Raw genomic sequence first — 72,089 nt, 5'->3', positions numbered from 1 at the left:
CCAATGTTCATGGACAGGCTACCAAAGGCGACGTTATATTCCCCTTGGTCTTCAATAAAGTGCATCCGGTCTTACCATAAGCGGCTCCCAGCCAACGAAAGTGATCGCTTCGCGAAACCAAGCACCATAAGTAGTGCTTTGGAACAAATCTTCGAAAGACTGTTCCGGTATTAATGTTGGAGATGTCATCTCAAAATTACGCTTTGGAATAGCTGCGAATGATCCGGATACTACGCGCAAAAAACAGGAAATTTTCTGGTCCACGGAAGTCGTATGCTGAAAGTGCGCTCGATAGTGGCACGAAGCGCTCGAAGAAATTGAAATTTCCAGTGTTTGAGCGCTGGTCGCCAGATTAGCACGAAAGGCCTCGACAAAAACTCAGAAAAAATATCTGAGCTGAAAGGCGCTCTTGTAGAAGCTGAAAAGCGCTTCGGAGTTGCGTAAAACTTCTCGAAAATGAGCGAAACGAGGGAATCGCGGGAGTGAAAGGTGAGTGATGGAGTTTAGGTGTAGTGTGAGTTGTGAGGATAGATTGTATCAAGTTTATATAGGTTTAAAGTTGCTAAAATGGATCGAAGTTGCCAAAACTAATTACGGCAGGTTTTGAAATCCTAAAATTTCCAAACCCAAAACGGAAACAACTCATATCCTTGATTCTAATTCAAACCCAAGATCTTTTAGGTTGATTTTATGATAGAATGTACCTATTTAATCTAGATTTGATCCTACAATGATACTTTCAATCATAGATATGCCTAAACGGCCAAATTTTCACCTTGACTCAAAGAATAAATTCTAACACGAGGGTTATAAAAATAATGCTTGAATTGATAAAACCACCCCCAAACAAGTTGGGAAGGTGGGGTCAATATTAAACAACCACGATCTTGAAAATAACCCCTTATATTAAAAATTTCATTCAAGTACATTACACTACAAAATTCAAATTCTTGAAATAAACTTGCATTAAAATAAATAACAATAATGAAATTACAAATAAAACATAAAACATCAAACTATACTATCCCTAGCTACTCCGAATCGGTGGCGGAGGGAACATGCTCGAGATTGCTCCCGAAGCTCTGAAGAAGAGCTGAGCACCATTCGTCCTTCGGCGGCTTTCGATGCCGGATGGTGTGTCCTCGGAAGAGAGAGTCCCCGCGGAGGTGGGAATCGAGTCAAGAACTTCGTCCCGGAACTAGAAGCTCGGGCCATCATCGTTCCCACCTCTCGCCCTCTCTCGGGTAATGGAGCTCGTAGTTGTGATGCATCGCTGCCTCGCCGAGTCCGTGAGGTCTTCACAGAGATAGTGTTAAGCGAACGCGATGCCTCGATGGATCACAGCCCGTGCGCTCGTGATCCGCCCACCTCTCCAAGGCATCCGCGTCAAAACAGGTCAAGTCCTCCTCATCCCGGAGGCATCCCCGATGTCCCCGGCCTCCTCGGCATTCTCAGCTCCTCCATCCTCTTCTTCTTCTTCTCTATCCTCAACCGATCTCCAAACCCGTTGGACACACTCCTTATAGATGCGATGGTTACGGTGGAGAGTGATGTATGTCCGATCGATCGCGAGCCGCTCAACTCAACTTGAGCATGATCTTTGTTATCAACACGGGGGAGAGGGCAACAGACCTCCCTACTCCCCTAATCATGCTCGGTAAAAACTCTAAGATGCGAAGTCATACTTCCGCTCCCGAGTATCCATAAGATATGGAGGCGATTCGAGGCCGATATCGCCGACCTTCCCCTTCCCTCGGGCGTTCCGACCAATCCACCGGGTCAGAGCCACCGTGGTTGGTCCTAAGGGAAGCATGTCGAACACAATGCGATCTTGCATTATAGTCCCCTCCAATAACTGTCTCGTGCATCAATGGTTCTACCCCATTATGCTGGGACTCCTGCGATTCTAGGCGGAATGCCTAGAATCTCAGCCAACAACCCAGTCGTCACTTCCTTCCGCCTCTTCGCCACAACAACAAAAATCCTCGTCCCTTCCAACTCCCTCGTATCGTAGAACCGTCGGACTAAGTCCTCGTGGTAATAGGCTTCAGTCGAGTACCACAAGCTACTCTAGTCTCGACTGATCATCTCGTCACCGTAAAACGGCGCGAAGTGGTCGGCGGTAAAAGCTTGCTCCGGCAAAATTCGGCGTTGTTAAGCCATTGGAAGTTTGGAATGTAGTGGGGGTTTAAATGTGATGTAGTGGTGGGATTTTAATCGACCGGTTGAAGCAACAGTGGTGGTGGTGGAGTGGTGGCGCGGCAGCACCAAAATTTTGAATTTTCGGTGGTTTTTAGTGATGTAAATCGGTAGTGGTGGTGGTCGGTGGTGTTTGGAATCGATTTGGGTTGGGATTTGATTTGGGGCGTGGGTTAATTTTAGTTTTCTTTTTATTTTGATTTTGATTTTTTAGGTTTTTGGAGCTTGGCGTTAATGGCGGATAGAGAAGAAGATCGCGAAAAGTGCTGCTTGAAGGTAAAGGCGGGGGTCGCTTGTCGCGGTGCGCTGGTTAGCTGGTTGGCTGGTTGGTCCCAAGCCCAAAATCGAAATTTGTGATTTTTTTTCGATTTTTCGCGAAACTTCAAATTAAAATTGCCGCTTCGTTACCGGCCCGATTTTTGCGAATGAGATATGGAAATGATCAGGAGAGAATTTCCAATCCAATGATCCATAAAACACTCCATTCCGACCGTGGATGACATATAAGATAGTGGAAAATGCCTCGGCGCGTGCATGACGACGTTATGCACGAACAATTGAACTCTAAATTCATGGATTATGTCAACCCGAATCGTAATACAATAAAACGGCCTAAGCAACTCTAATGGGACATAAATATTTAGTACAGAAACACGAACACCCCACCCCCAAACAAATTTTTACAACGAAGCTTAGAAAATTTGTTTTTAGCAGTAGGTCTTTTAAAGTCAGATTCCCTAGACTTCCTAGGTTACTATGCTTATTCTTTAATATATATATATATATTTATTTATTTTTAATTTTAAAAAGAAAACAACAAACAAGAAAGTCATAATTCACCCCATAGAGAAACATGACTCAAAAATCCGAGAAAACATGCAAGAGTGGAAAACGTGAATTATGTTTAAACGTGGACTTAGGTTCCGGTACTTACAGCCACACACTCCATAGAGAGGGCCCGGTTACCTTAATGGTGCACTCACCAATATATGGAAATGAAAGGAAATGCACCAAACACAAAAGTTGAGTCATTTATAGTCAGATACTCGAGACTTGTCTAAACATATGTACGAACATGCAGTTTATCATATATCAACAACCGAAATAATTGTGGATCATTCCATAAATAAATATCACAGAAAACATATCCAAACACAATCAAGCACCAAGATTTCCTATGACTCAACCTAGTGAAATAAAAGCGAAGTCGGATAACCCTATTATGTAACCTATCATGCACCTTATTTTTCATTTTTGAATGAGCGGGTGTTCTAGTAAATAAGTGTGGAAAAGTGAATGGTTGTGGAGAATATGGTGGATATGGATAAGTTGTAGAAAGACAGCCTTTAAACAATGAAGATGTGGTTTTAGCACAAAACTCATTCATTGTGTGTGTAGGGACTGTCTCAATTCTGAACATAAAGGTGTCAAATGGTTTGTCCTTCAGAAGTAGTTGTTTACTAGGTGGATTTAAAAAATTATGGAGCACGGGAGAAACAAAAGGGTCGAGTGCAAACTCGGGATTCCTTTGAAACGGTGGAAGGAGGGGAATCGAGGTGGATGTTGTGCAAAGTAGTTCTTGATAGGGTGATTCATCACCTTCTCGAAGAAACTCATCGAATTGCTCATCTAGATTGGTCATATCCTCGTTACTATGATAGTCCTCTACATTTTTGAGAAAGTCATCTATCTCATCCTCATCCGTAATATGTGTATCGACTAGTGTAGGGATGGAAATGTTGGAGTCTGAACTTCCAAAGGAAAGAAATTTGGGCATATGATTATCGAGGGAACGTGTTGTTGAAATAATCTCGAAAGCAACGCCTCGATCATGCTAACCTCTCAATCCATAGGCGAATCGGGTAATCGTGTGTCTTTGTTTTAAAACATTGACTTCAACAGCAAGATGGCCAAAAGACATGGACATTGAACCATCGCTGCAATTAATGAGCGCATTGGCGGTTGCGAAAAAGAAAAGGTCCCTAAAATGATTGGGACAGAGTCGTAATCGACTTACGCGGTCGAGGATGACAAAATCAATGGGATAGTAAAAATCCTGAATTTTTACGGAACATTTTCGGCGACACCCTTAGGATACTTAATAGATCGATCAGCTAATTGTAACGTCATTCTAGTGGGTTGCATCTCGCCTAGACCTATTTGTCTATACAAATAAAATGGGAGTAAGTTTACACTAGCCCCCAAGTCTAATAACGATCGTCGTATAGGAATCTCCTAAGGTGCATTATGCGATGGGGCGACCGAGGGTCCTTGTACTTAACAATTCCATTATGTTCAGGATAGAGTTGGGAATTGTTCGTTAAAAGCGTCTTTTGGTATATTGGTCTTACGCCTAGTAGTACACAATTCCTTAAGAAACTTAGCATGGTGTGGTAGCTTTTTATAGCTTCGAGGAAGGGAAGGTTTATAGTTAGGTTCTTAAAAACATCCCTAATCTCCTCGTAATTTGTATCCCTAGTTAACATGGCTAATTTTTGTGGAAGCGGTGGTTTTGTCTCTATATTTAGCAATGGTATTACCGGGTGTTTAACCATGGCTTCTGTTTCTTAGGTTTTGTTGAATCGGTACCTCTACGGTGGTAGGCTCTTCAGTTTCTATTTAGGTTTCTAGTAATATAGCGGGTGTAGGGGACTCTATGGGGTGTGGTAACTATAGGCATAGTTACTTTGTTACCAACCCACTCAGAAGCGGAGAGTGGTGATGGCCTTTAGCTCACCTACATTTTCATATTCACTACTAGTATTATCGGTTACCTCAAAGGCTGTATTTGTTGTTTTAGGATTAGGTATTTCATTACTTGGAAACACACCTTTGGGTTGGGCTTTATCTTGAGCCAACTATTTGGTTAAATTATTAACGGATTGTAGAAGCTGTTGGTTAGATTGAGCCATGGTTTGGAAAAGTTTTTGGCTCACTTGTATGAAGGTGTCAAGACGATCCGGTTGTGTGGGTGTAGTAGTCACGGGTGGTGTGACTGGAACTATTTCAAGTGAATTATTTATGGGTGGATTTGGGTAGTTATTATTTACCGGAATGATACCTCTACTAGCATTATAATTATTATAACTACTTTGACCTTGTGCTTGACCTTGTCGAGGTTGCACTTGGTTGTTATAATTATTAAAATTCCCCGACCTCGCCCTTGTCGTAGTAGTGGGGCTTGCTTAAAGGCGTGTCGTAGGCCTAACATATTGGTTATTGTACCCTTGAGGTGTGACGTTTTGGTTATTTCTCCAACCGAAGTTGGGATTTTTTGTCTCAAAGGGCGTTAGGTTCACTATTAATGGAACAAGCCTGTTCATAGGCTATAGGACAGTGGGAGTCGGGATGCTCAGGGCTCCAACAGAAACTACATGGATTTGAATTTACATTCATGACGAGGATTGGCTTTTATTGTACAGAAATGGCCTCTACCTTTTTTGTGAGAGATTCAATTAGAGTTTTAAGATTAGGATCTGATTTAACCTCAAATATACTGGTAGCCTTAACTGTTGAAGAAGAACTAGCGGAGCGGGAGTAATCGTCACTACCCCCCCCCCCCCAGTTGTTATTTCGCTTAGTTTGGTCCTCTAAAAATTTATAAGCCTCCGAAGCTCCTTTGCTTAAGAAACTACCCCCATTCATTATGTCAAGGACTTTTTTATGGTGGTGTAGAAGTCCTTTCAAAAAGGCACGAACTAACGTGTCTTTCGCTAAGTTATGATGTAGACACTCTATAAGGAGATCGGTGAAACGATTCCAAGCCTCTGAAAATGTTTCATGAGGGTTTTGTCGAAAGAAATGAATCTTGGAAAGCATCTCATCCGTCTTTAGGGGTGGGTAAAATGTTCCATAAACAAATTTGAACAAGTTTAGCCCACGAGTCCACGAATTAAGGCGTTTGGGCAGTTAACCAAGGCGCTTTATCGGGCTAAGTTGAAAGGGAATACCCTTAATTTAATTTGTTCCGTACCAACCGTAGGATGGTGGAATGTTGTTAGGACTTGTTCAATCCCTACGCGATGTTACGATAAGGTTTTTCATGGTCTAATCCATGAAAACGGGTAACAAATTAAAATATTTGGGGGATTCGAAAATCCCGGTGGTCTGCTAGAACGATGCACGATTTGGGGCTATCGCTCAAGGCTTTGTAAAAAAGTCGAGAGGCCTCTCTTCTTCGTCGGGCATTGTCTCGGTGATGTGTGTGAAATAGTAGTTAGTTAGAGGTGTAGTGGGTGGTATACTAGATAGACTTGTTTGTTGGCGTTGTTGTGTAATGGACGTTCGGTGTTTTTGTTCGCCGGACCTTAATCTCATACAAGGCTAAAACCAAACTTAGCTAAACACATCAACACTCCAAACAATTCGATATACTAGTATAAACCTCTAACAGAGAGAGCGAGGTGTGGAAGAAAGGAATACGATTGCGTCCTTGCTTCGCTTTATGAATAGCGTCTTGTTTCTGGCGTGTTAGGTGTATATAACAGGTTAGAACACTGAAAAATATGAAAAATCAAAGTTGAATCAAACCGCCGAAATCGGAAAAATTAACAAAGGGCGTGGGGCGCTTTCGAATAGAGGGCGTGATCGTCGCTCTGGGTAATTTTCAAATTACATGTTTTTTTAGGGTGGGTCGCTCCCACATGGGGGGGGGTGGCGCTCTTGCTCCGGCTATGGGGGTAAGAATAGGAAGTTTAGTGATCAAGCATGGAAGAACCAAACACCCTCACCCCCAAACAAAATTTTGAAAACGGGTTTGTAAAAATTTGTTTAAAAAACGGGTCTTTTAAATTGATTCGAGACTTGCTAGATTACTATTTTTATAGCTTTGAACTTTTTTTTTTTTACTTTTTATGAATTAGGTTTAATATAAAGGAAAACAATAAGCAGTAAAGACATAATTCACACCATAGAGAAACATGACTCAAAAACCAAGAAAACATGCAAGAGTGGAAAACGTGAATTATGTGAACCATGGACTTAGGATCCGGTACTTACAGCCACACACTCCATAGGGAGGGCCCAGTTACCTGAATGGTGTATTCACCAATATATGGAAATGAAAGGAATTGCACCAAACACAAAAATTGAGTCGTTTATAGTCAGATACCCGAGACTTATCTAAACATATGTATGAATATGCAGTTTATCATATATCAACAACCGAAATAGTTGTAGATCGTTTCATAAATAAATATCACAGAAAACATATCCAAACACAATCAAGCACCAAGATTTCCTACGACGCAGCCTAGTGGAATGAAAGCGAAGTCGGATAGACCTATAACATAACCGAGCATGCACCTTATGTTTCATCTTTGAACGAGAGGGTGTCCTAGTGAATAAGTGTGGAAAAGTGAATGGTTGTGGAAGATATGGTGGATTGGGATAAGTTTTAGAGGGAAAGCATGGAAAAAATTAGCATGTGGGTTTAGCACAAAACTCATTCGTGGTGTAGTTAGGGACTGTCTCAAGTCTGAAAATGAAGGTGTCAAGTGGTTTATCCTTGGGAAGTATTTGTTTACTAGGTGGATTTAAAAAATCATGAAGCATAGGAGAAACTAAAGGATCGAGTGCAAACTCGAGGTTCCTTTGAAAAGGTAGATAGTTAGACCTAGATTAGATTTAGATTAGTTAGCCTCCATTAATGAATTCTAGATCTAGTTTTTCATATAGATTAATTAAGTTTAGTTCCATTTCAATTATTGTATTAGATTAAACCTTTGAATCTTGTTCTTCATTTGATTAGATCAATAAAGTAGTATTTTTATCAATTTCGATTTTTGTCATTTCCATTTCTAGATCTAATTTCAATTCTTGTTCTTATTTCATTTTAGTCATTAAATTAGATGTCATTATTGTTTGATTAAGTAAATTTCAATTCTTTACATTATGTTTAGTTTAGATTCAATGGGAAATGTTAGTTTGATGAATCAAGGCTAAAACCTCCATTAGAGGGGTTGATGAAGCCTTGATGAAAACTTAGTTGTTAGTGTAGAATTGTTTGTAGATTCTATTCCACTCTAGAAGGATTAGGTGTTTAAGCCATGAGAATGGGTGGGCGACCTCACATGCTAGTTAGTATTTGGTAGAAATGCCACGAACACTAGGGATTAGAACTCGAAATTCTTGCCGTAAGAACGTAAGAATCGAGATACAACAATCTATGCTAGGTTATTAAGTTGGATTCGAGGTGGATTCAATTCCCCTCTAATCCTTTATCTAGATTCAAAAACAATCATATTTCCATAGCATTCGTAGTTTAAATTAAAATAATCAATTTCATATTGCATCGTAGTATAATCCCCCCTCGTAAAACTCTTATTGACTTAAGACTGATTAATTAGATTAGAAAACAATTCCATGCTAGAGCACTAGGAGTGGAACGAATTTGTTACTCCACTCTATTTCGATAGACTTGAGAGTAGAAACTTTGATAAAAATAGACCCATAAGATAGGTTAGTTTTACTTGCGTTTTTAGTTCATCGTTCATTTCGTAGGTAGACTATTCAATTTTACTTTTATCAAATGGCGCCGCTGCCATCTTAGTTGCACTTTAGCATTGTTTTCATAGTAGAATTAGTCATTTTTAAGTCCCATTAAACCCACCCACCCTTGTTTGATTCATACTGTGGTTGTCCATTTCAGCGTTGAAAAAGTTCCGCAAAAATATACACGGAGCGCGACCGCGCCTATAAGGAGCGCGCCTGCGCCCTATAGCCTGGAACACGAGCGCGCCCGCGCCTTCCTTGAGCGCGACCCGCCCTATAGTTACTGGACCACGAGCGCGACCCGCCCTCATACCAAGCGCGACCCGCGCTCACTTATTGGACACGGAGCGCGACCGCGCCCTTTGTTAAAATTTCCGGATTTCTACAGGTTTGTTTCGAACTTTGATTTTTCAAATTTTTCAGTGTTCTAACTTGTTATTTACACTGAACACGCGTAAACAAGACGCTATTCATAAGCGAAGCAAGGACGCAATCAGGTATTCCTTTCTTCCACACCTCGCATCTCCAGTTAGAGGTTTCTACTAGTATATCAGAATTGTTTGGAGTGTTGCATGTTTAGTTAAGTTCGACTTAGTCTTGCATGAGATTAAGGTCCGGTCGAACAAAAACACCAAACGTAATCACACAACAACGTCAACAAACAATTCTATCTAGTATACCACCCACTACACCTCTAGCTACTATTTCACACACACCACCTGATATTATGGCTGAAGAAAGAGAGACTCCTCTCTCTGACTTTTATAAAGCCTTGAGCGATAGCCCTAAATCTTGCATCGTTCTAGCAGACCCAGTGGGGGATTTTCGAATTCCCCCAAACATATTTAATCTGTTACCCGTTTTCCATGGTTTAGACCATGAAAAACCTTATCAGCACATGCGTAGGATTGAACAAGTCCTTACAACATTCCACCATCCTACGGTTGGTGCGGAACAAATTAAATTGAGGGTATTCCCTTTCACCTTAGCTGATAAGGCGGCGTCTTGGTTAACTGCCCAAGCGCCTAACTCTGTGGACTCGTGGGCTAAACTTGTTCAGCTGTTTATGGAACATTTTTACCCACCCCTAAAGACGGATGAGATACTTTCCAAGATTCATTTTTTCCAACAAAATCCTCATGAATCATTTTATGAGGCTTGGAATCGTTTCACCGATCTGCTTATTGAGTGTCCACACCATAACCTAGCAAAAGACACGTTAGTTCGTGCCTTTTTCAAAAGACTTCAACATCATCATAAAGAAGTCCTTGACATAATGAATGGGGGTAGTTTCCTAAGTAAAGGAGCCTCGAAGGCTTACAAATTTTTAGAAGATCAAACTAAACGTAATAATAATTGGGGGGGTAGTGACGATTACTCCCGCTCCGCTAGTTCTTCTTCAACAGTTAAGGCTACCGGTATGTTCGAGATGAAACCTGATCCAGAACTTAAAAATTTAATCGAATCTCTAACTAAAAAGGTAGAGGCTATTTCTATTCAACAAAAGCCTATCCCCGTCTTGAATGTAAATTCAAATCCATGTAGTTTTTGTTGGAGTCCTGAGCATCCCGACTCCCACTGTCCTATAGACTCTGAACATTCTTGTTCCATTAATAGTGAACCTAAAGCCCCTTGGAGACAAAATCCCAACTTCGGTTGGAGAAATAACCAACAAGTCACACCTTCAGGGTACAATAATCAATATTTTAGGCCAACACACAGTTATAACCAAGCTCCACCACAACAAGGGCGAGGGGTCGGGGTAATTATAATAATTATAACAACCAAAGCTTAACCTCGACAAGGTCTAGCACAAGGTCAATGTAGTTATAATAATTATAATGCTAATAGAGGTATCGTTCGGTAAATAATAACTATCACAATCCGCCCATAAATAATCAACGCGAGATAGTTCGGTCCACACCACCCGTGACTACTACACCCACACAACCGGATCGTCTTGACACCTTCATACAAGTGAGCCAACAACTTTTCCAAACCATGGCTCAATCTAACCAACACATTCTACAATCCGTTAATAATTTAAACCAACAGTTAGCCCAAGAGAAAGCCCCCAACCAAAAGCGTGTTTCGAGGGCCAAGCGATACCCAACCCTAGAGCGGCAAAACGACCTTTGGGGTAAGCGGTAATACTAGTGCGGAAACTACAACCGTAGGTGAGCTAAATGCCATCACCACTCTCCGTTCGGAAAAGTGGTTGATAACAAAGTAACTATGCCTATAGTTACCCCATCGATACTCCTACACGGATATCGAACTAGATGCGAAATAGAAGCGAAGAACCTACCCTTTGTAGAGGTACCAGTTAAACCACAACCTAAGAAACAGAAAGCCAAGGTTACACATCAAGTCGAGCCATACGCTAAATATAGAGCGAAACCACCGTTCCCTCAGAAATTAGCCATGCTAACCAGGGATACTAACTTTGAGGAGATTAGGAACGTTTTCAAAAATCTAACGATAAACCTTCCTTTTCTCGAAGCTATAAAAAAGCTACCTAACCACGCTAAGTTTCTTAAGGAGTTGTGCACTACTAGGCGTAAGACAAACATACCTAAAGACGCCTTCCTAACTGAACAGTTCCCAACTATATCCGAAAATAATGGAATTGTTAAGTACAAGGACCCTGGTCGTCCTACTGTACAATGCACCATAGGAGATTCTCACACGACGACCGCGCTACTAGACCTGGGGGCTAGTGTTAACTTAATCCCGTTTTATTTGTATAAACAAATAGGTCTAGAGGATATGCAACCTACTAAAATGACATTGCAATTAGTTGATCGGTCTATTAAGTATCCTAAGGGTGTGGTTGAAAACGTGCTGGTTAAAGTCCAAAATTTTTACTACCGGCCGACCGTTATCCTCGATACGAAGTCACTAACGACTCTGTACCTATCATTTTAGGGCGTCCCTTCTTGGCTACTGCCAATGCGCTCATAAACTGCCACGATGGTTCGATGTCCTTGTCCTTTGGCCATCTTTCTGTTGAGGTAAATGTTTTCAAAACGAGGACACGGTATCCCGATTCATCTACAAATGGCGAGGTTAGCATGATCGAGAGCTTAGCTCAAGATTACTTCAAAACATGTTTCGGAGAAACAGATTAACAAATTCCTTTCGCCGGAAATTCCGACTTTAACAATGACTCCACGGTAGTAGGCGAAATCGAAGAAGAATTCACCGCAACTCTTTTGCAGCTTCTTTACCACTTCGCGAGTCCCCCCTTGCCAACAACCATTCATCCCTTGATGCTATGACGGAAGATGAATTTTTCAATCTCCATCCCAGTGATCCTTTTGACCCACCTATTGAGGAATGTCTTGCATATATCAAGATTTCTGATGATATGGACTTGAGAGCTCTAGCTGAGAATCATTCACTTTCCATCACCAATATTCCCCACCCTCCACCTTTTCAAAGGAACCTCGAGTTTGCACTCGATCCTTTAGTTTCTCCTGTGCTTCATGATTTTTTAAATCCACCTAGTAAACAAATACTTCCCAAGGATAAACCACTTGACACCTTCATTTTCAGACTTGAGATAGTCCCTAACTACACCATGAATGAGTTTTGTGCTAAACCCACATCCTCATTTGTTCCATGCTTTCCCTCTAAAACTTATCCCAATCCACCATATTTTCCACAACCATTCACTTTTCCACACTTATTCACTAGGACACCCTCTCATTCAAAGATGAAACATAAGGTGCATGCTCGGTTATGTTAGGTCGATCCGACTTCGCTTTCATTCCACTAGAAATTTTGCAGAGTAGGAAATCTTGGTGCTTGATTGTGTTTGGATATGTTTTCTATGATATTTATTTATAGAATGGTCCACAACTATTTCGGTTATTGATATATGATAAACTGCATATTCATACATATATTTAGATAAAGTCTCAAGTATCTGACTATAAACGACTCAAATTTTGTGTTTGGTGCATTTCCTTTCATTTCCATATATTGGTGAATGCACCATTCAGGTAACCGGGCCCTCCCTATGGAGTGTGTGGTTGTAAGTACCGGATCCTAAGTCCACGGTTCACATAATTCACATTTTCCACTCTTGCATGTTTTCTTGGTTTTTTAGTCATGTTTCTCTATGGTGTGAATTATGTCTTTACTGCTTTTTGTTTTCCTTTATATTAAACCTAATTCATAAAAAGTAAAAAAGTTTAAAGCTATAAAAATAGTAATCTAGCAAGTCTAGGGAATCTGACTTTAAAAGACCCAAGTTTTTGTACAATACCAACTTTCTGGAGTATAGGCCAAACAAAAATTTCAAACTTAAAATGAGTTTTCCAATTTTGTTTGGGGGTGGCGTATTTTGGTATTCATTTCAAATCTTGTTGCCACCCTAAGCCTGTCATGTTTACAGTAGAGTTTGTGTTAGTTAGTGCAATGCAGTTTAATTATGCTTCATATTATCATATCATCTTTACAATATTTTTGTTACAGTCGCCAATTTTGCCACGTTTCTATGGTAAATTCTTTCCTTATCTCTTTACACTTTGAGGACAAAGCGTTCGATTGTTTGGGGGTGGGATAGAAACATTTGCAAAAATTTAGACACTTTTAGGATGTAAATTACGCACTTTTATTTATAAAATGTTAAAAATTATAAAAATTAGTTAGTTACATAATTTAATTGTGCTATTGAATTGTTTCATGAACCCCCTTCTCCCAAATTGTTTGGGGGTGGTATAGAAACACGATGTAAATGCTAAGCACATATTAGGTTGTATATTACGTATTATTTGTCTTAAAAATAATAAAAATAAAAATAAAAAGTTTATGCTATACACTTATGAATATTGGTATTGTTTCTTTCTCTATGCTCTTAATAATCTAGAAGTCTCACGTAGCTTTTGCATTAGAATAGTTTTTAGAAACGTAGGTTAATATGTAGGTAATAATCTTTGCATCTATCTATAAATATATTACATGAGTATCTATGATTGTTTGGCAAGAAGTTTGAAATCTAGGCTAGAGTACTTATTCTACAAATCCTGTGAGAATATAGCCTAAAGCCTTATATGAGTGAAACATTTGAGAAATGACACAAGGGAGAAGTATATTCCGAATAGAGAAATCACACGTCCACTTGCTTGACCACTATACCATGTCCTAAGAGAGAATTTAGGCCCTTTTTGGATCGATAAAGCTAGAAATTCTGACCTAAGGATATTTTCCGCTAGTCGCCCCACTGAGCCTTTCATTAGCCCTTTCATAAACCACAAATCCTTTACCCTGTTTCCAAATAAAACAAAATAAAAAAATTCAACCTACCCAATTTAGATAAGTTTGAGAATAGAATAAGGAAGAAAGAATAAGAGAAAAACCTGTGTAAACAAAAGTTAGTTAATTGCTTCAGAAAATAAAGAAAAGAAGTTTCCATCCAAAGAAAAGAAAAATAAAAATAGAAATAAAATAAAAACTCCAAAAAAATAGAATAAAAGGAGTCAAAACCAAAAAAAAAAAGAAAAAAATATGGCTAAGGATGGAAACAAAGTGTAGAAGCAAAAGTAAATAACAAGGTTTTCTCTAGTTACATAATATGAAGACTCTATTATCTCAGACTTGTCCTTTTTGAATATCCGTTTCCTTCATTCTTAAACCATCTCCTAATCCCCGCAACACCTAGTAAAGACCTCTAGCTCAATTAGGAATAGGTTAGTGGGATAGTAAGTGGCAGATGTGTTTGATCGACTCCGACTTCCTTGTGTGTCATTGAGATTGTAAGGTAAAGTGTGCCCACTGCGCACTAGAGTAGCGAAACTTGAGTGGAAAAATCAGAGTGTTATATCTTGACTATTATTGTGAGAACCTACTTAAGGACGCTATTCCGAGTTCAGAAACGGACCTGCTATTGCATTTCATAGTATTACTCATTGTATATATGTTTATTGTAAATGATTGATTATTATGCATATATTAACTTAGGTTTCGACTTGATTACTCTATATGCATTGCTAGTAAGAGGTATAGTTAATTTAGAGCATGAATAAGGAAACAATAGTTTTATTTCTTAGTCATTGTAGTATAGATGAAGTTTGTGAGTACCTTCACTGGAAAACTCTCACGAGGCTATAACTCGTCCACTAGGGAATTCCTAGTGGTTTAAGGCCTTGTTGCATATGGTCAATGCAATCGCACTCAGCGAAACGAGAGTAGATAGAACTCCATTTTTGGTCACTTATTCTAATTTCTCATCTTTGCTTGAGGACAAGCAAAATGCTGTTTGGGGGTGGTTTGATAAGAGCCAAAAACTGTAGTTTTAACCCTATAACAGTCATACTTTTAGACCAATTATGTGAGTAATAATTAAGAGTTTAACGACACGTGTTTTATGCATTTCAGGCTTCAAAGTCTATTATGTGCAGAAATGTGCCACTTTAGCGAGATAAAGGAGCAAAGGTCGGTTACTAAGGAGTTTCATGATTAAAGGTCAAGATTCAAGAAGACAAAGCCTTTCTAAAGTCCGGTCAAAGCTGAAAAGTCAAAGTCCACGCAAGCAGAAACAGTGCACAAAGTCAACAGAACTTCCGAAGACCATATCTTTGGACTCAGACCTCAGAATTGGGCCTACCTTATGTCAAAACGACCGGATCGGAAAGAGCTTTCCAACGGTCCAAGTCTTGACCCAATCAGAGGAGCAGAAGTGGATGAAAAGTCTGTTGAAGTGAACTGCAGCTGAAGAGGCCCTTTTGGACTGAAAGAATTGGGTTTTGGGCCTGATTCTCTAGCCCAAAACATGGCTCCAAGCCCATGCACGATTTTTGGATCTGAGAGTATAAGAACCAAAGCTTCACTCTTTGTTAATGGTAGATAGTTAGACCTAGATTAAAGATTAGATTAGTAGCCTCCATTAATTAATTCTAGATCTAGTTTTCCTTAGATTTAATTAGTTTAATTTAATTAGTTTCATATCTTGTTTTTATTTAATTCCTTGAATGATTGTTCGTCATTTAATTAGATAAATAAAATAGTTATTATTATTCAGTTTCGATTTTTGTCATTTGTATTTATAGATCTAGTTTAAATTCTTGTTCTTATTTCATTCATAGTTAATTAATTAGATTTCAATTATTGTTTAGTTAAATTTCATAAAGTTAGAATCTTTGTAATATGTTGTATTCAATTTCAATGGGAAATGATGGTTTGATGAATCAAGGCTAAAACCTCCATTAGAGGGGTTGATGAAGCCTTGATGAAAACTTAGTTGTATAGTGTAGAAACGTTGTAGAGTCTATTCCATTCTAGAAGGTCGTGTTTCGCCATGAGAATGGGTGGACGACCTCACATGCTAGTTATAATTGGTAGAAATGCCATGTTAATTAGGTATTAGAACGAGCAATTCTTACCGTAAGAACGTAAGAATTGGATTACAACAGTCTATTCTAGGTGATTAAGTTGGATTCGAGGTGGATTCAATTCCCCTCTAATTCTTTATCTAGATTCAAGAACATTAGTATTTCCATATATTTCGTAGTGACATTCAACATATTGCTTTTCATATTGCATCGTAGTATAATTCCCCCTCGTAAAACTCTCATTGACTTAAGACTGATTAATTAGATTAGAAAACAATTCCATGCTAGAGCACTAGGAGTGGAACGAACTTCCTACTCCACTCTATTGAGATAGATTTGAGAGTAGAAACTTTGATAAATAACATAGCATCATAAATAGTTTAGTTTACTTACGTTTTGATTTCATCGTTCATTTCGTAAGTAAGCTATTCATTTTATGTTTATCATATGTAAACTGCAGAAATCATTATATGGGCTGAAACAAGCACCTAGGATATGGTACTCATCTTTGATGGATACTTTAATATCAATGAGGATTGAACTTTCAAGAGCTGACAATTCATTGTTTGTCCAGTCCACTTCAGGATGTGTAACTTATATTTATATGTTGATGATATGTTAATCACTAGTACATCCTCAAAACATTGTGAGGATATTATTTCAACATTGGCTCAAAGGTTTACACTTAAAGACTTGGGCTACTTGCATTACTTCTTAGGTTTGGAAGTCTGCAGGAAGAAGAATCAAATGTTTGTTTCACAAACAAAATATATTGTGGATCTATTAAAGAAACACAATATGGATGGAGCAAAACCAGTTTCTACTCCAACTTCCTCATCAGAAAAGCTCGACAATACTTCAAAAGAACTACTTTTAGATGCTACAAGTTATAGATCGATTGTTGGAGCTTTTCAGTACTTAGTATGGACAAGACCAGACATTGCTTATTTAGTGAATCAAGTCTGTTAGTACTTACAGACTCCAAGAACTACTCACATGGCTGCAGCTAAAAAAATTCTAAGGTACTTAAAAGGCTCTATTAGTATTGGCTTACTAATAAGAAAAAAGGCTCAAGAACACTCAATCGATCGTGATACGATTCGATTACAATGGATCACCACCAGACAGAAGATCAACTAGTGGCTTTGTTGTTTTTTTATGGTACTACTCCAATAGCTTGGTCAGCTAAAAAGCAAAATACTGTTGCAAGATCATCTATAGAGTTCGAATACCGTTAACTTGCCCACACATCTGTTGAGTTAAGTTGGGTGAAACATCTATTCAGGGACCTAAAGATTCCTATGTATCACTTACCAATTCTACGGTGTGATAACATCAGTGTTATCTCTTTAGCATCCAATCTTGTGTTCCATGCCAGAACTAAGCACATTGAAGTCGATTATCACTTTGTCAGAGATCTCGTTACTAGTAAATCACTTCAAGTAAGTTATGTCTCTACACAAGATCAATTCACTACACCAAAATAGAAAATCAGTAACGCACACTTTTTTTGTTTACTAACGCTTTTTAGGCGTAACTAAGTTCCTAATGTTTATTTAGCGTTAAAATTGCAAATAATATGTTAGTTAATTTTCCCGGATTTGAGAATTAATTTGTAACGTATTTATAAAGTTTTGTTTTGACAGGAAACCGTAAAGGTTATTAAGATAATAGAAACTAGATTAGCGGAAAAAAAAAAAAAAAAAAAAAAAAAAAAAAAAAAAAAAAAAAAGATAATAGAAACTAAATAAAATCCAAAATTAGAATTTTGGGCGAGAGGGAAAAAAGAAAAAATCCCGCTCTTCTCTCTTCTCTCTTATATTTTTCATCCCCTCTTATTGTTTTTCCAACTCCTCTCTCTCTCAACCAAACAAACACTTCTGCCGCCACCGACATCCAGTAGTTTTCTCTTCTTTTTCCTTCTTCTTATCTGGATGCATTAATTTTCATTAACTAATTTCCACTTTTATGCTTTTTTTTCACACTGCTCTAGGTGTTTAATCCACAACTGCAAGTAATTTTGGTGCTAGTTTGCTTCAGTTATAACCAAAGGTATGATATTTATTTTGAAATACAACGAAAAATTTCGATTTTTATTTGATATCTTGTGTTCTTCAAATAAGTTTTCTTGGTTATCCATCCATGTACACCTGACACACACTACTGAGAAGTATGTCTTTGTTGAAGCATGCCAAACAAGCACCTTAGGCATTCTTGAACTTGTTATGCTAAAATATCTTGAAGCCTAGTGTAACGAGACCTTTAGTTTTCCTTGTAGATACACCATCAAACCAGTTAAGGAGAGCCCAAAAAATAAAAGAAAAGCTGGAGAAAAGTAAAGTGGCTCAAGTTATGCTCTTGCTTGTCACGATTCTAGGCTGCTCCTTGGTGATTGGAGATGAAATTTTGACTCGATCTATCTCGAGTAAGTTGTATAGACTCCCATCTGATGTAACAACCGTCCAGTTATCATCCCATATAACAGGATTAAAGCTACCCATTGTCAGCATTGGTTTGTGGATTGTTAGTAGTATCTAACTCCCTTTTTTTTGGAGTTAGATAGCGTGGATAGGGTTTTCTAGAGTTCATGTTGGAATGGGTTGAAATATTTAAACAAAGAATAACCCATGTCTTGTTTCTGGCAACTGTGGGTTTTAATAGATGAAATCTGAACTGGCACACAAAATATCTCTTTTTGAAATTCAGACTCATTTGAAGCAGGTTCAAAATATTTGAGTTGAGAGATAAAATTCATAGCAAGTTACATAGGAAACCCACGCAAATATTAGAAACTACAGGAAACCCACGCAAGTATTGAATCTCCCTCATTCAGAAAAAGATTGGGAATTCTTTCCTGTTTACTTGACTGGGAATTGGGAGTATGCCGAATCTCATCCCATTCATTTGCAATATCCTAAATTCTGCTTCGATGGTGAGTATATGTCCTATTCACGGTCCCTGTGCTTCCGAGTCCTTACATGTTAGTTTTGTATACAATAGCCTGTGTTAGTATACTATTTGCTCAATCTACCTATTATATTCTAACCTATACCCACTATCATATGGTTTGTTGTTTTGAGTACAACCATATTATGCGCTGCTTTATATATGCAAATACATTTTAAGGGGTTAAGTAGTAGAGATACCTTTCAGTGAAGAGAGGGTTTTCTTAACTTTAAGCTCACACCCATCAGATCCATCTTGACCATAAGATCCCGGTTTGCAATAGTTTATTTTTCTTGCTCTTTTCATGGTTACTGTTTAGCGAACTAGAAAGATATTCCAAAGTCCCTGCAACACCCATATGTACGTTTCCTTTCTTCTAAAGAAACTTTGATCAGAGAGCCTAGGATTTGATGTTTTTGTACTGAAATTCAATCACCTAGTGCAAGACCATATAATAGATTTCTCTACAGTGGGTGTTCTTTAGTGTATTTAGACTTAAGACCATCTTTTCACTTTACTATTTTACTTTGTTTGTCCCTTTTACTTTTTCTTCCCTTACTTGTGATAGATAATTGATCTCTTGCAATGAGGACTTGGATTTAAACTATAAGTACACGGGGGGACTTGGGCCTGCAAGTAGACATTGCTCACACATATGCCCCCATAGTGTAGGAAATTCATAGTTGGGCAATATAAAATTCATAGGAAACCCACACAAATATTATATAAAATTCATAGCAATGCATAAATATAAAATTCATAGCAGGAAACCCATAAATATTTATATTTGAGTTCATACAATATAAAATTCAAAGCCCATTAGAAACTCATAAAATAATTTTGTAACCAAGAAAAAGCATAAAATTACATAACAATCGACCATAAAAAAACAATTGTTTTTGGGAGTTGTTAGTTCTCTATTTCAGTTTGTTGGTTTAATCAGGCATGTAATGGGTATGCTCTATTAGTACTATTCAATATATGAATACTATCTTTGTTTGAACTCTTCTTTTGAGTCTCTGGATTGTTTGTGGAAATGCATCTTTGTGGTTATTATCTGTTTACATGTTATTATCGTTGTTTTATCCTATGGTTTTTTTTCAAGTAAAATGATTGTGGTAAGTAAACTAATCGATGGTGTTAAAACTGACTTTGAGAGATATTTTCTTATATGTCATTATTTGGACAAATATCTTGTCGTCATTGCCATGAGTGAACTCGAGTGTTTGTATTTTTCTTTAGTGTTTCCTTGTCCAATTTGTTATGGTGACTGGATTAAAATATTGAGTATACTTACCTTAGTGGTTTGATACTTTGCCGATATTCCTACCGAAAAAAAAATGATACTCTGCTATTACCTATACTAGACTTGCATATTGAAGGAACTCCCCGATTTGGTATAATGAAGTTAAGTAAATAGTTGTGTCTCAGATATGGCATATTGCAAGCTCAAAGTCACTTTCATCCTTTTGCCTCTAAACTATTTTGCGTAGATTTTATTTTATTCTAAACGGTGTAGTGTAAGGAGTTATTTTGCAGTATGTCTCAACCAATTCCAAAGGATTGGATGAATGAAATTGATAGATTTGGGATTGTATACAAGCAAGGGGTTGTCGGATTTTATTCAATTTGCTAGTGACAAGGACCTTACATCGACCACGTGTCCTTGCCCTTGTAATAAGTGCGAAATAGGAAAAGGTTTCCGTTTGATATAGTGAGAAAACATTTGATTTTGCATGGTATAGAATCAACATACCGTGTATGGGTTTTACATGGTGAGAACCCATATAAGGATCGAATGGTAGACCGAGATGCAGAAGAAAACGATGAGGCTGAAGGACTTAGAATGGGGAATCTTGTTGACGTTGCTTATGGCATACATGAAGGGCTAGCAGGTGATTTGAATGGAGGCGATGAAAGTGAGGGTGGAGATTTGGAACCACCATATGTTCTTGAACCAGATTTGGGTAAAAGGTATAATGAATATAAACAAAAAGCAGAAGAAGAAAATTTATACCCCTTCATGCGAGGCTCCTATAACAACAACTCTCGCAGGTGGTGGACCTACAAAACTTGAAGAAGCAATATAATTGGTCAGAAAACGATGTGACCGCTCTTGTCCATGTTAAGAAAATGGTTGCGGGAAGGAAACACGTTGCTTTTAAAGTATCCTGTAATGAAGGCAATGTTAAAAGATTTGGGAATGAAAGCCAAGTGTATAGATGCATCAAAAAAACAAGCGTATGTTATATTGGAAGACTGAAGTCGACTTAACGGTATGTCCTCAATGTGAAACACCTAGATACAAAGTGAAGGAGGGGAAAATGGGGAAGAAAGAAACAAAAGAGACGAGAAAAGTATTGAGACATTTTCCTTTGATTCCAAGACTCAAGAGGTTGTACACAATAGCATGGATAGCGCGTGAAATGACATGGCACGATAGAGCGACACCTTCTTGGAATTATATGCGACACCCAATCGATTCACTTCAGTGGAAGACATGTAAAGATGATTGGCCAGACTTTGCTAAGGAAGGGCGTAATGTTTGGCTTGGGATTGCAACTGATGGATTCAATCCACGTGGAGTTCAATCCACTGGTTACAGTTGTTGGCCTGTTTACATAGTTCCTTATAATCTCCCTCCGTCTTTGTGCATGAAATCTGAGTTCCATATGATGTCATTATTAATACCAGGGCCGAAGGCACCGAGTCAAAACATTGATGTATTTCTTCAACCACTAGTTGATGAGTTACAACAGTTATGGAAAGAAGGGGTGGCAGCTTATGACATGTACAAAAGAGAGCACTTTACTTTGAGGGCTATGTTGATGTGGGGGATTCATGATTTACCTGCGTATGGTAACTTATCAGGCTGTGTAACACATGGTTACAAAGCTTGTCCTATTTGTGGTGATGAAACTCCGTCTATGCATCTTAGGAATGCAAGGAAGATCGTTTATACAAATTACCGGATGTTTCTTAAATCTGATCACCCATTTAGGCAGGGCAAGTACTTAGGACTTAAGACAAAAGAGTTAAACCCCCCTCCACCAAGGTTAAAGGGAGAAGTAATTGAGAAAATGCTAAGTCGTGTCCATTATGTACCTGGTAAAGTATTAAAAGGTGCCAAACGGAGTGTAGATGATGTAGATGTGGTTGCTATTGGAGATGATGAAGATTATGAAGTTACTGAAGCATGGTATAAGAGGTCTATTCTCTTTGAAATGGAATATTGGCCGAAACATAAGATTCAACATGTTATTGATGTGATGCACGATGAGAAGAATGTGGCAGAACACATAATAAATGCGATTCTTGACAAGAAAGAGAAAACAAATGATACAGTACAGGCGCGAGAGGATTTGAAGAAAATGGGGATTCATAGTGGTCAGTGGATGCAAACAGACCTAATCACAGGGAGATCTGTTAAACCAATGGCCCCATTTGTCTTGAATAAAGATGAGAAACTTGAGTTTTGCACAATTTTGAAGAACTTGAAGCTTCCTTCAGGTTTTTCGTCGAATTTAAAAAATGTTGTTACTTTGAGTCCTCCTGGTTTGCTTACAATGAAATCACACGACTATCACATGATTATGTGTTACTTGCTTCCAGTTTTGCTTCAACACGCTTTTCCAAAACATCGTGATTTGCGTAGAGCTATTCACCATATTAGCTTATTCTTTAATCTCCTATGTTCGAAAGTCTTAATCCAAAAGGAAATCCAAATTGCCAAATACATGGTAGCAGAGGCATTGTGTGTGCTGGAAAAGTATTTTCCAACCGCTTTTTTTGATATCAGCATCCACCTTTTGGTGCATTTGGCTGATGAAGGGCTGATTTGTGGACCCGTGTATCCTAGGTGGATGTATCCATTTGAACGGTATGTACAATTTTACCTTTATTTCATATTTAATGGCAATTATCATCGAAACTACTAAGTACAATTTTGGATTTGTTTATTTTAATAGGGCAATGAAGGAGTGTAAAAATATTCCGAGCAATAAATGCTATGTTGAAGGCTCTATTGCGGAGTCCTATATTGTTTTAAATCGTTAGGTATGCTATGGAGTACATGCCAAATTCACGGGATGGAAATCACAAAGCTACTCGTGAGGTGTTTCTAGATGAAGATGGAGAGTATTGTGATGAGGGGCCTATACTTGAGGGTAAAACTGTGACCCTAGGCAAGGAACAATGGATACAAATCCGTAGATGGGTTCTTTTTCGACTAGAAGTCGAAAAGCTTGATGAATATTATAGGTTTGATTTCTTTTTTTGACACATTTGACTTGAAATTACTAGTCTAGAAAGTCGTAATAAATAGTCATGTCAAACTGCATAAACAAATTGCAGTGAGTATCGTGCCTTGCAAGCAAGTGCACGTGGTAGAAGAAAATGGATAGCAAAGACAGAAGTGGAGATACAAACTGAGTTCATTGTGTGGTTATATGACAAGGTATTGTTTTCTTCTATTCATGTATTTAGTTTACTAGGATATTACAATTTGTACTTTTAACTTTCTAATTGTCGTTTTTTTTTTCACTTCACAGTTGTTGGCTGAAAAAGACACAAATTGTGACTTATGGCGATTTGTCCAAGGACCATTGTTCAAAGCTAAAACGTATAAAAAGTATCGTGTTAATGGTTTTGTGTTCTCTACTAGGTCGCATGATGAAACAGTTGCTACACAAGACAGTGGTGTTTGCATGAATGCAATCACTACATTTACGTCAAGTAGGAAGGACAAAAATCCCATTGATACATCGACTAAGTGGTATGGGGTTATCGAACAGATAATAGAGCTGGACTATACGACCTTCCAGCATGTTGTCTTTTACTGCAATTGGGTGAAGGTGGAGGACAAGACCAATGGTTGTAAACTTTGTCCAGATTCTAATTTGGTGATGGTTAATCTCAATAGGCTAAAGAGTGTTGATCAAGATATTGATGAGCCGCGATTCTTGCTTCGAGGCTAGTCAAGTATTTTACTCAAAGGATTTGAGAAATCCTAATTGGTGGGTAGTGATAAATTCACCTAGGCGATTGACAAGTCGAGTTGATGAACTAGATGCACCAACCGACTTCCAATCTATTCTTGAGGACCAACCTAATTTGTAGCCTTTGATGCAAAGTCTAACCTGATTGTAATAGTTGCATTATCACATTTTTAAGATTCTTAGATATTTTTAAGATTCTTAGTTGCATGCAAACTTCTCATTTTCTACTTTTTTCTATTTTGAAGTTTGTTTGTGCAATTAGGTGAGAGTTATGTTTTTTTATTATCAAGAGTGGTCTTTATAAATGTATACTTTTGAACTTTTTCATTTTTTTTTGTGGTATCCTAGTTTTACCTCTCTGTTCTAACAATTTTTTTGTCATATTAGGCTATTTAATAATGTCATCAGGTCAATCACAACATACTGCTTCCCAGCCTTCGAGTTCAGTCCCACTTCCATCTCATAATTTAACTTCCGACTCACATACATCTCAGCCTTCGGAAGCTTTACCAACGATTACCAAGTTACCTATAGAGTTCAATGAGGATGGCGTCGTTGTGGGTCCTAACCATGCCAAATGGAATACCCAGGTTGGAGTTTATGTTCGAGCTCGTATTCCAATTCATTACAAAGATTGGAGAAAAATAGATGGAAGCTTCAAGGATAATGTCTGGAACAAATTAATGGTATGGTTTACATGTACTTTAATTTCAATGATAGCATCCATTATTCTTGATAATTAGTATGTTTTTCCAATCCTATATCTACATGTTGTCCAGCCCTATGTGTGGAAATTTACTTAATATGAAATGAACAAACATCACTTTGTTCATGTAGGAAGAATTTGAGCCTAATGTTCCCCAAGCAACGGCACACCGAGAAGTTGAAAAGGACTTTTCCCAAGAGTTCAGATCATCAAAGTATGCCTTTCGGAAAGAGATTTTGCGTAAGTGCAGGAGCGTGGAAGAAGCTATTGCAGCATGCCCAGATGGCAAGGATCCAAATCATTGGGCTGCGTTTGTCAGAAATGAGAGTACCGCTGAAGTGAGAGCTAGAAATGCAAAGAATGCTGAGAATGCCAAAAAGAACATATATCGACATACTAATGGGCGGGGCACATATGCCCATAAATTGGATAAAATGGTAGGTGTCTATTCTTGTACTAACGTTTTCTTATCACCTTGTGCTAACAACTATTAAGGATTATTTTTGTAGGATAAAGAAGATCCTAGTAGAAAACATGGACGGGTAGATAGTTGGAAAAAAGGACATGAGCGTCGTGATGGAACTATATTAGCGAGCGCTCAAACCCATTATGTAAGTTCTAATAACATTGAAGCTTGAACTTACCTGTGTGTTGGTATTATATATAGGCTATGTTGCATACTTGCATACCATTCTCATAATTTATGCATGTATTACTCATATAGGAACAAGTGGAGGCTTCTAATAAAAAGAAAAAAAAGAAGCCGCGGGTGGTAAGGGCAGTGTAATGGAAGTAGACTTCGATAATGATGAGTTGTCTGAAGTCTTTGGGCCTGACAAAGGAAGTAGAACATGTGGAATCAGCTCCAACAAGTCTAAGAAGCAATTGCAACGTACAGGTATTGCCAAGGCATTATTGCAGCAAGCAAGCTCTTCATCCAATTCTGAGTTGAAGGGGGAAATGAATGAGATGAAGTCTTCCTTATCTAATGTCATAGGCGTGTTAAAGGTGAGTTTGTAGTTTGCACTTGTGCTTTGTTGCATACAATTTCATTATGAATGACCAATTGTTACTATAAATTGTGTCAGGATGTACTTAAGGCTGTTAAAAACAATGGAATATCAACTACTCAACAACCGTGCGGCCTAACACCAGAAACTGAAGTCGGTTCCAGTTCTGTTTGTCACTCGACTCAACAAAACTTGATGAATATGTTTGCAAATTTGAATCCTCCTTCTGGGACGCTTGGTTCTTCACCAAATGTATCCTTATTAGATAGGGATGGTGTAGTGGTTGCTAAGGGGTATGTCATGACAGAGACAGCTGGAGATTGCAATGGCAGAAAAGTTCTCGCAGGTGAAAAAAAGGTCTACATAGAGGAAGTCTTGGTTGGTGATGCTCTTGTTTATGATGGGCCCCAAGATGGAGTTAGATTTTTGGATGGCTTTAGTGCTGGAGGTCCTTTAATTTGGCTCGAGTCAAGGATGCAGCTTTCTTAATAAGTTGTTTGGGATATGCAAACTTTCTGAACTTGGGATTTTTTAGTATGGTTTGACTTCTTTATGTTTTGAATGCCGTTTGTTTTTTGTTTAATATGGATGTCATAGTGACTTGACAAACTTATGGTCTTTTTTTGGTATGGTTTGACTTCTTTATGTTTTGAATGCCGTTTGTTTTTTGTTTAATATGGATGTCATAGTGACTTGACAAACTTATGGTCTTTTTTTGGTATGGATGAGTATTAACTTTAATATGTTCGTACTATATCTATTTATTAAATTTGATTGCAGTGTATGTATGCTTGTTTGCTTAGTAGGTTGAAGAAAGCCCTAACCCATTTTTAACTCCGCCTGTGCAAATTAATATAATTGGTTTGCATTGCCAGTCCCAAGCCCGGATAAAGGAGGAGGGAGGATGGTGGAGCCTTGGACTGTTTTTCCATTGAACGCTGGGATTCTCGAACTAAAGGTGTGTACTAGTCTTTGCTTAACATGTTGTAACTTAGTTTAGTTTCTCTTGTTGGTGTTTCTGTAGCTTGTCGAATAATGTAAAAGCTGCATGTGCCTAGCTTAGTTAAGACGGTTGTCACTTATACTCTTCTTGTTTCACTGGTATATAGATTGCGTTAGCATTACTTGATTTTGTCGTATCTCTATAGTTGGGTAGTATTATTTCTCGTATCTCTATAGTTTCGCTTATGAATTATTGAGTCATATATTGTCGTTTTCTGAATATCATTTCTTAGATGACGCTGCATGCAACTTCAGCTCACTTGGTTGCGGATAAATGCTCGGTTTCCAACCATGTAAGTGTAGCACCTTCATCTTTTCTGTATATTATTTTCTTCTTTTCATTTTCACTATTAACTGTTATTATAGAAAAGAATGATATTTGTGTGTGGGAGACTCAATGTTACTTGTGTTTCTGTGATGTGCACATAAGCTCATGTGGAAAAATAATACTTGCAACACCATTACTTGTATAATGTGTCATAAACGTTACCTCTTTCTTATATGCATTGTTGGTTTTAATTAGCTACTTGAGTATAAGCTTTTTTTTAGTAATCTCTTTATTAGCTATCATTGCTTTCTTGGTTTCAAATATATTGTCATTGTTAGTGAAAGAAATCTGCATAAGTTTTGAATCTGGCGGGCTAGTTATCTAGTGGTAGCTTTGGTTGGTACCAATTTTGAATCCAATCCTTAGTGGTATGGTCTCGACGCTTCTAACCTTAAATAAGGTATGTCTTTGTTAGTGTGAGTTGCCCCTAAATATTATGCTAAATGTATGCCCTATGGTGTCAAGGTACTTGGTTTAGAGTGTGGGAAGTAATTACTCATGAGCAATCAAGAATACACTAGACAGTTTTTCCAGAAATTATTCAAGTGACCCCTTTGTCTCGATTTTCTTCCTTTTATGGGTTTTATATCAACAAAAAAAGATAGTTTTATTGATTGTGTTTGTGCGATTGAAGGTCCGATCTATTCTAGTCAAATCACAATCTATGGTCGTATCAATATATTCCCTTTAGTTTCTTCAAACCGACGTTCTCTTTTCGTTTTGCTAGAAGTAGTGCTTTTTTTTTTTCATCACCTCATTTCAGCGATTAACTCCTCATTTCAGTGATTAACTCCTCATAAACCCTACAATCTCTAAGGTTAGAATCCAAAAGCTTTAATTATGATTTTTTCAGTTTTCTTTGTAGATTATTACTTTTGATTACTCTCCTATCAATTTTATTGTGTTCGATTCATCGGTCAAGCTTTCAGGATACAATTGATTTGACAGGTTCAATTCAATATACATGTTTTCATTTTCGTTGAAATTGGCCCATCTATTTTCCAAATGGATTGTTGTTATTTCGAATCAAATATATTGATTTTTCTTTTGAATCACAAATTTACTTGGGATTTTTGAACTTGTATTTGTTGATTGGGTTCTTAGCTTATTTGATATGTTGTTTATTGTATGAATATTGTTCATAATGTATTGTGTCGGTTAAATGAATGAGAGTTTGTTGTTTGAGCGAGATCTTCTAGTAATTTAGACATTGAGTGCTTTATAAGTGTGAACATAACTCATGTAGTAAGCGGTAATGGCTCGGGCCAGGATCGCTTTTGTACACGGACAACTTATGGGTGACTTGACCATTTTAGTATGTTACTAGTTTGGTATTCTGGAATGAATTTAGCAAGCAATGGGATTGTATCACTGTCTGTAGACTGTAGTGTCAGTTTCAGGACTATCACTAGGTTGGCGCAGTCGTGTAATCTGGATTAAACTAGTATTTTGTTCGGGCAAGACAATAAGAAATGAAGTCTAATGTGATTAATAGTTTAACTCTACTTATAAGAAAGTACCATTCGTTATAGAGAATGTGCATTTTTGAAGACTTGGGATAATCTCAATAATTAAGTAGAAAAGGTTAGGATCTCACAATGTGGTGCGGTAGTGCTTGTACACTGTTTGGCTGAGTGCGTTAGAATTTCTATAATTTTAGTCCTTAGTCTACTTATACTTATTAGAATTTCTATGGTATTCATCTCTCTTAAGACCTACAAAAAACTGCTTCAACTAACATCTAGCCAATCCTTAGTGAAGGTTGGGCAGTGCACACATTAGTGTCACCTATCCACTCCATTCATTATTCTTGTCCAAACATTCATGAATCAATCCCAAAGCTCACATTGTTTTTGCTGCCCTTATTTTTAGTTGCTAGTTTTGTTGTAGAAGAAAAGGGGAGCTGAAGTAGTGAGTGCAGAGTCCTGTGTCTACTTGGGGCTCTCTCTTTTCTCTATAGGTTGGGTAAATTATCTTATGTTTTTAGTTTAGCATTGTTTTATGAAATGGGTAGCTCCTAATTTATATATTTGGTTAATTTTTGAGCATTTAATTAACATATAGTTGATTTTAGTTAAGTTATTCATAGGTTGCTTTGTACTGAAGTTCATGCATTAGTTTTGTCATTTGATGCTCAGTGATATGAATTATTGATACTGCCCAGTTTATGATTTAAGCCTTATTATCTGCCACTAAGCATCTTGTATAAGTTCATGAAAGTGTCTGCAAAGATCAACCAAGGAAATATAGCGCTGAAGAGAGTGGTTGAGTCCATAGCAAATGGAGATTCTCATGTTCCATTCAGAGATAGCAAATTAACTATGCTGCTACAGGTAACTCCCATTTCTCTCTGCAGTGTAGGTGTTTGGATACCTTCAAGATGCAATTAGGGCTTTCATTTAAGAAATATTCCTCTAATTTCATTTTCCGTCTGTAGGACTCCTTTGAAGACGACAAATCAAAAATATTGATGATATTGTGTTCCAGTCCAGATCCCAAGGAAATGTACAAGACTATTTCCACTCTTGAATATGGGGCAAAAGCGAAGTGCATTGTTCGTGGTGGTCATACACCAAACAAGGATAAAATAGGTTCAGAGGATGGTTCTTCTGTGATTTTGGGTTCAAGGATTGCTGCCATGGACCAATTTATTATAAAGTTACAGATGGAGAATAGACACAGGGAAAAGGAACGTAATGAAGCCCACAAGGAGCTTATGAAGAAAAAGAAGAAGAAGCAAAGCACTAAGGGCTAAGCTTGAGCTGATGGAAAGGAGGAAACCAGTTGAGAGTGAAGAGGAGATCAACCCGAAGGTCAAAGAAAGGGAAAAGATTCTCAAACTTGAATAGAGAAGAAGTTACAAGAGTGTCGAAAATGGCGATGAGTTTGTTGAAATGGGGAAAGGCTTAATGGAGGAGAAGATCTTGCAGCAGCAGAAGGAGCTTGAGTTATTGAGGAGGCGGTTAGAGGAACTGGAAACCGAAGCTACTGCCAAAGTCAAGGGATAAACTGGACATGACAAAGTACGAGAAGTAGAAGGTAGTGGATTTGCAAAAAGATCTTTGGAACTCTATGCAGATGCAGATCAAGGGATGGAAAAGTCAATGGTTTTGGATATGGGGACCAAAGAACCCTTGATCGTTCATGAGGTGAAACAGTGGACAAGGGTGTTTCACAACATAAAACTTATGGCGATCTTGATAGGTCTGTCTCATCATTTGACCGATATGGAAGTTGAAGAAGATGGTGATATGATTGCTCCAAAATTCTGAGAGAAGGTATACTTGAGCACGATATTTGAGGAAGACGAGGAAGGACAAGACAAAGACGATGCGAAGACATAGAAGTGAAGAAAGAAGTAGTGGAAGAATCTTACGTACACTTCAAGAGGAAAATAGCTTATCTTTGGTGCCCATTTGAATATCAATAAAGATTCATTTGTCGGTCCTCCGAATATCTGGATAAGGAAGCCTTTATTGGAAGCATTGAAAGGCCCGACTATTGTAGTGTTGGAAAGTTAGAGCAGAGTGGGGTGGGTCTTGGATTAATGGATAACCTAGAAAGCACAAAAGATCCAAACCTCAAGACGAAAAACAAGAATTCAAAACATTTTCCAACTTTGTGGGGGCCACAGGAGCTTGCTCAACATATCGAGAATCCCTACACCTTGTAAGACAAAAGCTGAATTCATCGATGTTCGATCATCACCCACAACAAGTGCCTAATGAGGAATCGGTTGTAAAAATACTTTCAAGGAAAACTCGCCTCTTCGGACTCTGTGCGAGTTTGGGCATAACTATCGAAGTTTTGTCCGATGTAACGATAAACAACGCCGGGAAACTCAAGCTCGGGAATGGAGCCATTTCGCCACTCAAGTTTTCGAATGAGCGTAACTTAGTAGAATCCCATCTCAAGAAAGGTCGGATCTCCTTTGAAATAGTAGAAGACATGAAAGGAAATAGTATGCCGGAGGAGGAAATGATTACTTGCCTCGGTTCAAGTTTTTGTGAAATGGGAGCCCTCGAAAAGAATGCCCCCGGGAATTCATCACAAAGTTGAAGGTGGTAAAGGATTGCACGCTTTGGCGATCTGCGGAAACTTATAGAGATTAACCTTGACGAGGATACTATCAAGCAAGGATTCAGCTTTCTCATGCTCGGAGTAAGTACTTCTGAACAATAATCACTTTTATTTTCTTTATTTATTTATTTCTAGTTGTCAATTTCTAGTATCTACTTATCCTCATCATACTGGTGGACACTCGGTTTTTTAAATTACAAAGAAATTTTCTTCAGTTTAGTTTTTATGAACTGGAAAGATAAGATTGTTTAAACATTATTCTTACGACTTAAACAGAATTTGGGTACTCTTGCAGTTCTAGTTTCTAAGTTTGTTTACCGACGTTCACATGCTGAGTTCCTTTTTCTAAAACAATGTACATTTTTTGTTTTGACTACAGGATCCCCCTGGTGCTCCAGTTATAAAGGAGAAAGAAGAAACAGTTCAAGCAAGCAAACTCCCCATTTGCAACAATCAAATGAATTATCACTTGGCTTGTTTGCGTCCACTTAAGATCATCCAACGGCCTAATAATCTCCCATTTAGCTCACTGGAGAATAAACTTCAAGTTTCTTCTAAATTACCATCAGCTTTCAAGCAACACGTTGATAGCTTCTCACCTAAACTAGGGCAATGTTTAAGCCCGTCACATTGTATTAGTACTGTGCTGAGGTAGATCATTAAAATTCCCATGACTTGTGAAACATTGGTTTTGTATACCCAGAGTGCATTTGAGAAATTGCCCCTTTTGTTGCTGCAGGCAATGCGGTCTCCTAATCCCTTGGGGATTATGATTGCCAGAGGTGATCTTGCTGTAGAATGTGGATGGGTAAGGCTAGAAGACATTCAAGAAGAAATTATATCTATATGTGGAGCTGCTCACATTCCAAATCATCGGGCAACACAGGTTTTGGAGTCACTTGTCAAGTCAGTGCGCCTACTAGAGCTGAAATTACGGATGTGGCCAATGGAAGGAGGTAATTGGTGCTTTTCCTTGCATTCTTTTAAGTTATTAACACTCCATTATCGTGATATTTAAATCATCTTGTGCGTAAAATTTGGAAATTGCGGTGACATTTAAAACATAAGTTACAAACCTAAATCCTTGATTGCCAACTAGTATATGAACCGATTGGTTGAAATTCGGTTTCCTTAAGTGTGAGTCGATCGAGATCTTATTCTGGTTAGGTGTATGGAATGGTATTAGAATGATCTCTTTGCTGAAACAACATATTCTAGACTAGTAAATAGTAATGACGTCCATTATTACTGAACTGAATTCCTTTTGGCTTCTGCCATGAGGCATGCTTGTTTGCTTACTAAATCCACTGGAAATGTGCTTTTTAAAGACCATTTTGATATGCTTAGTAGCTTAAACATACAAATGAGATTTTGTTCTGCTCTTTCGATTATTGTGTTTGGTGCAAGTTTAGTCGATATAGCTGGAAAACGATCCGTTCTTGTGGTACGTGGTAGTAATAGCCTCTAGCTCATAACAGTTGCGGAAAAGTTGAATATGACTTATGACGAGGCTGAAAGATGGATAGTGAATCTTGTGCGAAATTCAAAGCTTGACGCAAAGATTGATTCCAAGTCGGGAACTGTTGTCATGGAACCCAATCATGTGAATGTGTAAGTGTTCAACTGGTGTTCCTCCTGCTAAGCATTCATTTGCGTCTTTGTCGGCTAGCCCTTTCCAACTCACTCCCTTTCTTCTCTGATCTGACTTGCAAGTACGAACAGATTATTGAAAACACCAAGGCACTCTCTTTGCGTACTTACAAATACGCTAATCTTGTTCTAGAATCTGCTCAAGTACAAACTGCTGTATAAGGTGTCGTGTTTGCGAAAATTTCTTGAAAGCTCCAAAGAATTGTTGTGAATGATTTTGTTTGTTTTTGTTTACTTTGTTTAGCTATTTAACCTTAAAGAATTGTTGGAAATAGTATGATCATACTCGTAGATACACACTAGTAGTGGTCAGTAATCTTCAGCATATAGCTTTTTTTGGACTCCATGAGCTTCTTTAGCAATAATCAATAGAACTGTTCTCTTACTCTTCCCATGGATTTAATAGAGTCTGTGGGGTTGTATATGAGACGAGAGAACACCTCCTTGCGTCAAATATTTTTCTGGAAGGCACAAAACAGTGTCAAAAGTAGGATCTTTGAAGACTGCTCAAGTGGAACAGTTTATTGGAGTTTGAATTGCTCATATTGTTAGGAGTATGAGACCCTGTTGCCACATTTTTTGTGAGTTTGGTTGTTGGACCAGTGAAAATAAATACTGAACTTTCCGATCTCTTGGAAGGGACAAAACATACTGCTACTTAAGAATTATGCTACCATACTCTGTTTTCTGAATTCTGTAGTTTGAGTATAAGGAGCTACTACTTAAGAATAGGATATAAGTATATATCTATATATACATATTTGTTTTCTACTGCTCAACTCTTTTTATTTATTTCTATTGGTGTATAGGATGAAAGGGACTTTTCTGATGATACCATCCCAAAGTCATCCCCTGATGCTTACAACTACTGAAGGTGCTAGTTTTGTACAAATGATATGAGAGCTTGAGTTTAAGGACAAGTCCCATTGATTTGGAAAATAGTGTGTATTTCATTCGTGGCAAGTCCTATTTATGAAAGACGTTTTGGTGATGTTATTTTAATAAAAGATTATGTGATTGGATGTACTTGTAAGATTTCTTGTTTATATTATGGACGATTGTAAAATACCCAATAAGTGGGGGCATCTTTATGTAGGTTAAGTAGTCTCCCAAAAAAGGGGGGAGGGGGTTTTGGGGGATTTTTTTTTTTACATATGAAATAGTTTTGTAACGATTCTTCACCGTTACTAAGCTTTGCAATAAGTAACACAACAAAGTGTTAAAATTTTTATAAAAACGTTACTAATGTTAGAAAAGAGTAACATAAAAAAGTGTTACTAATTTTATAAAAGCGTTACTAATGTTAGAAAAGAGTAACATAAAAAAGCGTTACTAACTTTATAAAACCATTACTAATGTTAGAAAAGAGTAACACAAAAAAGCGTTACTATTTTTATAAAACCGTTATTGATGTTAAAAAAGAGTAATACAAAAAAGCGTTACTAATGTTATAAAACCGTTACTGATGTTAAAAAAGAGTAACACCAAAAAGCATTACTAATTTTATAAAACCGTTGCTAAAGAGTAATACAATTAAGCAAAGAAAACCGTTAGTAAATATTTTAGTAACGGTTAGAAACCGTTACAATAAATAATTATGTAACGGTTATAAACCGTTACGAATATTAATAACGAATTAGCAACGCCCAAACTGTGACGCATAAAAACCATTACAAATATTTTTAGTAACGGTTTCTGACTGTTAGGGATGTCCTGTTTTGGTATAGTGATATTAGCAGACATTATGACCAAAGGTATTTCAAGGCACAGACACACCTACCTCCAGAGCAAGCTTTCAATTGTTCCTACAGAAACTTCATCTTGAGGGGGGATATTAGACAGATAAAGCATAAGAAGATTATGAAGAAGCTTCTAGAATAACAAAGTCAAGTCAAAGCAGTTAGAGTTGTGATAGACAGCTGTAATTCAGTTAGTCTGTCTCAAAGTTAGTTATGGTGAGTAAGCTTGTATATAAATAGAGATGTAATCATTCATCAAAACTTAATAAAGAAGATTCAATTGTTTCTCACTAGTGGCATCACTAGGTTGTCTCCTTTCTGGGTTTGGAGGTGTTGACCTTCCACTGCAGCAACTTGGTATTCCATCGAAGTGCAACAGAAGCATTTTTCGTAGTTGGTGGGAACAAACGAACTAGTTGAGTGACATTGTTGAACATGATGTGCAACAGCTGAGTGTAGATAAGCTGGAGAACTATGTCCCTTGGTGTATTTGATTTAGTTGTTAGGGGTAGCACATCTACACATGAAACAATCTAATAGGAAGCAACCTCAGAAGTAGAGATGGCCTTGAAGGGAGCCTCAGCTCTATTCTGTTATACAACTTTTGTAGAATTCTAAACGTTTCAAGTGCATAATGGGGAACAACGACTAACTAGAAGATAGACAATTACTTTTTCGGAAATTATATACATATGATGCAGTATTATAGGCTCTACTTTTGTAACAGTTGATTTTGGATTTTATATTTATTAATTGTCTGTTCATAAGATCTAACAATTTGTTCTGATGTTGATCTAGTATTTGGCTTGCCTGTAAAATACTGTCTGGCTCTAATATTTGGTATGAGGTATTATTGAATGCATGTTGTTTTTTATATCAATCATATGCCCATCCTTGCAATGCATGAGAGAATGGTTACGAAGCGCGTTGGCATTTTCATAAGACAATATACAGGCAGTGGCAAAGTAACAACAACCCATTCCTCAACATCGTTCCATCTGTAACTAAAAAATCTCTACGATTGTTAGAAGCTTACTACAGACAACTACAGTGTACAAATTTATCGTCTGAAAGTCTAATCAGTGTGATGCATCGTAATAATCCAAAAAGTTACATTCGTTGATAAATCCATATCAGTGTAAGACTCTTAAGTATAAGTGTAATGTTATTGGTTACAAAGCATCGCCTCTGGCCGCAATTATAGACTAGAACCTATTCGCACTACATATCTCGATAAAATAATAAAATACATTTGGTGTTTTTGTAATCTATCTATCTATATATAAAAAAACTCGGGCATATTCTTTCTCCTCACCATATGCTTTATTTTCCAACTCAAGCAATATTAGTGGTTCCTAAAAAAGAAGAGGTGCTAAAAATTAGAAACATCTCCCCAGATTTGTTTAAATCTCCCTCATTTATTCTTAATTTTCTATGACCTCCTCAAAGTTAAAAAAAAAAAATTAAATAAACCTTATACACATTCTACCGAAAATCTATTACCGTCTGTTTTCTTTCTCTCCTGTTTAAAAAAGGTATTTGTTACTGCCGGACCCCAATTTGTGTTGGGCGGACTCCAAAAAAAAAGACGATTATTACAAGTGTGCCATTGGTTTCAAAAAATCCAAAAAAAAAACAATTATTATAAGTATGCCATTGATTCCCAAAAAAATGAATTCGAAACCACAAACTTAAACGACTCTGCTAGGTCGTTTGGACTAAGTCCCAACGATTTGATTTACCGATTTGGGACTTAGTCCAAACGACTTCGCCACACCGGTTAAGAGCCCAAAAACGCAAATTTTGAATTTTTTCAAAGTTCAAATCCCAAACGACATGGCCACACCGTTCGGATCGAGTCCAAAAACGATGTGGCCATGTCGTTGGGATTTGACTTAGAAAAAATCCCCAACGATATGGCCACACCGTTTGGACTAAGTCTCCAACGATATGGTCACACCGTTTTGACTTAGTTCAAAACGATATGGCCGTATGTCGTTTGGGATTTGAACTTTGAAAAAAAATTCAAAGTTCTATTTTTGGGCTCTCTTGACCGGTGTGGTCGGGTCGTTTGGGACTAAGTCCCAACGCGGTGTGGCCAAGTCGTTTGGAACTTAGTCCAAACGACTCCAGCGGGTCGTTTAAGTTTGGGGTTTCAATTCAATTTTTTTAATCAATAAAGATACTTTAATAATTGTTTTTTTTTTTTTGAATTTTTTGAAACCAATAACATATAATAATTTTTTTTTGTGGGAATCCGCGCAACACAAATTGGGTCCGGCAGTAATAGGACCCTTAAAAAACCCTCAAATCTAACCTCAAATCTAAAACCGGGCAATATCTCTTTGGTACCCAAAAATAAACGAAACCCCTACGTTTGCCACATTTACTTTCCATTAAGAAGAAAATATTCGGCCAAACTAAATTAACAGAGCTAATCCATATTGGCTTCCCCATCCAAAATCCGCTTCATAGAAAGAGAACCCGCACCAACTTGAAATTGTATAAAGTTCCAGTTCACCTTTGATATATCGTTCGTTTAGACCCCTGACAGAATTCCATGACACCGAAAGTCCATCATCAACTTGAAGTTTTCTCACATAATCAACGTCAACTTTCAATTTCGCTTCTCGCAACTCGCCCACCAAACAGTGCAACTCTGGGGTGCTTTCTGTAGTTGACGACAATTTCACTGTACTAACAGTAATGAGATTTCCGGAAGAAAGATTAGACAACGCTGGAACCATTTTCCCACGCAGATTCATTGCAAGAGTCGTGACAGATGCTGACTTTACAGACCCAGGTCCCGTTCTTAAGGCTTTGAAGCTTCAAGCTTTCCTCGACATGGCTTCCGAAAAAGGTAAGACAAAAGAGCTGAATCTGTAGCATATACTAAATTCATTGGATTTATGTAGAACTTTCTAATGAATCATATCGTATGTGTCATAGAAATTTAAAAAGGCTACAAGGTAGTTACGACTCCAACAGAGGAAGAGCGGAGAAGCCATATATCTCTTTCTGAGCAATTAGAGGCTCTAGCTGACATGAAATTCTCATATGTTGCTACCTGTCAAAACTATGGAAACCAAAAGCAATGTGGAGAGAAGGTGTGTTTCAAGAAAAGGTGACATAGAAACTAATTCATTGACATTTTCTCTTATATAGTTAGATTTGGTCGGCTTGGTGTAATCACTGTCGATATAGGAGTTTTGCAATGCTAGAACTTTAAGGTCCACGTCTTAGTGCCACACATGATAGAAAATATACGCTTAGTAGCTGTCTTAGCTCCACACATCTTTAATCTATACTTTACCTCATCTATAATGCGGTTCGCTAAGTGTTTTGAAGGTGGCAACAATGATGTATCTATTTGTCTCTAGAGAGTTACCACTTGAAAAATTCCCAATGTCAGTCGCATTTGTGGCAAGCAAACTAACTAAGCATGGAATCACTAAGTTCACAAAATCGAGGGTCACAATTCAGAAAAGCTAATTAAGTTTTAATTATTGACTTACTGAATATTCATCAGATAATCATTGATTATTCATACGAAAATATCTGTAGTTCCTCACTGATATTTGCTTTTTGTTGTTTCCAGTGAATTAAGTTCAAAAGCACGTTACAGATCTTCCCCAAATTTTTTGCATCTCTTGAAGGAGAAATTTATCTTCTTCCAGTTTGGAATTGTCGGTGATTCAGCGTCGCTTATGCACTTGCTATTACCTGGCTTGAATTTTATATTATACGGATGAATTTGGTCGATTAGCATGATTCAAATATGACCTGTTCAAATGAACTACAAGTATCTATTTAACAGCATTTCCGTGCATCAATTTTTATTTTAAAAAAGAATTAAAACTATATGAGAGAGTGCATGCGTTTGCTTAATAATCTTTAGAATGCACTGACTTTGTAAGTGCCCAAACACAGAGGGGAGAAAAGGGTCTGGCCTCTATGGGGATTATTATTTTAGGATACCGTACCACACCATGACAAAGCCAACTATAGCCTGCTTTAACTGGGGCAACTACAAGAGTTACAATAAAGAAAGATCATTTGTATGAGTTGTGTTCGGAAGCAATGTTGTTACTCCATTGCAACTATACATCACAGATTGGCATGCCAAACAGGCATTGATTGCTTCCACTAGCTTACTAATACTAAGTCCGCAACCTCCTCCAATTATAATCAAATGCAATTCTCAACAGACTTTGAGAAGGCTCTTCATGTGGCCACTTCAGAAGTTGTACAACTATTGAGAATCCAGCATCGTGTTAAAAAAAAAATCAAATAAAGTTCCTTTGAGTCTAAGCTCATCTCCTCTTTGAAAAGCTTTGGTGGCGACAGGGCCCCCTGCATTGCAAGTTTAGACAAAGGGCCTGTGTAACAGATGGATCGATACTACTCATTAGTCTTCTAACCTTTCAGACGTCAGGCAAATTAGACCTACACAAAACCGCCCTTAGAGCGTCCGTCTTATAATTTATAATGTCAGTATTGGAAAAAAGGAATGTACCCTAATCCTACGATGGATAAATCGAGGGTCACAATGGGCTGATTTGGAATTAATTAGGAGTGTTAATTGTCTTAAATCTTTCGAGGGTTGTAAAAACCTTTCGTTATCACCGCCAGTTTAGAAACTCTCCATTTCGTGAAACCCTTTCGTTCGCTCTCCCCACCTATTAGTTTTCAACAAAACCTTATTTTGCATCCCACTTCTTCGATCTTCTTCCTCGATTTCAAGGGTTCTTCTCATCCTCCCTCATTTATGTACTTCTTACCTCTCTCGATTCATATTGCATGCTTTCTCCTCTTCCTCTTTTATTTACTGTATTCTTATTTTTCTTTGCATTGTGCAGGAACACTTATCATTATGCAGGAACACTTATCAATCAACTTCATGTACTGGCTGGTCTTGATTTTGCTTTTCCACTATTACTGTCTATTGTACTTCCTTAAGCATATTTGTTTCCGTTCTACTTTGTTGTTTCTGGATTGAACATGTGATAGTAATAAAATTGCGTCGAATGTTTGTCAAAAAGCCTTTTAGAATGTTATCTCTGACCATCATTCTTACAACTATATACGAGTTCTGAGAGCAGCAAACATGATTCAATGAGTCATAATTCCAGTTCACTCTTAGTTTCTATTGTTGTACGTAATTGAGTCAAACGGAAAATTAGCCTAGTAAAAACATCAACTTTCAACGGTTTTTACAGGTAATTTTGGTACAGTGATTCCATATTGAGAGCATCGATATACTTAAATAGTGTTTATTAATTAGATTGAAATTTACTGTGAGAGAAATGGCTATGGGGGTCTTTATTGTTGAGGTTGTTGTTTCTTATTTTCTCAAGTGATGCGTTAGTTTGTATAGAATATGCTATTAGTATCTTTGTCAATTTTTGTTTAATTTTATGTCAAAATATTGTCTTGCCAACTATTTGTCAGGACGAACGAGTGTTGTTATTAGTTTACCCATTAGTTTACAAAAAAGTTTACAGTACTAAACTTGATGGCACGTTGTCGTGGTTTTAACTTACCAGTTCTAAAGTTCTCATTGTGCTTGAAAATTTATTGTAGCAAGCCATTTTGTAACTGTTACATGGGTTGATAGTTGCAACAATAGTTTATAGTAATGTGTTGGTTTTGCCGTATTGGAGTGGTTTTGAGTTTTCCCTTACGAGGTTTATATAATTGGAGTGTTTTTATTTCCTGAACTTGGTGCTAGATAAGTTTTGATGATTTTGCAAAAAACATGGAAATTCTTGGTTATTGTTTTCTATTTGGTTCACTGCATTTTGAGATATTGAGATATGGTAGAGTAGGAATGCCAACCTTTACTTAAAAAATGCACTTTTTCCAGCATGGTATGTGGTTTCACAAACAAACGTATGAATCAAGAATATGGCTAGCAGACACACACTATTTTATAGGTTTAGATTGAAAGAGCTCATGTTTTGGTCTATACATGTTGTGTTATGGCTGGGCATTAATGTCATTTCATTTTGCGCACTGATGATAGGTTGGCTAATTCCATATATGAACCTTCATTCTTTTGTTATGCCAAAAAATACTTGAGAATATCCACTTTGATTTATATTTGATTTCCCTTTACTTTGCAGCGACTATATATAGGTTTTAATGTTTGAAACAAAGCTGAGAATATGGAGAGATCGAGTTGGAATTTATTTGCTTATGAATTTTATGACAGATTCTACAAAGTCAAAAATCATATAGGAATATTCTTGACCAAACAGCAAGTTCTAGAGCAATGTCTTTTGGGTAGGTGAGTCGTCCTACTAAACTTTTCCTTTGTTCTTCTACATGTTGTGTGGTAGACTATGTGGCTCATTTGTTCTAGGACTTTTCGTAGTACAATATTTTTGTCGTCATCACTTGAGTTCTAGGGAATTTGTTAGTACCATGAGCACTTCTTTTGGTGTGAACAATTTGGTATCGGTTTTAGAATAATTTGGGTTTCAATTTGAATACATGAGCAGATACTTTTTTGGCAAGATCGCCATATGCTCGATGAAGATGGACATTGAATTTGAACTAATAGTTCCCATAGGCACCACGAATGGTCAATTGATTGAATTGAGTTGTGTGATATGTTTTGTTGCCAATATAACTTTTGATTTAGCATTTTTACTATTATCTATTTTTTCTTTTGTTCTTCTGTTCTTCCTTCTGATTTATTTTTTACTGAGGTTATTGATTGTTAGTTAATGGTTGTATTCAAAACATTTAAATGCTGAAAAATGCAGCCTCACTAAAAGCTCAGAAGTTTAGTACATCTTGAGATAGTTTGCATAGTGGAGAAGTTTGATCACTCAACCATTTAAGAACAATTTGTGCTTCTTATGTGCTTGACATCCAAAAGTTGTAAGCCTTGCTTAGGAGTGGGAGTGTTGGACTTTTAGGAACTCACTCTTCTCTTCGGTTTGGCATTGTAGATTGCATTGGCGAAGAAATCCCTCAAAATATATAAGCTGCCTCTTCAATAGATTTTGGCTCAAGAACAGTTTGTGCTTATTCATCGGTCTACATTTTGTTATTTTAAATCTCACTTTTGTTTTTTCCCCTTCTTCTGTTAATAGGTATGTTCATGACATCGAGGCCACGAGTTTCCATGGTACAATGATGTTTTGTTCTCTTTATAGAGTTATGGAATGGAATGAAAAATAGAAGATTTAAGAGTCCAATCTTAACTTGGAAAATTATACTCTGCAATACCATGAATGAGGTGAAGACTTACATCTAAACACCTTTAAAGAGGTGTACCCGAGTTGACCAACGTAGCTTGAGCCGCTAACACATAGATGCGTGAGCGAGCTAGCCCTGCATCGTGCTTTTTATCCTAACATGATTCCGCATCTGTCATTTTTAGCCTGCTAAGCCTATCAGTTGTACGTCCAGACGTTTCCTCCAACCACAATGCAACACCTACTTTCTACTAGCTGCTCAACTCCGAGTCGACCTTTGCAACATCCACTGCCTTTTTTTTACCCTATATATCCAAAACAGATAGACAAACAACAAATCTTCTCAACCAAAAACCAAAAACCCATGAAGCAACAAGCTACACAGAAACGAACGACAAAAACATATCAATAAACAACCAATCTTCTCAACCGGTCCAAAAACCAAAACCCAACGAAGCAACAAAGTTCCATATTTAAAATAATTCATTCTTAGTTGTTGTTTTCTTCTCAACAGATCTGTTAAGTTGTCCAAAAGATGCAACAAAGAGCATGGAAGGTGGTACTGTATTTTTGCTTACCAAGGCAATTGCAACTGGTAATATTTTTTTATCAGTTTTTATTTATTGTTTGGACTATCATATGGTTTTGTTTTTAAGATTTATGCATGAGTTAATGCGTTCCTTCCTTTTTAGCCATTTTGTTTGTGTCCTTGATTTGGTTTATGTGCTGAAATATTTGGAGACAATTTTCTATTCGGCAATACATCTTCATCGTTGTTTGTAGGTATATTTAACTCATATAATATGCTCCTTGATTTTATGCAGTGAATAATTTTTATTTATTTATTTAGTTTTTTTTTCTGCTTGAGGAGAATTATTCGAAAATGGTACGTATTTAGTATTTCAATAAATAGTGCTCTCAATAAAACTAAAAACTCATTTGTAAAAGCATATTGTAACATGCACACTAACACCTGGTCTACTTACCATTGTTCAATAGTAATTTAAACGAACAACTTAACGGCAAGCGAAATAAGTTTACATTTTAAGTGTGAATTTTCTATTGTATGTGAAAATAAAAATGACCTGGATCTCTTCTTTCCAGTTCAAGGTAGCAAGGTAGCATTTTCTCCTGGTATCCTACCAAGGTTCTATATTGCATATATTAAGATTGATGAGCCATTGTGAGAATTCATCAGAAACATAAAGACACACTTTCTCCCGCATTGACCACTACACAAGCAAGAAGTGGTACGTCTCTACTGTTCATTTATAATCCATGTTTATTGTTTTCGAAATAATGTTTTGCTTTAAATTTGTGAGGCATTATAGATATATATATATATATATATAGTTAAACTGTTCCAAGAGAATTGAATATTTACTATACATTTCTGATTAGCTAAGGCAAGACATTTGTGGATGGGATACTATACATCTATGTGTTGTCAAAAATATTCTTATTAGTATGAGTCAGAAAGTTGTCTTATAGAGGACCTACTATGGTTTTTTTTTTCTTGGTAAGTTTGAATATATTAAAACTTTAACGGAAATAAAAAAGGATTTTGGTATTGGGTGGGCAACATGCTGTCCCCCTATTTCATGACTCTCCAAAACATGTCTGTATCCTAAACAAGTATGTTGAAGCAAATTATCACAAAAATCTATAAAATCTTTGAAATGGGGCTTCCCATTTACGCAGCCAGTTTGGTTGCCCAATCGTGGTGCTCACTCCTCCTTCAGCTAATGTTATTCCTCGTTTAGCCAACAAGTCCGCGGTGGTATTGCCTTCCCTCTATATAGTAGAGATTGTCCATCTACTCAACCTCTCTGTACATGTTAACCACCGTGGTTGCATCATCCATGAGACATTCCTAGTTTCAAAGGCTCGCCCATCTGCTTCGGAGTCAGTTTCAATCCACAAATTCAGCCATCCTTTAGTGATTGCAGTCTCAACTCCGATAAGGATAGCCATACACTCAGCTCTGTAGTTATCACCCAACCCAATATCCATGCTCAGGGTGAGCAGGAATTGACCCATACTCCTTCGAAAAGATATGCCAATCCTAGAAGGTCCAGGATTTCCCATTGCCGAACCATCAGTGTTAAGCTTCACTATGTCGGGTTCAGGTGGAATCCATGTACATTGTTTAACCTGTGGCACTTTTTTCATTATTGTACCAATATTCCAGAATCTGAGAATGTCAAACTCTGATGGGTTGTTGTAACAGTGACCCTTCAAGAGTTTACCAGTGGTCTTGAGTTGCAATCTCACGTAGTACTTGCACTCCTAGAGCTTTGGCTTTCTGTCATCAAAGTACACCTTATTCCTTTCCTTCCAAATGCTCACCAGGCATGATACAACACACGATTTCCACATATCCCATATCAGAGGGCTCTAATTCTTGTTGATCTTCATTGTGTCTTGGAAGCTATTAATGTCAGTGTTGATTTTAAAAACTTGTGTTAGCCATCTCCAAAGCTTCTGAGTGAACTCGCACTGCCAGAATAGATGGTGGTTGGATTCAACATTGTTTTCACACAATCTACAACAAGAGGGTAGATAGATGCTTGTCTTATGTACTCTGTCATCAGTTGGCACTCCTCTTTGTATGATCTTCCACGCCAAAGTTGATACCCGAGGGTGGATCGAACTCTTCCATATACTTTTCATCCATTCAACCACCGACTTTCTTTTTCTAATTTCTTCATATGCTGACCTAGTCAAAAAGTTACCCTTCAGATCAGGGCACTAGATAGCATAGTCTTCGAAGGCAGAGCTACACTTAAGGACAGATGATGGGCTTTTTTGGGCCCGTTGCATTACATCTTGCAGCACATCATGAATACACCAACTATCCCCTCCAAGCAGGTCACATACCCGAGCTCTACATCCCTTCAGATCCATTGAGCTGACATTGAGCATGTGTTTTAGAGATTGAGTCCCTAACTAATTATCCCTCCAGATGTCTACTTTTCCCCATTGGCTATCACCCATTGAGTTCTGTGTGTAACTTCCTCGAGAGCTTTCATGATCCCAGGCAATATAGAGGTTGGCTTGTGTGATTTAATAATCTCTCCATCTGGGTTGAAATATTTCGCTTTCATGAACAATACAAAAACAGTTTCACCATTTAGAATTTCCCAAGCCATTTTCATCAAAACAGTAGTGTTCACATGTTTGAGCCTTCTAATCCCAAGTCCACCTTCACAAGCAGGCTTGCATACTCTATCCCAGCTTATAGTCACACCTTTTCTTATAGTAGGATCTCCCTACCATAGAAAATTCTTCATAATAGTCTCAGCTTTGACCACAGACATTGGCCATTTGTAGATGGACATGTTGTAGACTGGTATGCTAGAAAGAACAGATTTTATCAAAGTGATTCTCCCTTGAAAAGACAACCTATTTCCCATCCACCCTGTGAGTTTCTTTTTAATCTTGTCCAATATTGGTGTTACACATGCCCTGGTAACTCTACCTTGATGTAAAATGACCCCCAAATACTTCTTCAGCAGATAGCCTTCAACCATATTCAGTTCCATCAGTACATCCTGTTTCCTGAGATGAGTAAAGGTACTAAAGAACACTTTACTTTTGGCTTAACTAATGAGTTGTCCAACTGCCTTTTGGTACCTTTGAAGGATGTGGTTGAGCTTTCTAATACCTCTTATCTCACCATTTGCAAATATAATAATATCATCTACAAAGATGAGATGGCTAGGTGCTGCCACTTTCTTAATGATAGTTAGTGGCTTGAGATGGTTTTCTTCCCTGAGAAAATGCAAAGCTCTACTCAATGTGTCTTCAGCCAAGGCAAACAATATAGGGAAAAGAGGGTCTCCTTGCTTAAGTCCTCTCTCCATGCCAAAGAAACCCACAGGTCCACCATTAATTAGCACTAAAATCTATGTTGAGCTCACAATTGTCCTTATCCATTTAATCTAGGTGTCTGCAAATCCCAATCTCTGCATAATTTGGAAAAGAAGGCTCCAACTCATTGTATCATATGCCTGACTTATATCCAACTTGATAGCTAGAGATCCACCAAATCATCATTCCAGATGCCATGAAGATGCTAGTTTGAGAACATCTTGTAGGGACAAAACCAGTTTGCTCTTGTGTGATAATATCATTAGCTGACTCATTAAGCCGCAGCTGTAGAAGTTTAGTAATGATCTTAAAAAGAAAATTACCCATGCATATGGGTCTATATTGACTGAGTTTCTTGGCATTTTTATCCTTCGGGATCAAAGCAATAAAGTTTGAGTTCAATCCCCTAGGTAAACACCCCTAGATGAAGAAAGACTGGATAGCCCGGCACACATCTTGCTATATAATATTCCAACATTTGAAGTAAAAGTGTCCTTGGAATCCATCGAGTCTTCTAGATTTCCTCATAAGAAGGCACTCTTGTCAGACTGTAATTTGCTTCTTCATTGATCAACTTGGGTATAATGCTCAATAGCTCTGGATCTTCTTGCACTTGAACCTCCATATATTTCTCTGCATAATAGCATGTTACATACTCTTTAATATGCTCTTGATCCTCTAGAATAGTGCCACTCTCCGTCATCAATTATGTGAACATGGAGGCTCCCTGTCTAATCTTGCATATGTTATGGAAATATGAAGTGCTTCTGTCACCCTCATCTTCAGAACAGGTTCTACTTTTCTGTCTCAGTAGGTAAGATTTGTTTCCTCTAGCTGTATCCAGTTCAAATTCTTTCTGTATCACTTCTACTGTGAGGAGTTCATCCTCTACTTCTAGATCAACATGCTGTTGCATTCGAAGAAGTTCATTTTCAGCTTTCCTGATGGCGGTATCTATGTGACCAAATACCTCTAAGTTCCATTTCTTTATAACCATTTTCAGGCGTTGGAGCCTTCGCATTACCTTAAGGAGAGGAGGAAGAGGCTTGCCTTCAAATTCTTGCGTCCAGCTCTCATTAACTATTTCCAAAAAGGTGGGGTGTGAATGCCACATCTCATTGAACCTAAATGGGATATTCCTAGGCTTAGGAATATTAGGGTGCATGCCCAACAAAGGAGAGTGATCAGATGCTTGCCATGAGCCTACCTTACATTTCCACCCAGCAAACTTGAGATTCCAAGCTTCATTAAAGAAAGCTCTATCCAACCTGCAAATAACACTTTTATTACCACTTTGGTTGTTGCACCATGTGTATTTATTTACCTCCCAATTACTTTCTATCAGGTCTGTTGTATTGACAAAGTCATTAAACTCCTGGATAGCGAGTCTGTTAGGTTGTCTACTTCCTTTATTTTCATCATATCTCATAACAGCATTAAAGTCACCCATCTGACCATGGCATAGTGATTCAAGCCAATTTCGGATCTCTCCATAACTCTCTTCTATTGCCAAGCCAACAATTTGCATGTACAAAGGACACAACACATCCATTAACCAGAATAGTTAATTGTTGGTCAAAAGCCGCAACCACTGAGGCAAAGATGCCTTTCTTCCAAAAGACCCAAAGGTTTCCAATTCTATTCTGAGAGTTATTATGAAGCAAAGTATTCTCAAAATAGTTCATACCAAAAGAGTCCAACATAGTTACTTGTGGTCTAACTAAAGGTTCAGCCAAACAAACAAGATCAGGACTATAAGAAATGACAAATTCTCTAAGTCTATCTCTAGCTTTATTCTTCATCACTCCTCTAATGTTCCAAAAGAGTGTCCTCATTGGGAAATAGGGAGATATTTGCCATGCACCTTAGCTTGAGCTCTAGTCCTAGGCTGGTGAACTGCAGAAGTTTCCACCTATTTTGTATTCCTTCTCTTTTCATATTTCCTCCCATTCTTCCCAATTACCTTCGACATTATCTTACTTTGTGCCTCCATTGGAACATCTTCCACTATCTCTAGTAAAGTAAAATTGTTACATGTCTGTAAGGGACTAGCTGGCATATTGGAGGGTCTGGCTTCAGTAACAGTCCTAATAACCTAATCATGTTCTAGAGGTTGGCTCCAGTTATTCTTTGGTACCTGTTCAACACCCCTACCATCAGTGGGAGATTGTGGTGGCATTGTAGTATGTAATGGCAGTCCATTGTAAGACCCTTCAACTTCATGGTTAGCTTTTACTTGTTCTATTGGCCCATGCCTTTCTTGCTCTTGCTGCTGCATAACTCCATCTGTTTGAGTCTTTGTTTGAACCTCTGTTGGATTTTCACTTGACTCAGCCTCTATTTGTAAGTCCTCAGTTTCACCTTCCACTTCTTGTAAGGCTTAAGGTTCATCTGCACTCTCATATTCATCCCCTTCATCATTTTCATCCTGTGGGTGTTCCAATGTAGACTCAGGTATTGCCCCAGTTGGTGGCATCGGCGCACTGTCCTTATCTTCCTGATGAGTATCCTTGTCTAGGTTAGCATCCCCAATGATTGTATTTGCCTTCTCAGCCTGCCTATTCTTTCTTCTGTTTCTCTTCTTCTGATTTTGAGTCAAACCAGTTGTGGCTTGATAAGTTGTGCTCGTGTTTTCATTCTCCTTATTCTTGTTCAGATCTACCTTGAGTATCTGACATTCAGTAACTAAGTGCCCAACTCTCTTGCAATGATTACAAAATTTTGGCAGATGACCAGGTTCTACATTCTACAAAAATTTAATATCTCTGCATGTGACCTCCACCCAAATCTTGTCAGGAATTTTTTTCATTTAGATCCAAATCCACCAGCACACTTGCATAGTAATCTAAAATTCTCTTCGCGGTGTTTTCATCAATGTGGATTGGTCTACCAATAACTCTTGCCAGGCAAAACAAAGTTTTGATTTCCCAATATTCCAAACTTAATCCTGGGAAATGAAGCCATACTAAAGCATTAAAACGGTTTTCTTTGCTTGTGGAGAAGTTTGGAGTCCACTTACTGGGAGAATTGTGGTATCGACATCCCTCCCATAAGTGGTCTTAGTTACTCCAGCATAAGATTTTTTCTTTTTCTGGTTGTGAGCGACACACGTCTCATCGCTCACAGCTTTGTTCATTGTAGTTTCCCTCTACCATCGTCGGAGAAGAATGCTGATTTTGGGTTACATCAACATTCATAAAGCCCCATGGACAAAAGATTGGATCTTTAGCTAAAACTGGTTCTAGAATGGTTACAGAAGGCTCTCCCATGGATTCCATCTTGCCAGGAAATCAAAGGGATTGGGGTCAACCGCCGGTTAGGCCGGTCAACCCATTTGAAATGGAAAGTTTTCCCTCCACAGACAACACCTAATCCACAGCTTTTAACTATAAGAGGAAAAAGATTTCTAAAACAAGTAAAAAAACATGCAAAGATGGTTATGCCCTTACACTCTCAAAAATTGCTCCCACACTTTTCAATTAATTCCCACCACTTGTTTTGTTTGCTTATTTTTTCAGGACCTACTATGGTTACTAACACACTTCATGGCTCCAGAATTAGATTGGTAATGAGAGAGAGCTTAGAGAGAGCTGTTCTTATTTTCAAGATATACACAATTATACATGCATATGTTCCAAAAAGACATGTGAAGGTAGTCTTTTCTTGGTCATCAAGATCAATAATGATCTAAAAATAGCCAGAATAGCCATCTAAAAAACAATAATAAGCATGACCAGCTAGACGTTCGAGCATCTGATCTATAAAGGGTAAAGGAAAGTGATCCTTTCGTGTCATGGCATTTAAGCATCTGTAATCAATATAGATCCTTTATTTCATAGGAACACGCGTGAAAACATATTCACCCGCAGCATTACGAACAATGGTAACCCCCGATTTCTTAGTGACTACGTGAATAGGACTTACGTGGAAATGGGATATATGATCCCCGCATCGAGTAACCATAAAACTTCCTCCCTGACAATTGTTTCGACCCCCACCTACGTGGCAAATGTCCATTGGAAGGAGTCTCCACTTTATTCGTTTAATCGACAGGGCTAAAGCCCAATTCGCAATATCAAGGCTGAACCTTAGCCACATGGCTTGCCATTAATGTACGTTGATTTATGTCCAGATTTATTTCTTATCAAAGAGATAATTATCAGTTGAAAGTTATAGTATATCACAATTACTCAAGCTACAAGATTACTTGAGCTACAAGGACTCTCTACTCTACCTATATAAATACCAAACTATTTTTCATTCAGAACTACGTTCTTGAGACTTGATCCCAATGATAATTTGGGTACGTAGGCAACCGCAAGGTACAGTCTCATCATTCCCCCGATCACCATCATTTTTCTAATTACTTTTCTACGTTCTTCGTCTTTTTCATCAACACTTGGTGTTTTGATCATATTTGGTCGAAACATAATTGGCACCGTCTGCGGTTCTTATACTACACCCTCGATCGCGTTCTACGAAAGTTATGACTCATACTCGAAGAGCTCAAGGTCCCAATGTGATTACTGACGATCATCACAAACATGATGGTCAAGGACAACTTTACCGACAAAGATAATACCTTATAATAATCGTCATTCCACCATCGCCAAATTATTCAGATGAGGTTATTGCCTCGGACGATTCTCCAAGATCGATGCGGATAATGTAAGTCATATGTCTCGAGAAGCACTTCTTCAAAAGTTAAAGACTGTCCGCAAACAGAATAATTACTACAGGCGTCATCTTAAACTACGCGCTCCACTCGCAGATGATGTTGTATCTGTCACACCACAACGTCACACACGCCAATGACATAATAGTGTGTGGGATCGTTTAAGTGGTGAGGATGAGATTCACGATATTCGCAGCAGCCATCAACAAGTTAAGAGTAATGGGCTTAATTTAATTCTCCGACCTCGCCGAGAAATCTCTACCCACTTGGTCACGCGTTCTCGGTAGGCAAGGTAATCGCTAATAATCGTCCGAATGCACCCCACGATCCTACAAATTATCGGCAAGTCCCGAGGAATTTGAGTGGCTTAACGTAATAATGATTGCACTCATGATCGGAACCATCAATATGGTGAAACACTTCAAAGAACGCTGTTCTTATCATTCAACATTATCGCATCGAAAGCCCAACGTACCATCCACAATCATCTCGACACGGAAACGATGAATCTTCGCCGTTTTCTTCTTGTTCTCGTTTCGCTCCCATAGCGTCATCGCGGACTATGATCACGATCCAACAGATAATGGATCGATGACTCCTCGGCGTGTCGAGAAATGATTAAAAAGCTCTTACCGACGGCGATCCTTTTGAATCGACACTAGAAAATCCGCAACCGAAGATGGTATTTTGGACAAATTTTTTCTCTCGCCCGTCAAAGGGCTACTCATAACAAAGACTTCAAACAACCAGGGTTTGATCAATATGATGATGTCGAGGGTTGTCCTATGCTTCATGTGATTAATTTCACAAACAAACTGGTTTTATCGGGAGGTGATGATGCTTTAAAATGCAAACTTTTCCCTTCTACATTAAAAGGGGAAGCGTTGGTATGGTTTAGCGAATTACCTCCGCGTTCTATTCGTTGATTCAAGGACTTAACCGAAAAGTTTTCCAGACGTTTTCATCATAATCTCAAACGTCCAAATGGAGTCCGAGTTCTTTTCAACATCAAGCAACAACGCGGAGGAAACTCTCCGTAGTTTTATCGCGCATTTCCAAGCTGCGGTGAGATTTCGAGCAATCCGATCTAATGGTGGTTTACGCTTTTAAAGAAGCTATCTTGTTTGATAAAGATGGGTTATACAACTCTCTTGTTAGGGATATTCCATCTTCCCCGACGCGGCGTTATACCAAATGAAGTTCAACAATTTATCAATGTTGAAGGCGACACTACCGCTTTCGAACTTTCGTGACAAAGATAATAAAGGAAAGGATTTCAATGATCGTGAAATAAACGTAAGAATCGACTTTTGATCAACAAAGAACCCAAAGCCTCCGTGATAAGAAAGAAGACTCCACGAGCGGGACCGAAAGCCTTTTATCGATTTTGAATTAACTCCGCTTTAATACCAAATATCGCGGTAGTTTACGACAAAATCAAGGATAAGAGTCTTCTCACTCCGCCGTTTCCCTTGCGCGACGACACTAAAACAACTCGCGATAAATCGTTATGGTGCAAATTTCATAATGATTATGGTCATGAGACGGAGAATTGTCGGTCTTTGCGGGGAAGAATTGAAAAGCTTGTGCAGAATGGGAAACTTGATCAATATGTGCAGAAGAAAGTAACAACTCAAGCTTTAACTATCATTGATCACAATGTCATTAAGGTTGGACATGCCATCATTGATTCATTGTCCAATACTCAGCGGAAAACTGCTCGTCGTTCTAAAGTCAAATATCTGTCTAATTTGTACGAAGTTAACGGGATCAATTTTGTGGAAGGTTTTCACACGGAGACTATTGAAGATGAACCATTATGTTTCACTGACCAAGATCTAATGGGCGTGCATGTTCCTCATTATGATGTCATTGATAAGCTGCATTATATCGATATCATATCGTGCTGTACAACGTATAATGATCGACACTGGTAGTTCAGCTAGCGTCATGTTTTCTAGGTGTTATTGCAGTATTCCTTTTATTGATAACTTGGTCACCCCTGAAAATGAGCCTATCGTTGGTTTTGATGGTACCGCTACTCATTACGTTGGAAAGGTGTCTCTCCCGGTCACTCTTATGCAGAAGGAAGTCAATATTGATTTCTTATTGATGGATTGTAAATCCCCTTACAATGTCATCCTTGGTCGAGATTGGATTCATTATATGGAAGCTGTCGTCTCAACATATCATCAAGCCATCAAGTTCCCATTCAATAAAAAGTCTCGTAAGGTGAAAGAAATGATCAAACCGGCATCTCTAATTTGCCACGACAATGTTCTCGATGATTATAAGAAGTCTGAAGTTGTTGGACGAACTATTCTCGAGTTCCAACGCCGTCAAATAGCAATTACAAAGATCGGGACCTTCGGTTTACTCGCCAATAGAAATGTTGAAGGACCCCGACAGTCAATCCACTTTTAGAAGTTCAAATTGGCCAACTCCCTCAAGATACTACTTTTATTTTAGCCAAACTTCTAGAAGAGGAGAGACAAGAGCTTATTTTGTTATTGCGGAAGAATAATCATGTGTTTGCTTGGCGAATAGAGCAAATGCTCAGTATAGATCCTTCGGTGGCTTGTCATAAACTTCGACATTGATCCTAATGCAAAACCGGTTCGACAAAAGCCCGAAGGATGGCCCCGATAGAAAGATGAAAGTGAAAGACCTAAATCGACCGTCTCTTGTTTGTTAACTTTATAAGGTCTGTGACTTATCCAACATGGATGTCAAATGTTGTCGCAGTGCCTAAAAAGAACGGCAAATTACGTATTTGTATCGATTTCACAAATCTCAATAAGGCTTGTCCGGTTCATCCGTATCCATTGCCTCGTATATCTGAAATGGTTGATGCAACATCTGGTTTTCAGCGTTTGTCTTTTTTGGATGCTTATTCTGGTTATCATCAGATTCCGTTATTCATTGAGGACCAAGAGTTCATCTGCATTCATTCTGCACCAAGGCATTTACTATTACCGGTAATTCCTTTCGGTCTGAAAAACGCTGGAGCCACATATCAAAAGCTAGTCAACACTATTTTTTCTGACCTACTTAGAAAGACAGTCGAAGCATACATCGACGACATGGTTGTCAAATCTACAGAAGCACCTGATCATTTTACTAATTTGCAAGCAGTTTTCGACAGACTCTCCAATGTCAACATGCCATCTGGTAAATTCTTAGGATACATGATGACTAGACGCAGAATTGAAGCAAATCCGGATCAGATTCGAGCTGTCCTTGAAATGCCTTCTCCGACGTCAAAGAAAGAAATTCAACGACTTACAGGACGCTTGACAGCCTTAAATCGCTTTATCTCTCAGTATTCTGATCGATGCCGTCCTTTTTTCCAAACATTGAAAGACGCAGCAATTTGGATGGAGGACTGTGAACTTGCATTTCATCATTTGAAAGCATACTTAGTCCAACCTCCAGTTCTTGCCGGCCCAAAGAGCGGGGCAGCCTATAGGTCTGTATTTAGCCGCCACTGATCATGCCGTAAGTGTCGTCTTATTTGTCAACAGTGGTGATGGGCGTCCTATATTCTTTGTTAGCAAGACTCTGACAACTGCTGAAACAAGATATTCTCGAGTGGAGAAAATTGCATTAGCTTTGGTTCATGCTGCCCGACGTCTTAAACCTTATTTCCAGGGACGAGTCGTCAAAGTTTATACGGAATATCCACTGCGAAAGCTTTTTCGCAATGCTCAGGAATCAAGTCGCCTCACAGAATGGGAAAGTTACCTTAGCGCTTATAGCATTGTGTTTGAAACTCGCACAACTATGAAAGGACAAGCTTTGGCTTCACTAATGGCTAATTTTCCAATTGAGGATATTCTTATATCTGATGCATTACTAGACGAAGAGAATGTCGTCGACAACACGCCATTACCTCTCAGGGATGATGATTTGCCGAACTTATCAGATGTATCTGCTGATTGTTGGATTGTTTACACTGATGGTTCGCATAATAAGTATGGCTCCGGTATTGGGTGTGTAATCTTGCAACCGAATGGAGAAAAAATTGAGAAGTCAGTGCGTTTGGGTTTTGACGCTTCAAATAATGAGGGCGAAAGTCACGAAGTCGTCATTAAACTTTCATGACCGCTCTTCACTTGGGGGAGACTAAGCTACAATTATTCACAGATTCTAAGTTAGTCGCTAGCCAGTTTGGTGGATCATATGCAGCTCGTGACGATAGAATGGCGGCTTATGTGGACTTAATTCATCGAATTGCTCGAAATTTTGATTCTATCAGTATTGTGCAGCGTCCACGTCATGACGTGTGACATGCGGATTCTCTCGCATATTTATCCGCGGTAGTTAAGTCAGATAAGCCTCGCCAGATTACCATTGAATTTCAAAAGAAACCGAGTATCGATCTGTCTATCGAGGATGTGCGCGATATGTACATCACTGAGAGTTGTTTTTTCATCAAGACATTTTCTGAGGAATCACGTCTTGCCAATTTGATATCTCCTGTGCTGACTCAGAAGCGCAAGCGTGATTTTGATAATCAAGCTATCATTGCAGAGAAAACACTTGATCCACAACTTATGCTATCAGATGACCACAATGATCATGTCAATGATATTGTCTCGGTCCATACCGACGACGATCATGAAGCTGACAATGCTCCAGAGTTCCTGATATAGAGCTAAGCTTTCCACTTACACCTTGTGACGAAGATGATTGGCGTCTTCCTTATATCACATATTTACATGATCACATCTTGCCTCCCGATCATAAAGTGGGTGATCGTGTCAAACACGATGGTTGGAAATATTGTCTCATATCGACTTCGAACGGTCTATTGCAACTTTATCGCAAAGGCACAAGTCTTAACCCTATGCTTCGTTGTCTCAGCAGAGCTGAAGGTTTGCTCGTCCTGGTATAAATTTATTCAGGCCTATGTGGGAACCACTCCCGGGGGCAAAGTCTCGCTCATAGAGCAATGACACAAGGATACTGGTGGCCGTACATGCAAAAGGATGCTAAGCATTTGTTTGAGAAGTGTGTTCCCTATCAGAAATATGCTAATATGGGAAATCTTCCAGCAACGGAACTTCATCCAATCTTGAGCCCTTGGCCGTTTGCAAAGTGGGGTCTTGACATCGTCGGTCCCTCTTCAAAGCTCCCGGCGGTGTTCGTTTCTTACGCCGCATGGCCGATTATTTTACCAAGTGGGTGAAGCTATGCCCTTAGCCCGGATCCATGCTTCCGGATGTTAAAAATTCTTATGGCGAGACATTGTTTGTCATTTTGGTATTCCAACATCATTGACCGACGACAATGGCAAACAATTTGATGCTAAAGAAATTCGACAATTTTGTTCGACTTGAAGATTAATCACAATTTCGGCACCATACCATACCATCAAGCTAATGAACAAGCTGAAGCTACTAACAAATCCATTCTTGCAATTCTCAAGCGACGACTTCAATAGGCCAAAGGAAATTGGGTTAAGGAACTTCCTGCGGTTATGTGGGCTTATCGAACCACACCTAAACATTCAACTGGATTTTTTCCGTTTAATCTTACTTACGATACGGAAGCGGTCTTGCCTACAGAGTTGATGACACCAACCACACGAACTTCTAACGTGGAATTGGAGTCGAATGATCAAGCACTTGCTAAAGCCAAAGCCTTGATAGATGAGACAAGAGATGTTGGTCTTAAACAGTTAATTCGTTATCAAGCTGATATGAAACAAAAATATGATAAGAAAGTTCAACTTAAAGTGTTTGAGAAAGATGACTGGGTACTCTATCGAAAGACGAGGTTGATAGATTCGATAAATTTGGAGAAAACTGGGACAGGTCCATACATCATAGATCGCCCTGCCACCAAAGGATCTTATTTTCTCCGAGATTTAGATGGGAATGTTCTCGATAAGCCGTGGAATGCGTTTCATCTGCGCAAGTTCTATAAGTAGATTTTAGTTGTGTTTTTCCATTATCCTGGAGAAATAAAATAATACAATATTTAGTTTGTTTCCAGTTCAGGCATGTATTTTCCATTGTTATCTTTGCATTTTTTAAGACTCGGTAATCAATAAAGAAGCAGTTCTTTCACTTCAGTTCTAATGGTATAATTTTGGTTTTAGCAAACCTTATAATCGCTACAACAAAATCTGGCGAAATTACCTTGTTTAATTTCGTCATTCTAAGTTGAACGCTTTTACGCTCGCTTAGTCGTTACTATCGCTATAACAAAATCTGGCGAAATTACCACGTTTAATTTCGTCAGTTTAAGTTGAACGCTTTTTTACGCCGCTTTAGTCGTTATTTATCGCTACAACAAAATCTGACGAAATTACCACATTTAATTTCGTCAGTCTAAGTCGAACGCTTTTACGCTCGCTTAGTCGTTACTATCGCTACAACAAAATCTGGCGAAATTGCCACGTTTAATTTCATCAGTCTAAGTCGAATGCTTTTACGCTCGCTTAATCGTTAATATCGCTCCGACAAAAAATGGCAAAATTACCACGTTTAATTTCGTCAATCTAAGTTGAACGCTTTTACGCTCGCTTAATCGTTACTATCGCCCCGACAAAATCTGGCGAAATTACCACGTTTAATTTTGGCAGTCTAAGTTGAACGCTATTACGCTCGCTTAGTCGTATTATCGCTACGACAAAATCTGACGAACGTACCACATTTAATTTCATTAGTCTAAATTGAACGATTTTACGCTCGCTTAGTCGGTTACTCGCGCTATGTCAACATTTGATGACGTTACCCGTTCGGTTAAATGGAGCGGGTAGCGTCGGAGCATTTTTTCGCTCAATCTAATTTTGCAAGCTTAAAGTTAGCATTGGGGGCATTTCATTGTATTTCGTGTCATTTATATAATTCAACAACATTGTCAGTTTTCCACAAGTATGTTATCTGACATCACAATGATATTCAATTGCCAACACATACTTTATTTTTATTCAAAAAGAATTTTTAGCTCTATGGTATTACAAACGCAAAATCACATGATCATTGGTTTGGGCAAATCCAATGGTTCCTTACAAACTTTTCGCATATACAAGTCGTACAAATCTTTGTAATTCATCTTCTCACATTCTAGTTCATCTCCCGTTTCTATTAAAGTCTCTGTCAATTGTCTTACGGACGATTCACACCATTTGCACATGATCTTGGTCGAGCCGCTCGTTTAAATCTGTCATTCGCTTGTTATTTTTCTCTGCCTCTTTTTGAGCACGTTTAAGTTCCTGATCTTTGGTCGCCACGAGTGCCTTTAATTCTATCACATCTGCTTTTAAGTGTTTGTGTTCTTCCATTATCTCACAGGTTTTCCCAAAGTCTACGTACGATCTCTGCTCGGCTTCTTCCGTCCGCTCGGTTAAGTTTTTGTTTTTGTTTTCTAACTCTCTGTTGGTTCCGCTTAACATTTTGTTTGCCTCTTCCAATTTTCGGTTAAGTATTTTCACTTTCTCTATTTCTTCTACGACATTGACTTCATTCGGATCGATACTTTTCTTCGCAACTTTTTCATGAATTTCTTTGGCACGTACTACCGCCGTTTTAACCTGCGGCGAAAAATATCTGTTTTCATCAATCTTTCAGACTTAAACACAAGTTTGTAATAAATGATAAAAAAAATAAAAATAAAAATACTATCATACCTGGTTCATATTATCGAAAATCATTGACACTGCTCTGTCATATTCTCCGATGTTCTCTGTATTCTGGTCATAGTTTTGATATTTTTCGAGCCCCTCCATTGGCGTGGTCCCTGACGATACCTTCGCTTCGTCGTCCAGACTTGGACATCTTTGCTTCATCTACCAATTTCATCGGTTTAGTGTTGGACATAAATTTCTTTACCGCCCTAACGCAATAGTAAAAGTCAACGGTCAACTTACTGTTAACAGATTCTATGGTTTTCCTCCATGAGTAGTATTACCCCGGACAGTACTTGCCAGTGGTGGTTGGATTCTTTGTTCCTGCATTTTGTTTTGCCGTTTGTTTTCTTTCACCGACTTTGTGTTCTTATTTGCACTATCTTTTTGTAAGTATCACGGTTTCGTTCTTTTCCCCGCCATTCTTTTCCTGTATATATACCAAACCGGGCGAGATATTACATCTCCCCACACTTTTACATATATATGTTTTCTACGGTACATACCTTTTCCTCTTTGTGTTGAGAATGTACTTTATTTAGTCCGGGCTGTTTTGTGCATTGTAGTCTCGTCCCTCGAGGCATCATACATTGTAACGTTGGTTGTCTCTCTTGGTCTCCGTTCGCCCATTTTCTTGTGGAACATCTTCTTTTGTACAATTCGCTATTTGTGTTTGGCAAGCTCAAAGACTAATTCTCATTTGTGTTAATTCCGTTCCATCTTCTTTTTCACTATTGCTATCGTTGCCAAATATTGCATTTCTGAGAATCTTATTCTTCTTCGCCATTTCACTATGTGTCTCCTTGGACCTATCGAGCTGTTGTTCAATACCCCCATAGTGTTGGAAATCAACAATATCATCGAAATAGCTCAGATCTACCAATCTTTCGTCAGAACATTCATGAAAGAAGAAACGAAGGTTGTTCTCCACTTCCTTGTCCAATTCAATATCTGGTAGTGTACTCGCGTTTTCTGTTAGACACAAAATAACTCATGTTAGTCAACAGTTTACTCGTAGTACAATTTTCAATACTTATGTTTTGGCTTACCTCGAAATTTGTTCGGCACTTTGAACTGTGTCGGATTCCACTTCCCTCGGAAGCGGTATAGAAATCTATCCCATCCGGTGTATACTTTTGGGAACCCTTTAAAAGTTCTGTTTGAATCCTTGAATTCAACTTCAAATTTTATGTACCCTTTCGTCAGTATGGCTTTCGGTCGTATCAACGTGAAGATTTCTTGAGCCCCAAACCTTCGTTAAATTCATTTTGTAAGCGGTCGGCTCTCTCGTGAATATTAACCGAGCGATATTGGCGGTTGTCCGGTGCAATTTGCCACCACTCCAATAATTGCGCCAATTTCTTTGTTCAACGGAATTGTATTCCCGCAATTTAATTGTGTGTAAGCCATTACTACTTCATCTTCTTCGACTTTTCGTTTCAAATTCGTACACTTCTTCCATCTCAAATTTCTCGAGTCCTAGTATTTTCTCAGATTTCCTTAAAAGCGACCATCGACGTAGCGGTTTGGTAGTCGCTGTATCGTCACCTTCTTTCCACCTCACCAAGTCTGCGATCGTCATCGAGTTTTCTTCTCGAGTATTTTTCACCCGTATAGTACGGTCGTTTCTCCTTGAAAAAAATAAAAAAATAAAAAATGGTCAAATAGCTCAAAAACCGGATGCACTAGCTCCACAAAGGTGAACCGGGTAAGCTCAAGGCAACACAGGTACGGTGCCCTTCCTTTGCTGGTGCGACACCGTATCATGTTTTGTTATTTCATTCCGGATACACTTTGGCCATATTAAAAAGCGCAGGTACGGTGCCCTTCATTAACTGGCGATGCACCGTATCATATTTGTTAACATCAAATTTGAACATGAGCGCCAGTATGTCTTCCTCACTTTCTTCTCCAGCAGGTCTTAAGGATCACTACAAAAAAATATAAACAAACACCAAATCAATGGGACAGGTACGGTGCCCTTCCTTAGAAGGTGTTGCACCGTATCATGTTTGATTAATATTTGGTTTTGAATTCTAGCGCCTCCATCTTTCACTATTTCGCAACCACAAAGTCGTGGTTTTGCGGATAAAGAGTTTCCTCTTCCAACAACTTACTGTTCCGATGAGATGATGGTGGAAGAGTAAGCTAGGCGCTGTTAAGCCCTTCTGCCATAGGAAGTAGGTACCCGATTACCCGATTCGGTAGTGGTTACTGTATAAAGACGACTTTTGACAAGAAAAAAACGACCACGAAAATTAGCACCACCGCTTGGTGTTTTCCCCACCTAGACAGGTTGAATCCCCCTTATGATAAGGGTAAGAGGTTGGTTATACCTGGTGCTATCAAGGTGTGGAGTTTTCAACCTGAACAAAACTACGGTTTGATGGGATCAATATAAGGAGTATAAGGAGTAAAGTTTTACTTACCAAAAATCTAAGATGAGCTGAACAAGTGCCTGTTCGATGGAAGACGGCACACAACGTTCAAAAGCGGCAGTAATATGGAAGAAGACGAGCTTTATGCGACTTCAAAACTTCTCTTGCCTACGTCTGTTCTGTTGGATGAGTGTACAGTGTTTTTTATGGATTGGGATATGCCCAGCACTTATATAGGATTACGAGCGGGTTTTCCAGTGCTGGTGGGATTCTTCTCCAACTCCAACTTCATCTATACTCTCAATTCTTATCTCATCCGAACACTTTGAGTCCAATTCGTATTTAACTTCCTTTTTTTTATTATTATTACTAAATTGCCCCTATGTTTAATTTTCAACGGTATAATCCAAGTATCGCTATTCCGTTGGTACGCATCGTCGAATTCAAATTTCGTATTATTACATGACGCGTTCGGTACAGTTTTCGCCAATCGATTTTTTTTTTTTGCAATTTTATTTCTGTGCATTTTCGGCCATCTTTTATTTAACTACATTGCGTCCCGTATACGTTAGTTTGACATTATTTCGTTACCGCTAATTCACGATTTTTTTTCGACAGTCAATTTTCCAATTATTTCTTTTCGCACGACACTTCGTTATACATTCCGCTCATTTTTCTTTCTTCTTTGCCATATGAACTTTGTTCGCATGCCAAAGAGGGGGCGGTGTTTCGACCCCCACCTACGTGGCAAACGTCCATTGGTAGGAGTCTCCACTTTATTCGTTTAATCGACAGGGCTAAAACCCAATTCGCAATATCATGGATCAATGTACAGGCCCATTAAACCTTAGCCACATGGCTTGCCACTAATGTACGTTGATTTATGTCCAGATTCGTTTCTTATCAAAAAGATAATTATCAGTTGAAAGTTATAGTATATCACAATTACTCAAGCTACAAGATTACTTGAGCTACAAGGACTCTCTACTCTACCTATATAAATACCAAACTATTTTTCATTCAGAACTACGTTCTTGAGACTTGATCCCACTGATAATTTGGGTACGTAGGCAACCGCAAGGTACAGTCTCATCATTCCCCCGATCACCATCATTTTTCTAATTACTTTTCTACGTTCTTCGTCTTTTTCATCAACACTTGATGTTTTGATCATATTTGGTCGAAACAACAACCTCTTTAATGGTAAGGTTTAAGCGACGCTGAGATTCGCGTGAAGTCTTTGCATTATCCTCCAAATGTATGCAATGTGTGCATACACCAGGGTCAATCCCTTTAATATCGTCCAGGGACCAACTGATCGCAGAACGATGTTCCTTACTCACCCTAATCAAACGGGCATCTTCATCAGCAAATAACTGAGACGATATGATCATCGGATGACTACCATCCGGATCAAGATGGATACATTTCAACTCAGCAGGAAGAGGTTTAAGCATAAAGGTGGGAGGAATTGGCAAAAAGGATTCTGGAGGATCCTCATCTTGAGTAGTGAAGACTTGTTTAGGTAAGAGGTTTTCAAACTCGAAAGGTAAAGCGCTAGAAGGAACTAAGATAGGGGTAGAATCGAAAAGGGCATTGACTTCCTATAAGTAGGAGTCATCGTCGAAGTCGGAGCTACTGAAGGAAAGGAAATAGTGCATCTAATTTTCTGGAAACGTATTGTTGAAATAATCTTAAGCTAGGCTCTCGATCATGCTAACCTCCCCATCTATAGATGAATCTGGTAACTATTTCATCATCTTGAAAACATTTACCTGAACAGAAAGATGACCAAAGAACATGGACATAGAACCATCATGGCAATTTTTTAGCGTGTTGGCAGTTGCTAAGAAAGGACGCCCTAAAATGATAGGAACAGAGTCGTTAGCGACTTCTGTGTCTAGGATAACGAAGTTTGCTTGGTAGTAAAAATCTTGAACCTTAACTAGCATGTTTTCAACAACACCCTTAGGATACTTAATAGACCGATCTGTTAATTGTAATATCATTTTAGTAGGTTGCATCTCACGTAGACCTATTTGCTTATATAAATAATAAGGGAGTAAGTTAACACTCACCCCCAGGTCTAATAGCACAGTCGTCGTATGGGTATCCCCCAAGGTTCATTGTATAGTAGGATGATTAGGGTCCTTCTACTTAACGATTCCATTATGTTCAGATAGAGTTAGGAACTGTTCAGTTAAAAAGGCGTTTTTTGGTATATTGGTCTTCCGCCTAGTAGTGCACAACTCTTTTAGAAACTTAACATGTTGTGGTAACTTTTTAATAGCATCAAGAAAAGCTAGGTTAATCATTAGATTTTTAAAAACTTTCCTAATCTCATCAAAGTTAGTATCATTGTGTAACATAGCTAGTCTCTGGGGAAATGATGGGTTCTCTCTATATTTAGCATATGGATCAATATGAGTTTTAACCTTGGCTGTTTTCCTCTTGGGTTGAGGTTTAACTGGTACCTCTACAGGAGTAGGATCATCAGTTATAACTTCAGTATCTAGTAAAATAGTAGATATAGGGACCACTGGTAAGGTAACAACATGCATCGTTACAGCATTATCAACCACTCTGCTAGAACGGAGAGTAGTGATGGCATTTAGCTCACCTACGTTGATATTTTCATTACTAGGGTTATTGGTTACTTCAAAGGCTGTGTTTGGCATTTTAAGATTCTGTACGGCTTGACCTAGAAACACACCTTTTGGTTGGGTTTTCTCTTGGGCTAACTGCTGGGTTAAATGATTAATGGATTGTAAAACTTGTTGGTTAGATTGAGTCATGGATTGGAAAAGCTGTTGGCTAACCTGTTTGAAGGCGTCGAGACGGTCCGGTTGTGTAGGTGTAGTGGTCACAGGTGGTGTGACTGGAACTGTCTCACGTTGATTATTAATGGGTGGGTTGCGATAGTTATTAGTAACCAGAACGATACCTTTATTAGCATTATAATTATTATAATTACCTTGTCCTTGTCCTTGTCTCTGTGGAGCTAGATTGTAATTTGGCGCTTGCCTAACATTTTGATTATTAAACCTTGGAGGTGTAACGTGATGATTATTTTTCCAACTGAAGTTGGGATGTTGTCTCCAAGGCACGTTAGGTTTTCTATTAATGGAATAAACATTGTCCGGTTGAGTGGATGGCTGTTTATAGACCATAGGACAATAGGAGTTTGGATGCTCAAGGATGTAACAGAAATTACATGGAAGAGTGTTGACGTTCATGATCGGAGTAGGTTGTTGTTGGACATAAATGGCTTCTACCTTTTTAGTGAGAGATTCGATTAAAGTTTTAAGCTCAGGATCATATTTAACCTCAAACATACTGACAACCTTAACTGTGGAAGAAGAATTATTCGAGCGGGAGATGTCATTACCCCCCAGTTATTTTGATGTTTAGATTGATCTTCCAAAAACCTATAAGCCTCTGAGGCACCTTCACTAAGGAAACTACCCACAGTCACTATGTCAAGAACCTCTTTATGGTGATGTAAAAGCCCTTTGAAAAGGCACGAACAAGCGTGCCTTCCACAAGGTTATGATGTGGACACTCAATGAAAAGATCAGTGAACCGATTCCAGGCCTCTGAAAAGGATTCATGAGGATTCTGGCAGAAGAAATGAATCTTTTAAAGCATTTCATCTGTCTTTAGCGGTGGGTAAAACTATTTCATGAATAATTGAACAAGTTTGGCCCATGAGTCCACAGAATTAGGCGTTTGGGCAGTTAACCAAGATATCGCCTTATCGGCGAGGGTGAAAGGAAACACCCTCAATTTAATTTGCTCCGAACCAACAGTAGGATGATGAAATGTGGTAAGAACTTGTTCTATCCTACACATATGTTGATAAGGCTTCTCATGGTCTAACCCATGAAAAACTGGTAACAAATTAAATATATTCGGGGGAATTTGAAAATCCCCCACTGGGTCTGCAAGAACGATGCAAGACTTAAGTCTATCGTTAAGGGCCTTGTACAAATAAAAAAAAGGAGTCTCTGTTTCGTCAGCCATTAGTGCAAGTGTAGTGTGTGGTATTCTAGATAGGTGTGTGCATTAACATTTACAATAAATAACCGAAGATGGTTTACTAGTATCGGACCTTAGTCTCATACAAGGCTAAGGCCAGTATAAAGCAAACTACAAACAAACAGTCAAACAACCCTGATATGCTAGAAAAAAAAATCCTCTAACAGGATAAGCGAGGAGCGGAAGAAGGAGTACTTGAATGCCTCCTTGCTAAGCGTTTGAATAGCGTCTTGTATAACTTAATTGATCACAATGTATTAACGAAGTTAGAAACACTGAATAACTTAATTGAAATGTGTTAGAAATATACCTGTGAAAACAAATTCAAAAGTGGGCGCGGGCGCGCTTGGAACTAGGCATAGAAGGGCGCGTGCGTGCTCTTGCCTGAACTAATATCTAGTGTTTTTAGGGCGTGCGCGCTTTCGAGATAGCCTACGATGGGCGCGAGAGTGCTCCGTGTAGATTTCTAAAAAAATAATTTTTGAGCCAAACAAACACAGTTAGAACCAAACAAATAATTTGATAGTTAGTAAATTGATTCTTAATTACCTATAGATGAATATAAACAACTAATGATCAATTACCTTATCAATATTATTCATACTCTCAATTCATTATGCAATATAAAGAGTACGGATTTGTTCCACTCCTAAACTACCAAGACTAAATACAATCCAATTAATCAAACACAAAGAAACAATGGTAAGAGTAATATTATGTTGAGAATTTATACTACGAGATAATAGTATCAATTGATCTTATACTAATATTAACTAAAGTAATTAAATATAGATTAATCAAATATGGAGAAAGCTAAAGAGAGATTGAAATCCACTTTTTTATTTCTTAACATGCTAGCATAGATTTGTATAGAAAACCCTAGTCTAGATATTCTCACACAAAGATAAAATATAAAGACTAGACTTTTAATGATTCCTAATTACTTTATACTATCTCTAGTCATAAACTAATTAGCATGAGAGAAAGCTTGTCCCCATTCTCATGGCAAACTCACTATTATCTAGTTTAGGTTAAACTCTTCCTATCTCTAAGTCAAGAAAAACCTAAACTTAAAAACTAACAACAAATCTATACTAACAAATCAAGTCCTCACAAAGCTTCATTCAAACTCCCTCTAATGGGAGTTTAGCTATGAATCATGGGACTACGATGGACATAATAATAGAAAGAAGAAAACATAATGAATAACTATTTTATTAAAGATAATTTGAATTGAATTAATGGTGGCTACAAACTAATCTCATAAACTAAAACTAAAAAGGAGAGAAAGAGAGAGAACCCTAATTTATTCTAACTAATGGAAGGGAGAGAGAGAGTTTATGATTTTTATTTTCTTATATAATGATACAAAATCGTGCATGGGTTTTTTGGGTAGGTTATGGACCCATAAATCAATTTCATAATCCAATTGGTTGAATCCAAGACTTCCAATTCTAGTCATGTTACTGTAGCCTAGACCATTGGTAAAAACGTTCTGAGCCGGTCATTTTGATATAAAATGGGCTCAATTCCGAGGCCTGAGTCCAAAGATATGGCCTTTTGAAGTTCTGTTGACTTTTCTTCAGCTCTTTAATCCAGTTTGATTTTCACTTAACAGTGTTGACTTGGGCTTTTTAAGGGGTTTTTCTCCATTAAACTTGGGCTTTCTTCATGGAACTTCTTTAGCAATCACTTTAGCTCCTTTTAGCGCCTAATTAGTAACGAATTGACATTTGTTCAACTCTGAAGATTGAAATACTCAAACGCACGTAATTAGTGACAAATCTATATTATTAATAACATAATTGGCTAAATAAAAATACTATTAAAGGATTTAAACTATAGTTTTGGGCTTTTATCAAACCACCCCCAAACAGCATTTTACTTGTCCTCAAGCGAATATGTGAAATTAAAATAAGTAGCCAAAATTGTATTTTTAACTAGTCACGTTTCGCTGAGTGCGACTGCATTGACAATATGCAATAAGGCCTTAAACCACTAAGAATTCCTTAATGGACGAGTTTTAACCTCGTGAGAGTTTTCTAGAGAAGGTACTCACAAACTTCATTTATACTACATCGACTAAGAAATAAAAGCAATTGTTCCCTAATTTTATCTCAGAATCTATACATCTCACTAGTATTTAAACAAGGATGATCATTCTAAAACTTAAACTAATACATGCATAATAATCAAATCATCTTAAGATAAACAACTATACAATGAACTATGATATGAAATGCAATGGCAGGTCCATTTCTGAAACTTTTGGGTAGCGTGCCTAAGTAAGATCTCACAAGGAATGTGTCAAAACACATAACACTCTGATTTTTCCACTCAAGTTTGATAACTCCAGTGTGTAGTGGGCACACATTTCCTCATAATCTCAATGACAATCCAAGGAAGCCGAGGTCGATCAAACACATCTACCACTTACTATCATACCAACATATTCCTAATTGAGCTAGAAGTCTTTATTAGGTGATACGGGGAGTAGGTGTTAGTTAAAGAAGGAAGGAAATAGATATTCCCTAGAGAAAACCTTGTTATTTTGTTTCTACATTTGTTTCCATCCTTAGCCTTTTTATTTTGGCTTTTTGACTCCTTTTATTCTATTTTTGGAGTTTTTATTTTATTTATATTTATATTTTTCTTTTCTTTGGATGGAAACTTTATTTTCTTTTTCTTTTCTGAAGTAACTAACTAATTTTTGTTTGATTGGGTAAATGATTTTTTGTTTGTGAAAAGGCTAATGAAAGGCTCAGTGGGGCGACCAGCGGATAATAAATTTCATATAGGTGTGAATTTCTGGCTATATCGATCCAAAGAAGGCCTAAATTCTCGCTAAGATAGTGTGGTGATCAAACAAGTGGATGTGTGATTTCTCTACTCGGAATTTACTTTTTTCTTGTGTCATCACTCATATATTTCACTCTTATGAGGCTTTTAGGCTAGATTCTCATAGGATATGTATTAAGTACTCTAACCTAGGTCTCAGAAAAATACTACCAAGTACAATCAAAGATGCTCATGCAAGATGTTCATGAAAAGGTGCAATGACTATTACCTATATATTAATCTAATTTTAAAAAATTAAATCCTAATTCAAGTACTACGTGAGATTTCTAGACTAATATCATCATGGAGAAGGGAACAATACCATTGCCACTAAGTGCCTACTATAAACAATATTTTTGATTTTTAATATTTTATAAAGAAAAGTGCCTAATTTACATCTTAAAAGTGCCTAATTTTTATCAAATATTTCTATCCCACCCCCAAACAATCGAACGCTTTGTCCTCAAAGTGTAAAGAGATAAGGAAAGAATTTACCATAGAAACATGACAAAAATTGGCAGTACCTATAACAGAAATATTGTAAAGATGATATGATAACATGAAACACAATTAAACTGTTATGTACTAACTAAATTGGAGTAAACATGATAGACAATGGGTGACAAACCGTTTTGAAATGAAATAAGAAAATACGCCACCCCTAAACAAAATTGGAAAACTCTTTATAAGTTTGAAAATTTTTGTTTGGCCTATACTCCAGAAAGGTGGTATTGTACAAAAATTTGGCTCTTTTAAAGTCAGATTACCTAGACTTACTAATATATGTTTATGTTTTTATTTTATTTAGTTTTTATATGTTTAATTTTTAGAAAAACAAAATTACGAAGAAGAAATAAAAAGGAAACTCACTCCATAGAGAAACACTACTCAAACAACAAGAAAAGGTGCAAGAGATGAATGTGTGAGTCACATGAAACGTGGACTAAGGATCCAACACTTACAACCACTCACTCCAAAAGGAGGGTCCGGTTACCTTAATGGTGCACTCCCATAACATAAGATTGGAATAGAGTACACCGAAGAATACTCGAAACTTTATCTAATATATATGTATTAAAATGTAGTTTACCATATATCAATAACCGAAAAATTTATGGGTCTTTCCATAAATAATTAACATGGAATGCACCTCCAAATAGAATCAAACACCAAGACTTTCTATGATGCAACTTAGTTGAATGAGAGGGTGTCCAAGTGAATGATCATGAGAAAATGAATGGTTGTGGAAAATACTTGGAATATGAATAAGTGTTAGAATAAAAGGGTGGGAAGAATGATTGGATTTTATGAGGGATTAGCTCAGGTGGATGGTGGTCGGGTGGTGCTTTAGGTAGTTTTTGAGAGGGTGGATCACAGGCTCTTAGAAACTCATATAATTCTTCATCTAGCTTGGTCACATCCACATAATTATGGTATTCATCTGCATCTTTGAAAATGTCATCAATCTCGTCCAAGGAGTCGAAATTGTGATCTTTGTTTTCTTCCATAAGAGGGGTATCTACTAGTGTAGGGAGGAAAGCGTCGGGCACACTAATGTGAGATACAAAACTATCAATGGACATCACTTCTCCTTCTACAGGCAAACCTAGTTGTCTCTGTTTTTGTCTAAACATGTTAACTTCCACAGAAAGATTTCCAAAAGAAAGAGTCATTGAGCCATCCCGACAATTAATTTGGGCATTGGCGGTTGCCAAGAAAGGACTCCCTAAGATGATGGGAATGGAATCATGAGCAGCTTCTGTGTCGAGAATAACGAAGTCAACGGGATAGTAAAAATCCTAAACTTTAATGAGAATGTTTTCAAGTACGCCTTTGGGATACTTAATAGAACAATCGGCTAACTACAAAGTCATTTTGGTTGGTTGAAATTTTGTTAGACCTAGTTGTTTATATAAATAAAAAGGGAGTAAGTTAACACTCGCCCCCAGGCCTAATAAAGCAGTTGTTATGAAGGTATCACCTAAGGTGCATTGTACAGTAGGACTACCAGGGTCCTTGTACTTAATAACTTCGTTATGTTCAGATAAATAGGGATATTGTTCAGTTAAGAAGGCTTCGTGGGGTATGTTGGTTTTTCTTTTCTTGGTGCACAACTCTTTTAGAAACTTAGCGTGTCCAGGTAGACTTTTTATAGCATCTAGAAAAGGTAGGTTTATAGTCAAATGTTTAAACACTTCCCTAATCTCATCAAAATTCTCGTCCTTTTTAGACACAACTAGTCTCTGGGTATACGGTGGTTTATCTCTATATTTAGCATAAGGTTCAAAAGTATTCTTAGTCTTTGCTTTATCTTTAGTCGTTTTCCATCTAGGTGTCCATATTGGAACCTCTATAGGTGTAGGATCATCAATTTCTATGGTGGTATTTAGTAAGGCTGTACCTCTTGGTTATGGTTGGACGGAACTTCTACAGTTGTAGGGTCTTTAGTTTCTATGACAGTATTCGGTATGGTTTCATTTTCAGCTTCCGTTTGCAGGCGATCTGTAAGCTTAGTCACTTTGTTATCAACTACTTTACCTGAATGAAGGGTAGTGACTGCCTGTAGGTCCCCTTGGTTTATATCACCATTACACTAAATATTGTTTATTTCGAATGCGGTTATTGTTGACTTAGGATTAGGCACTGTGTGACCTGGAAACACACCTGTTTGGTTATTATTTTGGTTAGGAGACATGTCAATAACCTTTTGGCACAAAGACTGCATCATTTTTATCATTTGATTCATCATATTAGAGTTTTGATCATGTTGATCTTTCATCAAATTGGAGTTTTGTTGCATAATTTGATTTTGTTTTTCTAACAAGGTCACTACTACTTTGTCTGTAGATGGTTGAACTGGAATTAAGGCTTGTTGAATGTTTATGTCTTGATGTTGATAGTTCTGGGTCATGGGCACTAAACCTCTATTCTGGTCACCTAAGTTTCCTTGTCCTTGATATGGAGTTAACTGGTTGAAGTTTGATGGTTGTGGTGGTGGTTATGCATAGATAAGAGGACAATAGAAGTCAGAATGCTCAAGACTAAAATAGACATTACAACAAGTAGAGTTAATGTTCATGACTAGAGTGGGTTGTTGTTGAATAGAGATGGCATCTACCTTTTCAGTGAGGGCATCGATAAGAGTTTTAAGCTCGAGATCAGGTTTAACCTCAAAAGAAGAAGGAGTAGAGCGGGAAGAGTCCTTACCTCCCCAATTGTTGTTCCTCTTAGATTGATCTTCCAAGAATTTATAAGCCTCCAAGGCTCCTTTACTAAGAAAACTACCCCCAGTCATGATATCTAGAACCTCCTTATGACGATGTAAAAGCCCTTTGAAGAAGGCATGAACAAGTGTGTCTTTCGCAAGATTATGATGCGGGCATTCAATGAGAAGATCAGTGAAATGATTCCATGCCTCTGAAAAGGATTCATGAGGATTCTGGCGGAAGAAATGAGTCTTTTGAAACATTTCATCTGTCTTCAGGGGTGGGTAAAACTGTTCCATGAACAATTGAACAAGATTGGCCCATGAGTCCACAGAGTTTGGCGTTTGGGCAATTAACCAAGACGCCGCCTTGTCGGCTAGGGTGAATGGAAACAACCTAAGTTAAACTTGATCCAGACTTACGCTAGGATGATGGAATGTAGTGTGAACTTGTTCTATCCTACGCATGTGTTGATAAGGCTTCTCGTGATCTAAACCATGGAAAACCAATAACAAGTTAAATATATTCGAGGGAATTCGAAAATCCCCCACTAGATCTGCAAGAACAATGCACGACTTAGGGCCATCATTTAGTACTTTATAAAAATCATAGAGAGGAGTCTCTAGTTTTTTAGCCATTGATGCAGGTGTAGTGTGTGAAATTCTAGATAGGCGTGTGGTATTGCGTTTACAAAAAAGCAAGCCTGATTATACTAGAATTAAAACCCCTCTGACAGAAGAAACGAGGAGTGGAAGAAGGAGTACCTGAATTCCTCCTTGCTACACGTATGAATAGCGTCTTGTATACGCAATCTCAATGTATTTAAGAAGTTGGAAACACTGAATAACTTAAACGAAGAAAGTTGGAAACTAACTTATAAAAATCAGGCTACCTCGGAAAGGGGCGCGGGCACGCTTGGAATCAAGCTAATAAGGGCACATGCGTGCTCTTGCCTGACTCGATGTCCAGTGTTTAAAGCACGGGCACGCTTCAGAAATAGGCGTAAAAGGGCGCGGGCGCGGGTGTGCTCTTGCCTGACTCGATGTCCAGTACTTTAAGGGAGGGGCGCGCTCAAATGATAAGGTTAATAGAGCGTGGGTACGGTTTCCAAGAAATTTAAAAAATTTACAGTAGTTTGCTAAAACATTCAGTAAGTCGCCCTGCAAAGTTTGTGAAACAGTTTTCGGACACAACACAAGCAACCGAATGGTTAACTAATCAAAACAAAGCCAAAAATTGCCATAATTTTACTGGAGAATCTTGACAGATCATGTGTGTTCCTGTAAAACATTTAGAGCAATTGGAGTTATACAAACCCTCCTTATCGGTTGTTGTTCCAAAAATTAAGTGTTGCAAAACTACAGAAACACACTGGAAACAATCGACTAGTTAGGTAGTTAAAACAAATAAAAAACACTTCAAATTTTTACTGTAAACTCCAAAGTTAGGATATATATTCCTGTAAAAATCTTCGAATTTTTGGAACTACCTAAGTAACCGTACTCCTCAGTTTTTCCCAGAACTTACGGTTTGAAAGCTGACATGCAGCACTGTAAAGATGTTATTAGTTCGCTAGGTAAAATAACTTGGAAAAATCTAACAATATTTCAGTAAATCAATAACACCTTAAGGATTATGCCTGTAAATTTTCAGAATTGTTTGAAATTTGAAAATACCTTTGCTACAATGTTCTTCACTGTGAATCCGCAGAAACAAGGGAGGGCGGGTGCGCTCTGAACAAGACAAAATGG

The 72,089-nt window shown here is 38.0% G+C and overlaps 3 protein-coding genes, 1 long non-coding RNA gene and 1 pseudogene across 9 annotated transcripts; 4 read left to right on the top strand and 1 right to left on the bottom strand.

Annotated features, from left to right (window-relative positions):
• Positions 1 to 20,772: 20,772 nt before the first annotated feature.
• LOC147516096 (uncharacterized) lies at positions 20,773 to 23,950 on the top strand. The gene is given in 8 exon segments (XM_086593161.1): positions 20,773 to 20,922; positions 21,030 to 21,085; positions 21,087 to 21,204; positions 21,206 to 22,854; positions 22,943 to 23,023; positions 23,025 to 23,234; positions 23,328 to 23,430; positions 23,525 to 23,950. Coding segments are annotated over 8 exon segments (2,793 nt in total).
• A 5,280-nt stretch (positions 23,951 to 29,230) lies between these two features.
• Positions 29,231 to 30,447, top strand: LOC147516095 (kinesin-like protein KIN-10A pseudogene; annotated as a pseudogene).
• A 651-nt stretch (positions 30,448 to 31,098) lies between these two features.
• On the top strand, positions 31,099 to 31,965 carry LOC147516094 (uncharacterized). Its single transcript, XR_015213580.1, has 3 exons — positions 31,099 to 31,178; positions 31,477 to 31,748; positions 31,837 to 31,965. It is a non-coding gene; the product is annotated as an uncharacterized LOC147516094 (long non-coding RNA).
• A 4,724-nt stretch (positions 31,966 to 36,689) lies between these two features.
• Positions 36,690 to 67,320, top strand: LOC147516092 (uncharacterized). Of its 6 annotated transcripts, none has more exons than XM_086594548.1 (8): positions 36,690 to 37,610; positions 38,085 to 39,256; positions 39,346 to 39,388; positions 40,701 to 40,775; positions 41,590 to 41,624; positions 42,209 to 42,289; positions 42,799 to 42,944; positions 67,043 to 67,320. In XM_086594548.1, the coding sequence occupies exons 3-7, from the start codon at positions 39,360 to 39,362 to the stop codon at positions 42,879 to 42,881; spliced, it is 303 nt and encodes a 100-aa protein (XP_086450674.1). In that variant the 5' UTR covers positions 36,690 to 37,610; positions 38,085 to 39,256; positions 39,346 to 39,359; the 3' UTR covers positions 42,882 to 42,944; positions 67,043 to 67,320. The 6 variants fall into 6 exon arrangements, with proteins under 6 accessions (XP_086450674.1, XP_086450671.1, XP_086450668.1 ...); XM_086594546.1 differs by having other exon boundaries at positions 36,717 to 37,346; positions 37,436 to 37,610; positions 38,085 to 39,388; XM_086594545.1 differs by having other exon boundaries at positions 36,690 to 37,593; positions 38,085 to 39,388.
• LOC147516093 (uncharacterized) lies at positions 46,274 to 47,119 on the bottom strand. The gene has a single exon (XM_086593160.1). The coding sequence runs from the start codon at positions 47,117 to 47,119 to the stop codon at positions 46,274 to 46,276; it is 846 nt and encodes a 281-aa protein (XP_086449286.1).
• Positions 67,321 to 72,089: the final 4,769 nt, after the last annotated feature.

This window comes from Coptis chinensis, chromosome 2 (genome assembly GCF_015680905.1).
Source record: "Coptis chinensis isolate HL-2020 chromosome 2, ASM1568090v1, whole genome shotgun sequence".
NCBI lineage: Eukaryota > Viridiplantae > Streptophyta > Magnoliopsida > Ranunculales > Ranunculaceae > Coptis > Coptis chinensis.
The sequence above is the reverse complement of the archived record's forward strand: the minus strand, read 5'-3'. Positions and strand labels throughout refer to the sequence as shown.

Excerpts from the sequence above, each read along its gene's own strand:
- LOC147516092 (XM_086594545.1), top strand. The coding sequence starts at position 39,255 with ATGTACTTCTTACCTCTCTCGATTCATATTGCATGCTTTCTCCTCTTC. Across the intron at positions 39,389-40,700 it reads CACTTATCAATCAACTTCAT|ATTCTACAAAGTCAAAAATC; the intron begins GTACTGGCTGGT and ends ATTTTATGACAG. Across the intron at positions 42,290-42,798 it reads TACCAAGGCAATTGCAACTG|TTCAAGGTAGCAAGGTAGCA; the intron begins GTAATATTTTTT and ends TCTTCTTTCCAG.
- LOC147516093 (XM_086593160.1), bottom strand. The coding sequence starts at position 47,119 with ATGGATGTGTTGTGTCCTTTGTACATGCAAATTGTTGGCTTGGCAATA.